General features: G+C 46.4%; 1 protein-coding gene across 2 annotated transcripts; it reads right to left on the bottom strand.

The window, feature by feature from the left end:
* Positions 1 to 6,178: 6,178 nt before the first annotated feature.
* On the bottom strand, positions 6,179 to 40,723 carry Txnrd3 (thioredoxin reductase 3). Of its 2 annotated transcripts, none has more exons than XM_050131298.1 (16): positions 40,337 to 40,723; positions 34,011 to 34,071; positions 32,807 to 32,916; positions 30,509 to 30,613; positions 30,253 to 30,325; positions 28,056 to 28,175; positions 22,431 to 22,573; positions 20,925 to 21,040; positions 19,157 to 19,382; positions 17,882 to 17,974; positions 12,094 to 12,170; positions 11,481 to 11,637; positions 9,201 to 9,308; positions 8,395 to 8,490; positions 7,260 to 7,394; positions 6,179 to 6,498 (listed from the first exon to the last, which is right to left on the bottom strand). In XM_050131298.1, exons 1-16 carry the CDS (start codon positions 40,493 to 40,495, stop codon positions 6,340 to 6,342), a joined length of 1,938 nt encoding a protein of 645 aa, XP_049987255.1. In that variant the 5' UTR covers positions 40,496 to 40,723; the 3' UTR covers positions 6,179 to 6,339. The 2 variants fall into 2 exon arrangements, with proteins under 2 accessions (XP_049987255.1, XP_049987256.1); XM_050131299.1 differs by having other exon boundaries at positions 6,362 to 6,621.
* Positions 40,724 to 66,735: the final 26,012 nt, after the last annotated feature.

Here is a 66,735-nt window from a genome sequence, read left to right as displayed (position 1 = left end):
GCTGCTGGACTCCTGGCCTGGTACAACATGTGAAGGACCTGTCATGTTATTTGCATCCTACCCCAAGTGACCTGTTCCATCCCTAACTCCACCTCTGACTAAACTACCACCTCAGGCAACTTTTTTAATGCTGGGTTTGAGAAAACAAGCAACCAATAAAAGCCAGACACTAGAGCCTCTGCGTGAATAGCATCTTCTCTGCCAGCCAGGTGCACACCAAGCATAGGCTGCCACTCTAATGACAGCCAGCACTCCACTGCAAGTCAGCCTCTGGACCTCTTCATCTGGCAGTGCCCCAGGATTTCTGCCACTTTGGAGGCCTGGGTACATTTTCTTCTTTCTTAATAGTACTTGGAGTAGTCATTGCCTTTGCGTGGGAGTTGGCTGCCCATACACCCAGGCTTGGTGGGAAAGGGTCATACCAACTGATAATGTTCAATTTTCTAGGCCTCAGGGAGCATTTTGGGGGTGAAAACTATGCTTTCCTGTTCTCAAAGCCCCCCCTCCCCCCGAGCTTATCCCTTAAGCAGGCTGTTACCCTGGGCTGTCTCCACTGACTGGTATATCTGCTTCAGCACTCTTAAAGCAGACACCTCACACTTCCTCCACCCTGGGATAGGGTAGGTGTGACTACCTCCTGGTCCCCCAGAAACAGTAGCATGTTGTATACATCCTCCTTGACAGCCCTCGCCTACCTCCCAACACTTCTGGACAATTCCCTGTACCTTATTTTTCCATGTATTCATGTTAAGCATTATAAAGATTCTTAATGTCTACTTGAAAAAAAAACAATACCTATCCACAAATTCAGCCCTACAGAAAGTACTAGAAGGAAGGCTGTCCACTCTCTCCATACCTATTCAATATAGAACTCAAAGTTCTTGCTAGAGCAATAAGACAACAAAAGGAGATCAAAGGGATACAAATTGGAAAGGAAGAAATCAAACTCTCACTTTTCAGAGATGATATGATAGTATATATAAGTGACCCTCAAAACTCTACCAGGGAACTCCTATAGCTGATAAACACCTTCAGTAATGTAAACATCTTCAGTAACTTGGCAGGATACAAGATTTACTCAAAAATCATCAGTAGCTCTCCTACATATAAATGATAAACAGGTTGAGAAAGAAATCAGAAAAACATCACCCTTCACAATAGCCACAAACAACATAAAATATTGTGGGGTAACTCTAACCAAAGAAGTGAAAGACCTATATGACAAGAACTTTAAGTCTTTGAAGAAAACAATTAAAGAATATATCAAAACTGGAAAGATCTCCCATACTCTTAGATAGGTAGGATCAACATAGAAAAAATGGCAATCCTACCAAAAGCAATCTACAGATTCAGTGGAATCCCCATCAATATCCCAGCACAATTCTTCACACAAAACTTGAAAGAACAATACTCTACTTCATATGGAAAAACAAAAAACCCAGAATAGCCAAAATTATCTTCTACAATAAATGAACTTCTGGAGGCATCACCATCCCTGACTTTAAACTCTATTATAGAGCTACAGTATTGAAAACAGCTTGGTATTGGCACAAAAACAGACAGGTGGAGCAATGGAATCAAATTGAAGACCCTGAGAAGCTAAAATTATACAACAGAAAAAAAGAATGCACTGGTGCGGGAGAATTGTCTGTATTCTGTCAATCATGCTATAAATAAACGCTGATTGGCCAGGCAGGAAATATAGGCGGGAAAACCAGACAGGAAGTAGAAATGATGTAATGAGAACAGGAGAATTCTGGGAAGGAGGAAGTTTATTCCCCCCCTCTCCTGCCTAGACCACTGAAGCAGCAGGATGTGATCTGCCCCACTGAAAAAGGTACTGAGCCACTTGGCTAACAGATCAGAAAAATGGGTTAATCAAGATGTGAGAGTTAGCCATTGAGAGGCTACAGCTAATGGGTTAATCAGCTTATAATTTATGGAGACCTATTTTCTTTGGGGCTAAACAGTTGTGGGGTACCGGGCGGGACATTAAAACCACAACAAGCTGGCCTCCCTCATGTTACAAAGCACATTCAACAAATGTTGCTGGCATAACTGGATGTCAACATGCAGAAGAACGTAAAAATATTGATATCATTCCTCATGCACAAAACTCAAGTCCAAATGGATCAAAGACCTCAACATAAATCCAGCAACACTGAACCTCATAGAAGAGAAAGTGGGAAGCAGCCTTAAATGCATTGGCACAGAAGACTACTTCCTGAATACCAGCAGCACAGAGAGTGAAATCAACAATTAATAAATGGGGACCTCCTAAAACTGAAAAACTTCTGTAAAGCAAAAGACACCATCCACAAGATAAAATGGCAGCCTACAGAATGGTAAAGAATCTTCAACAACCACATATTCAGAATTAACTTTGTTATTTATTCAATTACAAGAAATAATCAGAAGTAGAAATCATCCCTTGGTATATATTACACATCAAATCCCATACAGGTCTACCAGACCCACTAACACAAGGCAATGATGAAATTGTTCAGCTGTCGGTAGGAAATGTGCTAGAAGCCTCAGAATTTCAAAAGAAAAAATCATGTTAATAGCAACGGTTTGAAAAAAAAAGATTTTTTTCCATCACTTGGCAACAATCCAAGAAAATTATAAGGCCATGCCCAACTTCTTCTTTATATAACCAAACTCCACTACTTTCAGGAAGTAACCCAAAAGGTACACAAAGAAATGAAATTTGGCAAATGGATGTGTTTTCAAAGTTTTAAAATATGCACACCACACTGTAGATACAAATTTATGATTTCAAGGGTCAACTGCTTTGAGTTCTGAAAAGGCTGATTCTATAATTACACATTTATTAGAAGTTATGGCCTCCGTGTGGCTACTTGTACAAATTAAAACTGACAGTGCTCCAGGATATGTCTCTAGTAAAATTAAACAGTTTTTTGCATATTATAACATAAAGCATATTACAGGTATACCACACAATCCTAAATAGCATGCACTTATAGAAATATTTAATCACACTCTAAAAGATACACTTAATAAACAAAAGGATAATAAAGACACCATGAGATAGACTACACAGGGCTTTATTAACTTTAAATTTTTAAGATACTAATGATAAAGGAATGGCAGCTGCAGAGAGACATTGAATAAGAGAAAAAACTACTGAATTAAATCATCCTGTGTATTTCAAAGATGTGTTGACCTCAGAATGGAAACCAGGAGATGTGTTATGCTGGAGAAAGTTTTACTTGTGTTTCCACAGGAGAAGAAAAGCTATGGATACCATCAAAATTGATAAAGATTAGATCTGAACAGGAGAGACCTCTTGAGAAGAGGTGATAGTTCAACAAACAGCATGGCATTTCAATCTAAAATAGCATATAAGACTAACAAATGCCTTTCATTTGATCAGATATAACCTACCAAAAAGGAAACTCCCCAAAGTTAGGGACAGGGCAGGGTTTTGTTTCTGTCTTTTCAGGAGAATGAAGGCATCAACTAAGGAGTTTGAAGACCACTGGACAAATGAGACATCTGAAGAAAAAAAGACAAATCATCCAGAGAAAACGTCCCAAGAAAAGGAATAAATTGGCCTGATGGTATACCACATTTCCAATAGAATAAAATTTCATAAATATTTCCAAACATTTGTTTCTGCTATTCTCTACAGACATATGATGAAAATAATCTTTTTGTAGTCCCAGCTCAATTAAAAATTAAAGCTGCCTTTGGGGTTGGAGCATGGTTCTCTCCTCTAATTCCAACCATGATTGTTAAAGGAAAATACAAAATCTCTGTCTCATATCAGAAGAGCCACCTGATATGGGATAGAAGAAAAACCAAAATTAAAAGACTATTCTACTGCTACTAATCTCAATTCTTTGGTTTGATTTTGGCTCTATACAACTTTTCTTAAGGTATAAATATTATTTCAAATTTTATAAAATGTATATATATATATATATATAATTAAACTTTCTGTCATATATTAATGCTCATATAGAGTACTAACTAATTCTAGAAAAAGCCTTAATCTAGTTTCCTGTATATGATTTCGGTTTTGAGTCTTTATGAGGTAACTAGGAATTAAGCTTTTGTACTCCAGATATACTTTAAAAATTGTGGTCCTTTAATCTCTTTGAGATCCACTATGTATATGCCATTTAAAATGTTTAAGCTTTCTGCAGTGAACCATGACCATTACTAACAGTGATCTCTGAAGTCTCTAAAAGGAGGATGGAACCCTACAGTGACTATTCCACCTGGATTGTGTTAACTCCATTATGCTGACAAACACCACTCAAAGATCAGCTTTGACCTACAAACTGTTCAGGACAATTTCAAGATGGTTGGCTGAGAAGGTCCAGTCTCACAAACTTACTCTAGCCAGGACTTGGGATAAGCCCTGTACTTTCCCATTACACAGAAATTGGACAACAAATGATACAGCTACCTCTCCCAGAACTTGACAGTTATCCCAATTTTCTCAGGGTCCTCTAAAGAGCCTGTTACCCCCAAACAGAAAGTAATTTTAAGACTATGATGCCCACAGCTCCAAGAGGTGATGTGAGTGGGTTTTGGTCATTCAGTGCGTTATGGATATTTGCCACCATTTAGGGGGGCTGGTTACAAGTTGTTATTGGTAATGAATGGTCAGAAAAAAAGCTAAACAAAGAAGATAAGATTCAGGGATCTTGTTCTGAAAAGAAATGGGGGGTATATCAATGATAGGATAATAGTGTAGATTACTGAATCTACTTTAAACCAAAAGAACTACTAGTCTTAAATAGTTCACATTGGTATTTATTTCTGTATATTGATATAAATTTGAGGTTATTTTTCTTATACTGCATATATTTTCTATTCTTGTTTAAGATATTTTTATATATGATGCAAACTTAATGTTATTTTTGTTATAAAATAATGTACCTACATTTCTACTCTTGTTTAAGATATTGTACCTATGCAGCTCATTTAACAATATAATTTATAATTTCTAGTGCTTGAAATTTCTAGTCATTACAAACTATTTAGGATAATAGAGAAATGCAGGTTAGTAGTCAGACACCTATTACAATCAAACTTGTAGTTATATTAGGTATGTTTTTAAGGTCAAACAGATATATTTTTGATAGACAAGTGGCCTTCAAACACTTCAGCAATCTACAGAATATGGAATTTAAGATGTTTTGATATTATAAGGCTTTTTATGATAATGAGACACATCTGCTCCTGGAAGTAACAAACTACTTCAGAGATGATAATGGGCATGGAAGAAACTCCATATGGAGTTTGATTTCTTTCTGGCAAAAGTTAGTCACTGGACAAGAAACTGTCCTTGCCTCAATTGCTGGCAGTATGCTGTCCAAATTTAACAAGCAGGACACAAAACAAAATGGCTGCTGAACTTTGCTAAGACAAAGTGGGAAGTCCTTCAAGATTCCTGCTTCACAGAAAATTCTGCCAGGTATTATAGGCCTGTAGAGCAAAGATGGATGTCCCAGTGATACAGAGGAACCTTGGGTGACTGTCCAGACAAGCCAGCTGTTTCTGTCATTTCTTATTTTTGGAAGTTGTTTGCTCTGCACTTCCTGTTTACTCAGATAATATTATATCCTCCTCAGGTCTCTGATGGGGGTTGAAGACTAGATAGTTAATTTTTTACAGTTTTCCTTGTTACCAAATTCAGAAAAGAAATTCACAAAAAAGATGTAAGGTATAAGGTTGAGAGATAGGTTGTTAATGCAGGTTAGGATAGAAAGTGAGTTAGGTGCAAAACTTTGGACTCACTAAGAGAGGATAGATAATGGAGTATTTTCTTTTAATGTGCCAAATACAAAGGGACTAGATATTGTTAATGTAATTCTTACCTATATATATTTGTACATAATTATTGTACTTATTCTACATAGTTTTGTTATGTTAGTTAAACCTTCCCTTTTATTTAGACAAAAAGGGGGAAATGTTGTGTGATATTTTGATCTCATTCTGACAATAAAGTTTACATTAAGTCAGAGGGTGGAGGTAGTCACTACTAACCAAAATTAACCATAGAGGTCTTGGAGGGCTGAGGAAGTAGTAAGGCAGGGATGAGAGGGGATCTCAGCCCTTTCAGGTTGAGGAACAGAAGAGAGAGGAGGTCACTGGGGGCTTTTCTGTAGCTTCTCTGATCATTCAGGTTTTTACCCAGAAATCTGACTCCCAATTTTTATTGATATAGAATAATTAGATAAAGACTTCACAGGTCCACACTGAAAAATACAATATCGTTATGGAAACAAAGCGAGAGTCAAACACTGGCGACTGGGTAAAGGGATGGGCTCACTGTGCCATTCAAGGCCTCGTGGGGGGAAGTCAAGTCTGACTGGCAGGAGTCGGCCTTGGCTCACCTCCATGGGTTCCGAACCAAGGCGTCAAGGATGCAGCCTGGCTGCTGCATGCCGTCAGCAAAGACCACAGATGCTGCTGTTGCTGGTCCTCCGCCACCTTCTCATCTCTGTGCCGGGAGAAATCCTGGAACATGGGCAAAGAGTGAGAGTGTGCCAGGGAAACCCAACAACAGCAGGGCTAGCCTCAGCAGCCTTTCTGAGTAATCTTCAGCCCTGAGGACTTCGTGATCTCCAGCGTTGTAAACACCTGCAAGGAAGAGGACAACATACGGCAATGTCCCTGCTCTAAAAGGATATGCACCAGCGGCACTGAGTGAACAAATTAAAACAGGTTGCTAATATAAGATATTTTAGAATTTTAAAACTCTGACAATGTGTTTCATAATTGTTTGTAAAGCTAGCCTACTTGAAGCCCATTGAAAGCACCTCGCTGGAGTTTGGAGAGACTCTCGGTGGGTACAGGGTTAGAAAGTTGCTTGGTTAATAAAGTTACCCATGTAAGTGTGAGGATCCAAGTTCAAGTCCCAATCCCCACATTGAGTGTGCTGGCATAAGCTTGTAAAATCTCCACACAATGGAGGCAGAAATAGTTGCATTCTGGGTCTTACCGGCCAGCCAGCCTAGTGCTGGCACATGCTTGTAAAATCTCTGTGCCATGGAGGCAGAGATAGGTATATCCCAGGTCTTGCTGGCCAGCCATCCTAGCCTATTGGCAAGCTTCAGGCTAGTGTGACACCCTGTCTCCACAAGAGGTGAACAGTACCTAAGGTATGGCATTCAAGGCTGTCCCACACACGCGCGCATGTTCGCTCACACACACACGCATGCTCTCTCTCTCTCACACACACATACACGTGTGCACACACACACCCTCCTGTTCCTTACCTCACCACATGTGGGATGGATCCCAATGGTATCATTCAGTAGCTGCTTCGTAAGCCCACATTTCATTGCAGCTGCAAATCCCTGGGTTATTTCACCAGCATTTGGCCCCAGAAGGTGAAATCCCACCACACGCTCCTTTAACACAGGGCAGAACAGAGAATTTCCATAAGCCTAGGGTCAGAATGTAAATCCACTCCCTGCTGTTCACAGCTAAGACATACAGGGTCTCCCACAGGAAAGGAACTAGCAGAGAACAGCCCCTCAAAGGTCTCGTCCACGGAGGTGGTAAAGTGTGGTTAGAACTAACTCACACCCTAACTTACTCACACACCCAAGTTTGTGGGTAGGATGTGACTTCTGGATAACGCTGAGACGGGGCCACACAAACCCTGCACATATAAACTAAAGGCCTGCACTCGAGTACCCAAGGCGTCAGATCGTACTAGAGGAGGGTTTGAGGGCCCAGTGACCAGCTGCCTGCTCCTGACACTAGGCAGAGCTCGGGAACGGCCAGTAGAGGCTGCCAGCATGGTGGTGGGTGTCCAGGCTACAGTGAGCCACAGGCTGTCCACTACAAGACTGGTCATCGGATTCTGGCCTCCATGAGGACAGATGAAGGGAATGTGAAGGCAGATGACAGAGCCAGTCACAGGAGACATCTCAGCTCCATCAGCACCTGCCTGTTGCCCTCTGTGAACGCCTCTTCTCGGCACTCCACACATGCCATACCGCCACACAACTGTACACCATGCACAGCACTGAATGGTGGCCATGGTGTTAGCATTCACACTTCTAAACCATCAGGGTTAAACGGTCGGCTCTGGGTGGCCAGCTTCTCACTGCCTGACAGACACAGTTGAGCCGGGAATCAGCTCCTGCCTCAGCCTCTGCAAACAGCTGAGAGAGCATTCCTGCCCCAGTTCCATCTTTAAAGATGTCATAAAAACCCAACTGGCAAGAATCCAAGCTACATTTTAAAACCACAGTGGGTGAGGCCTGGGAAGCAACCTGGGGTAGAGAGTGTGAGGTTTGGGGAGCAGCCCAGGTAGAGGGTGTGCTTCACTCAAATGAGGCCCAAGGAAAATGGAGTCGAACAGAGAAGAGCAGAGACCACAGCATCCAGGCATCTACATACATTGTCGAATTTGTTGCAGATTATCTTTGCATAACAGGTATTGTTATCTCTGCCAGCGACTGTCCACTCCAGAGGCCAGAACAAGGTGTGGTACACCTGGACCAAAGGGAGAGGCTGACATTAGCTTGCACGGAACCCACTCCTGGATATGCTCTTTAGTCCCCTAAGGTGGAGACAACAACATCTTGCAACACCTGAAGCCTGAGACCCCACCTGGCCCGTTGATAGCCACACTGGAGCCAGGTTCCCTAAACACCAGCAACACATCACTTTTGCTTTGTGCAGCCATTAGTCAGAAAGAGAAACTGCCTCCTGTTAGCAAAAGTCCATTTTCAAGCATTTAGAATGCTGTTGGCCCAAGGCACCACACCAGTTGCCATGTGGGCTGAGAAGTGGACGATGAGACCCCATTGAGTGGCGTGTTCACCCCAAACTTAGAAGATCAGAAGACACAGAACCATTCTGCCTTCCAAGATGAAGCACAACACCTGGGCTACTGAGCCCAGCAGGGCACCCCCACCCTGCTCAGACAGCCAGGTCCCTGGGCGTCTCCTCTGAGTCACTGCACACAGGGTGAGGGCCTTTCCTACCTGTATCTCCACAGTTTTAATTCACACCCCTACTGTCCTCTCACCAGAGCTCTGTCCTTTTGATCACACAAAAGTAAGGGTGACAGAGTTTAGATTCACTTCAAATTCTCCCAAATAGGAGGATGATTTCTCTAACATCGGCATGAAATGGACTTGCAAAGCTACAGCATAAAAAGTGGCTTCAAGGAAAGATGGTTGATCATAAAGGATTCTTACTTCCAGATTCTCTTTTTTATACACTTCGATGGCTTTCTCTTCAGACAGCCCACAGCAGCCATATTCCAGAGGTGTGAACACCGTGGTTGGGATGTTAACATAGTCACACTAGAAGAGAAACACACAACACTCCTATGACTTGTTTCCCAGCAAGTTTCTACAGCATGGGTTCATAAAAGGCAGTAGGCTGTGTCAGATCAAAAGTGGTTACAAGAGCCAACCGATGGAAGACTGGAGGAGTCTAAAAGTGCTGGTGAGTGTGTAAGTGAGTGTGCCCAAAATATACTTATTATTTCATTCTCTGTGTTGATAGTTTCTTGAAAGTATAGTTGTAAACCACATGTGTGTTAGATGCCTACAAAGGCCAGATGAGAGCATTGGATCCCCTGGAACTGAAGTTGCAAATGTTGTGAGTCACCATGTGGATGCTAGGAATTAAACCTGGGTTCTCTTCAGGAGCTATATGTGCTCTTAACCACTGAGCCCACTCCCCATCCCTTGTGTATGTATGTTTTTATGTATATAAATATGTGGATAGGTTGTACATGCATGCCTCTCTCTCTCTCTCTCTCTCTCTCTCTCTCTCTCTCTCTCTCTCTCTCTCTCTGTGTGTGTGTAGAGGCCCGAGGTTGATGCCAGGAATCATTTTCCATAACTCTTCCACCTTATCAAATGAAGCAGGGTCTAATACAGCTAGTCTTATTAGCCAGCTTGCTCTAGGGATCCCATCCCCACTTTTCAAGGCTGGAATTACAAGTGAGCCACCACACATAGGTTTTGAGGGATCCCAACTGTGGTACTTACACTTGGTGGCAAGTATTTAACCACTGTCCCACCTCCCCACTTTGCTGAACTTCTGTTGAGTTCTCAAGACAGCATCCGAACTCAAGTCAGAAGGGTCGATATGGTACTTGGCGACACAAGCACCAGCAGCTAGAGACAAATTAGACTGATGTCTACCCCTTCAAAAAGACTCAGAGAACAGAAAAGCCTACTAGCTAGAGTTATTTCAAGAGGAGAATGGGCTGAGCAGCACAATTCAAGAGACCTGAGCACCTAGGTGAGAGGTTCATGCAGGAGCTACCTCAGTATGTTTGCTGTCTGGTGTCTTTGTTAATGGAGCTGAGGGACATATGGCCTTCTACCTTTCCCATGGCATATCCCAAGTACACCGAGAGGACATGCAAACCCACGAAAGTAGAGTCTCCACCCGTCACCTGCTAGCCCAGCCATGGTATCCAGTACTACTAACAGAGCAGAGCTTTCCAACCAAGGGAGAGATCCCACGAGGACACAAACCTCGAGTTAGTCATTATCTGATGATACACCTACTAGAAAAGCTCATTGCCTCCTCTGTGGAATTACCCAGATCCCAAATATCTCATTAAGGAATACCAAGACAAGAAACCACACTGTCGAGAGCAGCAGTTTTCATCTTGTAAAAGATGAAATTGAAATCACAAGTGAATGGGGCTTACCAAGCAGGCAGTGTAAAAGGCTAGCCCCCTGCTCAGGAGGAGACACTCTCTGTTGTCAGCGGCAGGACACTTATGAAACCTGTTTCCAGTTCATCAGATAATTCAGGCATCTTTCCCTGCCCTGGGGCAACTGGTTCACAGAACCCTGACACATAACCACATCTGTGGGCTGTCATCTGTGGGCTATCTGATTCCACCCATCTGGGGAGTCCTGGAGCTAGACCCACAGTAAACTTTCACTATCACAGGACAGCCCAAGGATTTAAAAAAACACAAGTTTTATCAACTCTTTTATTGGTAGTAACTTAACTGCAAATTATCCCTAAGAACTCTTATTTAGAAAATGAGTCAGTTAGTGTTATTTGTACTAACTCTGAAATCCTAATTTTGATCAAGATACTATCTCAGGGCTGGGGATGAAGCTCAGTGGTAAAACACTTACTTAGCATTCATAAGACCAAGACTTCAGTTTCAAACACATACACACAGATATACACACATACACATATAAATACACACATGCAGACATGCACAAAGATAGACACACATAAACACTCACCTTTACATGGAAGATATATACACATTCACACAAAGCGGGGAAGGCAAAAGAGGGAGGGAGAGAGATGCACACACATAGAAACATGCATATACACATCATATGCTTTCAAACACATACAGAGAGACACATATACAAAGGCATAAGCACAGACACACGAAGAACAGACACATAAAGAGACACAGAGACATATACCCAGACACACATAGATACAAACACACAGGTCAATAGTAGGGAAAAGCTTACCTTTTCCAAAGAGGCCCCAAAGAGTCTTCTGGCTAGCAGCTTGCCTGCCTGTATGGCAACAGGCGTGAGCTCTGGTTTGCCCTCCAGTATGTCCCCAATAGCATACACATGAGGAACGTTGGTCTGTTCCACATCATTTACTGGTATTTTGCCATTCCTGGTAGAGTGAGGAGGAAAGCACACTGAATACCTGGACTGCTGACTGGTACCATGAAGATCAGCAACACGGACGCTTCCACAGCCTGGGCACCGAGGTGTCCAGTGACCTAGAAGACATCAGCTCAGCCCGTGCTTCCTGCAGGTCTGAAGCTTTCACTTTCCCCACAACCTTCAGGGCTCCAGAAGTTCTCTTTGACTCATGAAAGACATCAAATTACACTCTAAATTACAGACAGTGGGAGAGCATACTTCTATGAATATGTTTCTGGATTGTTACTGATTACATGAGCTCTTTAAGGCTTAGGCTAAGAATCCCTACTGGCTGATCCAGAAATCAATACCAGTTGGCATCATCAGTTGGTGAGAAATTTGAGGCATCAGAATGCTCTATCTTAGCAAGTTACAGAGTCTTATGGGGTTTTGTGCAAGAACAGAGCCACGACCCTACACTTACTTCTCATTGATTTTGACCCCGATCTTCTCCAGCCCTATTTTCCTTGTACAGGAGTCACGACCAATTGCTAACAAAACCTGCATTTAGAGAAGAGACCAGAGGCATAAATTATCCCCATGAGAATGACAAGGGATACACCACTACAGATGCTGGGGGCATTAAAAGGATAATGATGAAATATTATAAGCAGCCTGTACCCGTGAATTTGATGGAATCCTTGAAAGACATGGCTTAGCAACAGCCTCTGTTTCTTCTCGGTGCCTGTGATAAAATAGCCCAACAAAGGCCTCTTAAAGGAGTGGGGAAGTCAAGGCTTCAGGCTCGCATCAACTGGTCACAGCACATCCACAATCAGTAACAGTGATGGACGCAGAGGCTGCTCAGCTCTCTTTCGTGATTTATATAGGGCAAGGTGCCAGCCATGGAATGGACAGTCCACAGTGAGCAAGTCTTTCCATCTCAATTAACACAGTCAAGATAATTCCCCAAGCATGGCTGGAGATCCATCTCCTGGGTAATTCTGGGGTCTGTCTAGCCTTAACCATAACACCAATTCCACACAGGAAGCCCACATAAGCTTGTGAGTTGTGACCTCTCCAAGCCTACATGTTTCTGTACTAGCCCAGAGTATCTCAGTCTGTGACAGGATTTGGAGACTGGGAAGGATTTGGTGATAACTAAAGAAAAATGAGGTCCTGAGTCCTTACTATGGCTTAGACAAATGTTTTCTAAAGGCTCTTGTGTTGATCCCAATCTGTGGTGCCTCTGGGAGCTGGGGAACCTTTGAGAAGTGGGGTCTATGGAGAGGAAGTGAGGTCACTAGGAGCAGGCCTTCTCAAGGGATTGTGGGACCTCGGCCCTGTCTCATGCTCCTTTCACTCATATGTCATGCCTTACCTTAAACCCAGAGCACACACAGGGAACTGTATCAACAGCCATGAAATGTCTAACCCAAGTATATATACACACAGCACCAGAGGCCCTAGAAATGCCACCTAGACATACCATGCCAGGCACTGAGGAGCAAATGCCACAGTATGATAGTACGATTTGAAGTCTGTGGTGACAGAACCAAGCAGGGTGACTGGGGACCAGGAAGGACATGTCCCACTGCTCTAAAGAGTGTACCTGTTTCAGCACATGCATGCGCCCAAAATGATCAGTGGTACATCAGGACTGATCATCTAACTGTAAGCTATATATGAGCAACTATATAGCAGTGTGTTGGAAATCCTAGCTGAAATGGACTAATTCCTAAAAGAACTAATAAATCAAAAGGAACTATTTCTTTTTTTAAAAAAATGTGTTCACCCATTCCCCTAGACAATTTAAATTTAGACAGTTTGTTCTATCAGTAAATTCCATTAAGCACAAAAATCCAATCCTAATATTATGTAAGATGTGTGGGACACACTATCAATGTCTTTCATGAACCAGAATAATCTTGACAGTTAAGCCTAAAATGTTTAAGATGTAAAAGACAATTATAAGCCAAAGCCTGGTGTGATGACACACATAGTTATCCCATCACTTAGGAGACCAATGCAGGATGACCACTGAGTTTAAGGCCAACCTGAACTACATAATGAGTTTAAAGACAGCCTTGTCTATTTAGTGAGAGACTGACTCAAACAGACACACAAATGTATATACACACAAACACACATGTGTACACACACCCTCATATACCACATGTGTGCTATACACCAACATGACTTATAACCATAGATATTTAAATTATAAACAATTAATTTGAAATCATTGAACTGAGTCAATAGAATCCAAAGTTAGCTGATGATTAGGAAGTCACTCAACACCTTGACAGGTTTAAAAGAAACCAGTGCTTCTCAATAGCTGCAGAAATAGTTACAACCAAACATCTGTGCTTAATTTTAAAATAAAGAAACAAAACAAGGTGAGCGAAAGGAAGAAACACTTAGCAAACAAAAAATAGAATGGCCTCGATTGCCCACAGCGCATCACTCTTTCAAACCTGCCTTTTGCTACAGAGAACAAGGCAAGTCACAAGCTGGCACCCTGCACATAAATCTTGCACTGGGGTCCTGGATAGTATGTTGTTCTAGGCGGCCTTCTGTGGCTTTGATAAACACTGGCCAGCCAACTTGGGAGGAAAGCGTTTATTCCTACTTACACTTCCAGGTCATAGTTCATCATTCTGGGAAGTCGGGGCAGGAATTCAAACAGGAGCAGAGGCAGAAACCGCAGAGGAAGCTGGTCCCTGCTCCCTGCTCCCTGCTCCCTGTTCAGTCTGCTTTCATGTTTCTTCCTGCCTGGGGCAGCACAGTGTGTGTGGAGGGTGGCCCTTCCACTTCAATCAGGAAAACAACCAAGGACAGGACCACACACCAGCCTGATAGAGAAGAGTCCTCCATTCCTCTGTTGAGGTCCTTCTTCCTGGATGTCTCTAGTCTGAGTCAAGCTGACAAAACTAACCATCACTTACAGCTGATAGGAGACAAAACTGCTCTTCCTGCCAGAGAATATGACTGTACACACAGAAAATCCAAAGCAATGTAAGGAAAGGCTTTCAGGAAAGAGTTACACAAATAATTTAAAAACCTCACAAAATTAGCATTTTTATACAGCAGGCACAGTAAAAAGACAAAAAGAAATCTATAGCTCACAACTCTAGTTTCCTTACCAGAGGCCAGGCTGGTCCTAGGGACCCCAGTCAAGACTCTATGTACAACCAGCTAACACTCCTTATAGCTGGCCCACAACCTCATACTGTACCCCCTTCTCTGGACTCCATATTCCGGCCCACTACCTCAGCAGAAAGCTTCTGCTGTACTAGAGGCCATGCCCTACTAGGGAGCCCAGAGACCAGGCAGGTACCCATAACTCCAGAGGCCACACAGGTACTTGGAACCACAGAGGCAAAGTTGGCACCTCAAACCCAGAGGTTTTTCAGAGTGTAAAAAAATCAGCGGAGACACTAATGAACCTGAAAACTTGCCAGTCACCAGAACTCTTGAACAATTAGACCAGAAAACCAGAGAGGATACAGAAACTAAGGAACGAAATACCCATCTAATAAAGAGAAACTCAGGGATCAACATCTAGACATATAATCACCCCAAACCCTGAGCCTAAATGCCAGTGTAGTCGACAACAAAAAGGGCAATATGGCACCACCAGCGTCCATCTATCCTATGACAGTAAGACCTGAACATTCCAGCACAGATGAAGTATACAACTGAAGAAAACAACCTTATAACAACTTTATAAAGATGACAGAGGTCCTTAAAGAGAAAATGAAAACAATTCATTAAAGAAATCAAGGAAAAGAGACAAACAAAAAATGGAGGAAATCAATAAATCCCTTACAGAATGCCAAGAAAGTCAAGAAAAAAAAAAACAGGCAAAGGAAGTTGTTCAAGATCTGAAAATGAAATAGAAGCAATAAAGAAAACAAACTGCGGATATTCTAGAAGTGGAAAATCTGGGTAAGCGAACAGAAACTACAGATGTATCACCAAAAGAATATAGGAGATGGAAGAGAGACTCTCAGGCACTGAAGGAAAATAAAGAGAGAGATTCATCAGTCAAAGAAAATGATAAGTCGGGCTGGAGAGATGGCTCAGAGGTTAGGAGCACTGACTGCTCTTCCAGAGGTCCTGAGTTCGATTCCCAGAAACCACATGGTGGCTCACAACCATCAGTAATGAGATCTGGTGCCCTCTTCTGGTCTGAAGGTATACATACAGTAAGAACCCTGTATACATAATTAATAAATAAATCTTAAAAAAAAAATTTAAAAAAGAAGAAAATGGTAAGTCTAAAAAAAAAATCCTAACACAAAACATCCAGGAACTCTGGGACACTGTGAAAAGACCAAATCTAAGACAACAGGAATAGAAGAAGGGAAGCATTCCAGCACAAGACCCAGAAAAATATATTCAACAAAATTAAAGGATAAAAATTTCCCAACCTAAGGAAGGACATGTCTATAAACATACAAGAAGCTAACAGAACACCAATTAGGTTGGACTAGAAAAGAAAGTTCCCCTACCACATAAAAATCAGAACACTAAACACACAGAACAAAGAAAGAATATTAAGAGTTGCAAGCAGAAAAGACCAAATCACATATAAAGGCAGACCTACTAGAATTACTCCTGACTTCTCAGTGGAGACTCTAAAATCTAGAAGGGCCTGGAGAGATGTCTTTAAGAGACCATGAATGTCAGCCCAGACTACTACACCAAGCAAAACTTTTAAACACCATACATAGAGAAAACAAGATATTTCGTGACAAAGATAAATTTAAACAATATCTATCCACAAATCTAGCCCTACAGAAGGAATTAGAGGGAAAACTCACACCCAAGGAGTTAACTACACCTACAAAAACATAAGGCAATAATAAATCAAACATAGGCAAATGCCAAAGAGGGAGAAACACACACACCACAACCAACAACAACAACAGCATAACAGGAATTAACATCATCAGTCACTAATATCACTCAATATCAATAGACTCAATTCCCTAATAAAAAGACACAGGCTAACAGAATGGATAGAAAATCAGGATCCATCCTTCTGCTGCATATAAGAAACGCACCTCAGCCGGGCACTGGTGGCCCACACATTTAATCCCAGCACTTAGGAGGCGGATCTCTGTGAGTTTAGGGCCAGCTTGGCCTACAAGAGCTAGTTCCAGGACAGGCTCTCTTCTCATGTTAGGTTGTGTACCTTGGTCTTATGAAACTCCTAACAGAGGGAGCAGGGGCTGTCTCTGACTCTGTTGCCTGCTTTGGGGACCCTTTCTTCCTACTGTTTCCTCATCCAGCCTCAATAGGAGAGGAGTGCCTAGTCTTACTGCAACTTGATATGTCATGACTGGTTGATACCCACAGGAGGCCTGCCCCTTTCTGAAGAGAAAGACGGAGTAATAGAGGGAGGAAAAACAGGTTGGGGGAGGGACTGGGAGGAGAGGAGGGAGGGAGCAGAAAATGTCATCAGGCTGGGAAAATATTAATTAATTACAAACTGGAAAAATGTATACAATGACAATTTTACACACACATACACACAAACACACACAACACCAAGAAACTACTTGTGACCATATAATACACAACACCTAGGAACAATGACATTTTCTAGAAGCCTAGGCGACCTCTGCTGGAGCCACTAAGATCTCAGCTCCAAGACTGGCGTACCACGTTCCTGGACCACTAAACACATCAATAGCCACCATCTGTACACACCATGTGACACTAAGCAAAGCCTTAGTTGGTGAGTGTCTTCTGGCTTGGGCATGCACTCTTAATTTGCTTGTTCCTCCCTACACTCATGTTTAGTTTTTCAATATTTATATAATCCATACAAGGAAAGATTACATAGCAGTTGTACAGTTTCTATTAAGACTGTAACTGAGAGACCCTCTGGCACCTCAGTCTCTCAGGTCATTCACACTGGTTCAAGAATTGGGAACTCTTTGTCTTTGAAAGAGAAAGCTTGCTCTATTTGTTTATAAAATACACTTGGTCTTTACCAGAAAAATTTCCAAGTAAACTTATATATGAAATATCTTATTCTCCAGAATAAGAGACCAGTGAAGTTCGAATGTTGACTTCCAGAGCTCTGTGGACTGTCACGCATGTGTACACTTCACCAGAGAATTCTTTACACGTCACTGAGCATGAGCGTCATGGCAGCCCCCTGATGATAGCTGCTGTCTCCTCTTACAATGAACTGGAAACAATAAACCTAGTGTCATTTCCCAGCACCTTCCTCCACCCTTTGCAAGAACACTCACCGTGTTGTATGTCCCTTCAACTGTTTCCGGTCCTTCTGTAGACTTAGCCACGACTTTCAATACTCCAGGTGAGCCTTTTTCCATTTGTTGAACCTAGTAAGAGCACACGAGGTACTGGCTCTAACATGACAGAGAACATGCTAACCAAAGGATACGCATGTATGAGCTTACTTACAGGGTGATGATCACATGTGTGTTTGAGCACAACAGAGATCTCTGGACTAAGCAGAGAAAGAAAATATCTATGTTCTACATTTTGCAGTTAGAACAAAATCGAGGATTCACTGAGACTGGAGCCCTCACCAAAAAAAAAAAAAAAAAGGAACAGAGAGAGGGAGGCTTCCAGGTGTTGATTTACTAAGTGGTTCCACTGGGCGAGTCAGGAAGATTAGCAGGAGTCTAAGTGGGAAGCACAGTACCTGGATGTCACTTGTCACATCTGAAGTGCAGTGCTGCCTATGGCCTTTCTGAATGAGCGTGGGGTTCAGGAGCGACACCTAACGGAAGCTGTTAATATGAGTGCCCTGTGCACTCACACAAAACTTACAGCTACCGGCCACAGAAATCATTCATGAAACATAAAGGGCGGTGAAGAAAGACGCAGACAAAAACAAATGGGCACCAGAATCTGCTGGCTGAGCAGACTGGATAGGGAGGCACAGGCTAGGGCCTCATCAGCCAGAACAGCGAGCACTTGGCAGAGGAGACATGACGCTGTGTGCAGCAGAGAGGCCTGTCATGTATGGGCACAGATATGACCACTGGGATTCCTGAAAAGCAGCTTTAAAAGAAGTAAAAAATGGGTGTGAAATAGGCAACAAATCAGAGTTGGTGTGCAGATGATGTTTGTAAAGGAAAGGAACGATGGGGACTCAGTCAGGAGGTGTGCAGAGCCACTTTGTCTGAGGACGAAAGCTGACGAGAAGACAGAAGACTGATGATGTCACAGCCTTGAGAAGATCACAGGGAAAGAAGGGAGAGTTGGGGTGGGTATGTTTGCAGACCTGGGGTAGACAGGTCACCTTCAGCACTGTGTGAGTGTGTGAAGACCTGGGGTAGACAGGTCACCTTCAGCACTGTGTGAGTGTGTGCAGACCTGGGGTAGACACGTCACCTTCAGCACTGTGTGAGTGTGTGCAGACCTGGGGTAGACACGTCACCTTCAGCCCTGTGTGAGTGTGTGCAGACTAGTTTATTAGATGAAATTAAAGAGGGTAAAACTTTAAAAAAAGATTTTAAAAAGACAGCAAAAGCGTCCATGCTGCCCAGACTTGCCAAAACAGGAGTGAATTTCCTCTGGAACTTGACACCTTGTTGTTCCATGTAAGATCCCACCTTCTCTGCCATTTCTTGATCAAAGCCACGAAGAAGGACAGAGCGTACCATAACTGTCACGTCTAACCCCAAGCCAGCCAGGAACCCCGCACACTCCAGACCGACATAGGAGGAGCCTATGACTAGCGTGCGCCCTGGGCAGTACGGCAGAGAGAAGAGGTCATCACTGAAAGAGACAAGACCAACAGGGCAGGCTGTAATCACAAGACGGGGTTCAGTGTGTGCTGATCTTTGCTTGGAAAGGTTATTCAGTGCCTGAGTGGAGACACTAGAAGAACACAACAGCTTCTAGAAGCTTCGAGTCAGGTCTACTTGAGAGGACATGGAAAAGACATGAGTCAGTGCATTCAAAATCAAGTAAGATCACAAGCAAATTATTTAAAAAACAAAACAGAGGGCCTGAAGAGATGGCTCAGTGGTTAAGTGCACTGTCTATTCTTGCAAAGGACTAGGGTTCAGTTCACAGCATCCATATGGTAGCAAACAGCCAACTCTCTTGTTCCAAAAGATCTGATGCCCTCTTATGGCTTCTGTGGGTACTGCACACATGTGGTGCCCAGAAACACATGCAGGAAAACTTCAGTACATAAAATAAAAATAAATTAATTTTAAAAATTAAAATAGAGCTAGGGTGGTGGTGCATGCCTTTAATCCCAGCACTCAGAAGGCAGAGGCAGGTCATTCTCTGTAAGTTCAAAGCCAGCGTGATCTACAAAGCAAGTTCCAGGACAGCTAAGACTGTTATACAAAGAAACACTGTCTCAAAAATCCAAAATAAATAAATAAATAAGAATAATAAAATAAAATATAAAGGAAAGTACTTTGTTTCACAGAGTTATTGTGTGTTATGTGTATGGCATATGAGGTATGTGCAGTGTGTGTGTGTGTGAACATGTGTGTGTGAACATGTGTGGCATGAGAAATTTTATAGCGTGTGGCATGTGTGATGAGTGGTATGTATGAATGTGTACAGTGTATGAGATATGTCTAGCGTATGGTGCGTGTAGTATGTGTGGTGTGTGGTACGCGTGGATGTGTACAGTGTGTGAGGTAAATATATGTGTGTGTGGTGTGTGGTATCATGGATGTTTAAGGTATATGAGATATAGATAGTATGTGGTATATGTAGTATTACTGTGTATAAGATATGTGCATTAAGTATGGTATGTGTGCTGTGTGCAGATGTATGGTGCATGAGTTACATGTGATTTGCATGGTGTTGGTGTGTGCAGCCTGCATGGATGCGTACAGTATGTGAGGTATGCATAGTGTATATGGTTATGTGCGGTGTGTGCACCTGATGAAAACATATTTCCTCAACACACATCTACTTCAGTCTGAAGTCCCTGCAGGGTCACGGGCTCTAAGGACACCTGGGGAACACTGGCGTGAATTTGCAGTGTAGGAAGAGCAGCGCTGCCCTGGACCAGCTAACTCATCTCTACCCTTGGCCATGCGACCTCACAGCTAGTCAGCTTTGCATCTTTGCTTCAGCCTCTTCCGGCAATTACCTAGAAACAGCATGGCTTCTGCGTGGGTTCTGCCTGACCTTACATCTCTTTGCTTTACTATGTTAACAGAGGCTTCTTGTGCCATGTGTACTTCTACCATGAATTCAAATCCTCCATGAAATAAGACAAGGAGCATGTAAAATGGGAACATTAGCACACACAACGCAGCGATGTTGAAAGGGTCTATCTACTCTTACCTCGTAATACAGTATTCCTTATCTCCTTGGATTCCCAGGTACCGTGGCCTTTCACCTGTTGCTATGACAAACTTCGAAGCAGTGTAAAAAGTCTCCTGTCCTTTCTTATTGGTTGCCTTGAAAAGAAGGAAAATAAATTTCAGCAGTCTCATGGCCACCCGCACAGGCTCATTCCACAGGAGTGACAGGTGTGCAAGAGTCAGCGGTGCTGTGTGACTGGCACCGCACAGACAGCTCAAGTCGGCACAGCGCAGGGGTCACAGCCCCACTCTGGGGCTGGGGTGGCAGAGTTTAGGATGGCTTCACGGAAGGCCTGGAGACACGAAGACTGCGTCTGTCAGATTGGTGTGGCTAAGTCCACGCTGCATTCGCTTATGTGATGACTGAGTGGGAAGGCAGTACCACCCTGGGCAGGCTGTGTATGAGAGCTAGCTGAACACGAGCCCGGGAGCAAGCCAGTAAGCGGCTTTCTTCTGCGGTTCCTGCCTCTGCTCCCGCTTGCACTCCTGCCCTGAATGACCTGGGAGTGTAAGCCTGGAAGGGAGGCTGGAGCTAAAAATGAAGGCTCTCACATACCACGCCACAGATCTGCAGCTAAGGAGAGCCTGCAAGATCTATTGGTTATTTGTGATTGTATGAATAATTCAAAATGCATTTCCAGGTAAGAAACTGCAATGCCGACGATGCTGTTTAAACAAGTGGATGTCACGACCAGCTGGAAGATGGCACTGAGGCAGTGGCTTCTTAGGACAGTTGTGAAGCAGACAAGTGAGGGTAGGTGGGACTGAAGAAGCTCTGTGCTGGCCTTGAGGTAGAAGAGGGCCCCAGGGGAGGCCGGGTGGGCAGGGCAAGTCAACCATCTGCCAGGCCCTGGATAGGTTGAGAAACGAACTAACTCATGTTGCTACAGAGTCTGGAGGGATTGAAGAAGCAACCTCAAGCTGACCAGCCCTCACCTGTCTCAGCTGGTCTAACAACTGATCCTGTCAAGATTATCTCATGCTGTGTTTGCAAAAAGTACAAAACTATCCAGATGTCAATGGTGATACTAATTGCACAGGGATCCACGGAGGGCAATGCTTGATGTCCTTCCTAATTACAATTTAAAATGGTGGTCATTCAAATGACCTCATTTCCTTACATAGATTCATGATATATAAACATCACATACATAACCTCGTAAAGCAGCCCCTACTGGACACTGCAGATTGAAGGCTACATTTTCACTTTCCAAAAGCTTCCCACTGCTGAAATGCTTTAGTCTTGTGCACTTCAAACTATTTAAATATTCTGAATAACATTTAAATGAAAGGCAAACAATACCTTTAGATTAAGAGGTCTTTAAAATGTGCATGTAATCAACATGCAGTTGTTGATTACACATGCACATATGTGAGGCCACTTGTTGTGTGACACACCAGCTGCCATCTTTACTGTGCAACATGGAATGCCCAAGGCCACGTATACAGAATGGGAGACAAGGAACCAGGAGAATCCAGGTAGTACCTTGATTTTGTGCAGCTCCACAAACTCCCCATAGGCGTTGACGTAGGCCACACCTTTCTCCCGAAGGGTCAGCCGGTAGCCCCAGTTCAAGGAGCTAATTTGGTTCTGAATCGCTTCTGTCATGACTTCCCAGTTGTGTTTTACTGGAAAACAACCAGGAGGAAGGCACACAGTGAAATTTTGTTGCTGATGTTTCTTTCATTTTTGAAACAGGGTGTTTCTCTGCTGCCCAGGCTGGCCTTGAACTCGTGATGTTCCTGTCCCTGGGATCATATGTGGTACCATCACACACAAGCAGATTGCATGTGACCACACATGAGCCACACCACCGGCTTAAAAACAAGAACATGATGTAGCTTAAATCTTTCCTGTGCCTGCTATGCTTTTTTTCTTCCCGTTTCACATTACAAAGTGTGGGAGAAGACAGAGTTTTGAGAAGAAAAAAGGGAAAAAGCCACAGAGAGGTGCACACCCCACAGGGCAATGGCCACCATGCAAGGGGAGGGTCACTCTGTCAGGAAGATCCTCTCAGAAACCCTTCTTACACCAGGGGGCCTGCTTCCCTCATCCCACCTGGTGGGAAGAAGTCCTTGGGTTGAGAGGGACAAAGAAACCCACCTTCCCCTACAGCACTACACAACACTGTTAAAAATCAGTGTAAGACATTCACAATACAAGCTTTGCTTCTCTGTCCATTTTCCGTCCAAGGTTGACTCAGTTTGCACTGGATTTTCTGTTGTCATAGCCTTGGCAAACACTTTCCCAGGCCCGGGTGGGAGTTCTCCCTCTGGTGACCCAGCAGAGAGACTGCTGTGCATAGCATTAAAAGGAACAATAATGTGAAGATGACCAATGCAAACAGAAACCTTCCTTTGCAGTAAGGTTGCGGAGGCACTGCCCTTCCTCTGGACATAAAGACTGCCCCGTTTGGAAGACAACGGCCCCCAAAGAGAGCGGCACTATTAGGAGGTGTGGTTTTGTTGGAGTAGACGTAGCCTTGCTGGAGGAAGTGTGTCACCGTGGAGGTGGGCTTTGAGGTCTCATGTACGTCCAAGCCATGCCCAGTTTCTCAGCCCACTCCCTGTTGCCTGCAGATCAAGATGTAAGAACTCTCGGTTCCTTCTCCAGCACCATGTCTGCCTGCATGCTGCCTTGCTTCCCGCCATGATGATAATGGACTGAACCTCTGAACTGTATGTGAGTCACCCCAATGTTCTCCTTTATAAGAGTTGCCATGGTCATGCTGTCTCTTCATGGCAATAAAAACCCCAACGAAGACATCCCACACACAGTGAATTATCAGCAAAAAAAAAAACCTCCTGCGCTGCATCCCCTGCGTTGTAATATTAGGCCAAGTAAAACACTTATCCCCAAGTGTCATCTTTGCTTATTTTTAGTAGAGCAGGCTGAGCCGAAAACAGCAGCAGGGACAACAGACTGTGAGGCAGCCACTGCCATAACAGCTGCAGCAGAGGTGGAGCTGTGGAAAGCAGTCAGAGGGCCAGCCAACAGGAAAGGGGAGCCATGTTCCTAGCAAGGCCTTGGCAGCAAGGGGGCCGTTCTGCATGGGACATACAACTAGAGGCCAAGGTTAAGGCCATGAAAACCACCAGCGGTCTTGACAAGGGGCCGAGGTAGCAATGACTCCTGAAGAGTCCGAGCTGCCTGTGGAACGGTGAGCTGTAGCTGTCACAGCAAGCTGCAAGGGTTACCAATCCTGCCTAGGGCTGAGGAATCCCCACCTCCTAATCCTACTCTGCTCCCGCACCGCCCAAGAACTGTAACACTAGAGGGCGCCATCTGCTGCCACTCCCTCCTGTCTGAGTCCATACCCTGCTGAACATCATCACGTCTATCTAGGTGGTGCCAGGGCAGTCCAGCCAGGGGACAGTGGCAGTCATTGACCACAGTCCACTCGCCTGGCCAGCCTTGCTCACTTCCACTCCCAGTTGGCTCCCTGTGAGATGCTTTTGTGATAGTAAGTTTTGGTTTGTTTTCTCAGTGTTGGGGATGGAACCTGGGGCCTCGTGCACACTAGGCAAGTCCTCTACCAGGTCCTTACATTTCCTTACAACAAATGACTGGACTCAGAGTTGCCTTTCCTCTCACACTATTGACCAGTTCTTTCTGGCATGAGACTAGGATTCAACTGCTGGTGCTTCCTCCACCCGCCTCTTCTGGGTGGGACTCCGTCCTGCCTACGGGTGCTGGACTGGAGGCTCACACGCACCCCTGTGTGGTTCCACATTCACAAGACACAAGAGCCTGTCTGGGGAATCTGGTCATAACTGGGTGAGTCTAGAAAACAAACCAGCAACTGAGGGGTGGGGTCCCATCTCTTTCTCTAAGAAAGCCCCTCTCTAGCCCCAAGCACAGCCAATGGCACCAGGGTAAGAAGAGCTCTAGGGTTTGGCAGCCTGGAGAGGTCACTTCCGTTACTGCATACCCTCACGATGCAATGTTCTCCACGGTGGCACGTGTCTGCAAACTGCAGCCTAGAGGACCTTTCCTTCCAGCCCTCTGCGGAACTTTGACTGCAGTGGTCCTGTCCAAACAACCTTTACTGTAAACAGCTGGAGCCCCAAACATGGCTGTGCATCAGCCTGCATGTCCTGAGAATAGCCAAGTCCCAGATCCCCCGAGCTCCTCAGAAGACCAACTGGCCAAATCTAGGGCCTGGCTGTGTTCCACTCCGTGTCTATTCCTTCACTGTTAAATTGGATGAGAAAAGTCGCCCTCTGTTCAGAGAAAGCTCAGATAGTCTCGCAGGTTTATTTTCCAATATAAACTTTAAAATGATCACTTTTGAGCTTTGAAGGGGGAAAATAAATTCTCAGATTGTGCTGGGTCTGCACAGTTATGAGCTAATCTCGGGATACGGCCTCTTCACAATATTGAGACAAGCCCTCTAATTCGCAGTTCCTCTTGGTGTGCACGAACAGTCTTCCCATGTACACCGTTAGCTTTGCTCCAAGGCATCTCATCATTTTTGTCATTTTTCACTATATTTTTAGCTTGTTATGGCTGGCAAGTGAGAGATGTGATTTTCACACTAACTGAACTAATTAATTCTAATATTGCTAAGCTCAATCTTTTATATGTCCTAGATATATCACATCATGAAGTTAGACCTTTTCCCCATTAACCCTTTTCAAGCGTATGTCCTTTCCTCCCTGTGCAGTGGCCAGGGGCACTACAGCCGTGCACGGGGTGACCCTGGGGCACTACAGCTGTGCACGGGGTGACTCTGGAACACTAGCGTTGTGCACAGGGTGGCTCTGGGGCACTACAACCATGCACAGGGTGACTCTGGGGCACTAGAGCTGAGCACGGGGTGACTCTGGGGCACTACAGCTGTGCACAGGGTGACTCTGGGGCACTACAGCTGTGCACAGGGTGACTCTGGGGCACTACAGCTGTGCACAGGGTGACTCTGGGGCACTACAGCCATGCACGGGGTGACTCTGGAACACTAGCATTGTGCACGGGGTGGCTCTGGGCACTAGAGCTGTGCACATGGTGACTCTGGGCACTAGAGCTGTGCACGGGGTGACTCTGGGACACTAGTGTTGGGCACGGGGTGTCTCTGGGCACTAGAGCTGTGCACAGGGTGGCTCTGGGACACTAGCACTGTGTACAGGGTGGCTCTGGGCACTAGAGCTGTGCACAAGGTGGCTCGGGGCACTGTGCACATGCACTACATGACTCTAGAGCACTGTTAGGTATGAGCACTGTAGTCACGCTCATACTTAACACAGAATCACGCTCTCCAATAAATCTTTGCTTTCCACGCTTCACCCTGAAAAGAAGTTTCATATGTTAGCCTTACTGACAGAGTCTTCTAAAGCGCAGTAGGTGTGAGATTTTATTAAATGTCTTTAGGTCACCATGTAAACCCTAGGGGTTGCCATTGTACTTTCCTGACCCAGATTCCTCTTGCTACCTACTGTGAGCCCTCAGAAGTGACACATATTTCTTTGTCACTTGGGTGACCTCCATAGGATGCACTTTTTTGTTTCTAGATTCACTTAGCATTATAGTTACTTCAGTCTCAACTTTTCTTCAGTCTTAAAATACCCCATCCTCCCGTTTCCTAGTCTTGTCAATCTACATCCCCAGTCCCTACTTTGTCACCATATGCTGTGACTCTGCTTCACAGCTCTTGCTCAGCTCTCTCTCCAGACAACCCTTCCCAAGAGAGCTAACCTTCTAGGACGTTCTGCAGATGCTTTCAGTAGAATGTGAAACAACATAAGGATTCACGGAGGAGTATTCTTAAATACAGAAATCCCACCCAGACACCAACCCACAAGCAGAGAAACTAGACTCCATCTACAACCACCGGCTCCTACATTAATACCTTCAGTGAGTGGCATGGTGAAATGGGACTAGTCTCAGCTACCACACCCAGCTACTAACTGTACTACTCAACTGAACCCACTACTAACTGAGCCTGCCTGTGTTGTCCATCTCAGAGAGCCACAGCCCTCACCCAGTGTGCAACCTAATGCCTGCCTCTCTCCTCCACCTTAGGGAATCTGCTGGGTCTATGGCTGTCGGTCACTTGCAACACTCTAGACAGGCACTACCCACATCTGGATCAAGGTCTCTGGAGAGAGATAAACTCTCCACAGGGTCTCCTGACATCGCCACCATGAAGACTCTCCACCTCTGTGTTCTTCTGGTGACCACAGCCCATCACATCTGTATCACCAGCCTCCAAACCCACCGCCCACTCTTAGCCCAGTATCTTTGCTCAGATCTTTGCATTTCTTGCCTCATCTCTCCCTCCTCTTCCCAAATTCCTTAGTGCTTCCAGAAAGATCTCTAAATGGCAGCCTTGGCTTCTCCTGCCTGAGCTTAACCCTAGTTACCTCTGGGATAAAGTCTAACTGCTTAGCTGTCTAGGGTCACCCCTTCCACCATCTTCACCTTACCCGCCCCCCCAACAGACTGCATTTTCTCACATCTGTAGTTCTGGTCAACCTGCTTCTGGTCCTAATGTCCTCCTCCTCTGTGACTTTCAAGATGCAGCTTGAATGCCCAGTTGTGCATGTTTTTCATTCCAATTGCTCAGGAGGTAGAGGTAAGAGGATCACTGGAGCCTAGGAGTTCAAATCCCACCTGGGGAACATAGTGAGCAAGATCTTGTCTCAAAAGAAAAGGGGGGAGGGATGGTTAACATAGCAGAGTTCAAGGGGTTACTGCATCCTTAAAGCTTTTCTCTTTTGATGCTGCAAGTACCCCTCAAGTGATCTGCAGAGATTCTGCTGCTTCTGGGTGGGATCTGCTGTCCTTACCTTGCATGGCAGAGCCCCAACAGCAAACGGGAATGGGACTCAGTAAAGATGCTTAACATAGATTCGACACCACCAACAACCACTACAATAAACTTTCATTCTATTTTTTTAATACAGGGAAAAAATGGAAATGGCCATCTCTGCCTTTCACCTTCTGTTGGACTTGCTCAAGTTTTGTCTCTAGGCCAAAGTCCCAGGACAGTGGCCGGAGTTGTGGCCTCTGCAGCTGGTGGGCAGAGTGGTCATGCCTTAGGAATAAGTGACTGTCAGAAGCAGCTGCAGTGTCGTGGACTCAGCCTGTCTGGGTTTTCCAGCCCCCACTCACCCTGCTGGTTATATTCCCAGCCAAACTTCCTCGAGTCCTGCAAGGCCTGCCCCAGGAGGGCTGCCTGGTGCATCAGCTTCTTAGGAATACAGCCTACATTTACACAGGTGCCACCAAGGCCTGAAAAGAAAGCAACAGTCAACATTCCCCACGTGCTTGCATGAGGCTTCTCACATCAATGTGGGGTTATTAAAACATGTAAAAATGATGTGTTAGCAGTGACAGGGACAACTTTTATCCTCCAAATGAGGCACAAATGACAAAGTCAACTTAATTTGCAATCTGCAGAGAAGACCCAATAATGAGCGAAAATGTGGGTCTATATGAAGAGCTCTGGAGACAAGACGGCACTTGCATCTGAGGCTCAAAGGACAAGAGACACCTTAGCTAATGAGATAAGTGTTGCAACCTTGGAGCTTCTAGCCTCTCCTTAACTCTCACTCCCCTGAGCCAACTGTCCGCCTGCAAAAGTTGCCTGGTGGTACCTATTCTGAATGTGACCTACACAAAATAGGCCAGGCCTGTGGGCCCCTTTGCAGGACCTATGTAAGGAATTCTCTCCAGGGCAGTCTCTTCCAGTGCACGGATTAGCGGGATCCTTTTGGATAGGAGAGGAAGAAAACAGGGAAGAGGTAGGGGGAGGAAAAATATCAAGGGTACACACCCAGACAAATCAAAGAACAAGCAAGGTGTGCTGCTATACCCTGGGAGGTCTAGGCTAAGGCCTTTGAATTAGCTTGAATCTCAAACAGTGTTTTGTTTTGTTTGTGAGGTGTTGCTTTTTCCATACTTACCTTACCTATCATGGTTCTGGGAAGAACGAGAAAGCACAGTCGGGCTGGGTACAGAAAAGAGTCCAGAAAGCAATGAAAACAAGGTTGGGACAGAAGAGTAAAAAAAGGTCAGAGCAGCAGCCAAAGCTAGCAATAACAGTGACCATGAGAAGGGGGCCAGAGCGAGCGCCAGGATCCACAGACAGCAGCATCAACCTTCCAGATGATGAGGCCTAACGTGTCAGGACCCGAGCTTCCCTTCCCTGTTCCCTGCTCCAAACTAACAAAGCCCAACCCAAAACCAATAAAACCAATAAAACAGAGACAACCAGTTGTCAGGCTTCCAGACTGGAGCAGACCAGAGACAAAAGAGTGCACTTGAAGCATAAATGAACATTCTGCACAAAATCTGTCTGTGTTCTATGTTACTGAGAAGAAGGAGAAGGCCCCACATGGCAAGGTGAGCACGCAGCCCTGTAGCACACAGCAGAGGTACAGGGCCAGGACCATGTGTGCTTCTTGTGCAATCAAAGGGTACCGATGGTGGACACTGACAACAGCAGTCACTAACTGTAATATTTTGTTTGTGTTCTGACAAATAAAGCTTGCCTGGAGATCAGAGGGTGGAGCTAGCCACTAGTTAACCATAGAGGTCTAGAGGTCTAGACAGACAGAAGGAAGCGATAAGGCGGGGGGGGGGGGGGGGGGGGGGGGGGGCGGGGGGGGGGGGGGGGGGGGGGGGGGGGGGGGGGGGGGGGGGGGGGGGGGGGGGGGGTAGTCAGGAAAGTAGTCCTTTTCGTCCGAGGATTCAGAGAGGTAAGAGGTGACTGTGGCTGATCCTTTGCTTCTCTGATCTTTCAGTTGTCACCCTGAGACCTGGCTCTGGGTTTTTATTTAATGAGACCACTTCAGAGCGTGCTTCAGGCACTCTCCAACAGAAAGTGAACAAGACACAGCATACGCACTGTGTCTGCAACAATGTGAAAGGACTGGTGCATGCATGCAAAATCTGCAGCAGAAGTGCAGGTGCTGGTCCTGGAACTGCCTTTCTTTTTGTAAAGCTGTACTGTTAGCACGTTCATGAGCAGAGTCTGCATCATTGGATGACTCACCCTCCTGAGACCAGGCAGGGTTACAGGAAATTACAGGAAAGAAGCTGCCTGTAAAAGCATAGGGTAAGAGCTGAAGAGATGGCTCAACAGTTAGGAGCTTTGGCTGTTCTTCCAAAGGACCCAGGTTCAATTCCCAGCACCTACATGGCAGCTCACAACCGTCTGTACCTACAGTTCCAGGAGATCTGGCACCCTCACACAGACATACATGCAGGCAAAACACCAATGCACATTAAATAAATAAATAAATAAATAAATAAATAAATAAATAAATTCATTAATTAAAGAGGATAAACAGGAACTACAGCTTACCCCAGGATGAGCCCTGAGGCGATGGGACCACAAAGTCTAGCACCATGACCTTCTTTCCCAAGTTGGCAGCTTCCTACAAAAACAACCACATGGTGTCTTGTCACCTTCTCACCCCCATTTTATCTCCCTTAAGTGAACAGACTCAGTTCACTGGATACTACTCCATCCCAACAGAGGCAGTTACTATATAGAAAAGCCTAGATTGCAAGATTGCGTTAACTTTGAAAAGTCGTGGATGGTTCACTCATGTCCATACCTTTGCACAAGAGAGACCGCCAGAACCCCCGCCGATGATAATGAGATCGAAATCATGAGCCAAGTCTTCCTGAAGGAGCTTCTGCAGTAAACCGTTGTGATGTGCCTACAGATTACCAAAGCAGACAGAACAGCACATGACTCCATTTTCGACCAGCATGGACTCTTTGACTAACAAATCTAGAGCTGAATGAATTCATCAGTCAAGAGCACATATTGATCCAGCAGAGAAATCGAGTTCAGTTCCAAGAACCAGGATGGCTGGCTCACAACTGGAAACTGAAGCTCCAGGAATCTAACATCTCTGCCCCCCTGCAGGCATCTGTGCGCATGCTCACACACATACACACACACTCGCACTCACTCACACTCAAAAACAAAAAAATGTATTTAAAAAATACTCAATGCTCGGGATTTAGCTTAGTGGTGGAGCACAAGGTCCAACGTTTAGTTCCAGGCACCAAAAATGAAGAAGAAAAGCAAAGAAAACTCTGAGGAATGATGGGTCAAACGTTTGTGTTGGGACTGTAAATCTACCTAGATCTAAGTATATATCCACTGTGAATAAACATTCTGATAGTTATCGGTGTCAAACGAGGCCACTTTCCATGGAGAAATGGTCAAGTGTCACTTTTCAAGGTCTTGTTTCTCTGGACTAGTCTTCATTGAAGCCTGGTTTTTCTGCACCAGCAGCCGTCTTCATGATCTCTCAGACTGACCCTTCATTCTGCAACTGTGCTGGGTGACTTCCCCTATCACACACATCTCAGTGTTTCTTCCCCAACAGCCATAAAACAGGCTCTGGGGTCTCTAGCTCCTTTGACCCCTTGGTGAGAAGTTGTTCATGGGCGAGGCAGGTAAGTGATTAAGAGACTCAGCAACTGTCTTCATGCAAAGCCTGTTGTTTGGAAGCAGCAAACTTGAGCTAGCCCTGCCTGTAAGGCAGCTCAGGTGCCCAGTACAAAACCATCAGGACTCAAAGGTACCCTGTGACCACTGGGAAATGGCGCCAGCTATGAGATCTTTGGGGAATGGTGCCAGCTATGTGACCACTGGGGAATGGCGCTGGCTATGTGACCACTGGGGAATGGTGCTGGAGATGGTTTCTAAAACATTCCAGAAAAAATACCCTGGCCTCCTTATTTTATGTGACTCAGAAAAATCTACCTCCTCAGACTCCAGATGGTTCTCTGGCATCATCGTCAAGGTTAGGATGGATGGTCTAGACAGTGCTGAGGAGTACAGCACTTACCACCTGCAGAGTGGCGGGACGCTTCCAGGACAGCAGAGTTATTGCTGCATGATCATGTGAATCAGAAATTAACATTCAATCTGACGATCCTCCCAGCCAAAAATTATTCTTAATTACAATTTCAGATATGTATTTAATCATTGGTTACTAGTGTTTACATACCTACACAAGGGATTAAAACAGAACTGAATCAAGATTAAATAATTAATTATAGGATAGGAACCTTATTTAATAAACAGCGAGGAAAGACCAAGCCCAGGGCTTCAAACATGCCGGGCAGCCACTTTACTCCTGAGCCACATTCCATCACACCCAGTTTTAATCTGTTACTACCAGAATGGCCCCATGCATTTCCTGCACTCTGAGAAACAAGACGTTAAAAGCCTCATGCTTTGTACCCAGTATCAGCAGCCCTGACAAGAATTCTAACTCCCTGGACAATGGTGTTCATGTTGACCAACTCTTGTTAGAGAACAGCTTGTGTACCCCATCAGGAGGAAGAGACTCGTCCTAGCCCCAGGGACCCACCTGCTGCTCTTCCTGGGGACATGTGAACAAATCCCTGTCTACCTCAGATAGGGCACAGCAAAGATGACTCCAGGTACAGCTCAGTGGGCTGCTTCTGGGAGTGTGTTTCTGCCGGCCACACTACTAAAGAAGGGTCTGTCTTCATGGAAGTTAACAGCTTATCTGGCTCTAGGAAGAGGTAGGGCCTCATGACCTGCTCCCTGAGCCTCTGTAAGCCCCTCAAGGGCCTCATGATGCTCCCTCCCTCCTCACATATGCACACAAGGGAGTGGTCATGGCCACAGCGCTATGAGGGTCACAGCTGCACTGACTTCAGGCTAGGAGTGGCCCTCCCGTGCCTGGAGGCCAGCACTGTGTAACTTCTCAGGTTTAGTTGGCGGGAAAGTTCCTTTCCCTTGCAGTCTTCAGGGGTATCTGGTAACCAGCCTCTGGCTTTTCCACTGGTCCTGCCCTTTAATGTTAATTAAATTACAACGTGAACAAACAGTGACAAGGTCCATGAATGATGGCGATCTTTACCTTGAAAGTCCGGTCACATCCGCCGACGTGTACTTTATTCACAAAAATATTGGGCACGGTTTTCTGGTTACTGATTTCTGTCAACACTTCCTGAACATTGGCCCCATCCTCTAAAGAATAAAACAGCATATGAAGACACAATAAAGGGTTCCCTTGCAGAGCTCAAGTCTTATGGTGCTCACTGCTCATTGCTCACAAGGTCACGTCCATGACAGGCCAATGTGCTCCATGACTTTATGAAATAATGACCCAAGATGGGGAAAGCTCTGCACCTTCAGAGGACACCTTCAACCCCATGGCCTACCTACAGGCTCCTTCTAGGACAAAGCATCTGGGTTAGATTGTGCATATATAGTTGTTCTGCCACGACCAAGGGACAGGTGTCCTTTAAGAAAGCAAAACCCAAGTGAAACCTGTTCCAATAACTAATGAGAAAGTGCTTCTTATGATTACATTTAAAAATTTTTGTGGACAGGCGGTGGTGGCACATGCCTTTGATCCCAGTACTCAGGAGGCTGAGGCAGGTGGATCTCTATGAGTTTGAGGCTAACATAGTCTACAGAGCAAGTTCCAGGACAAGTTCCAAAGCTACACAGAGAAAGCCTGTCTTGAAAACCAAAAAAAAAAAAAAAAAAGTTTTTCACCCCCCCTTCTTGGAAGACACGGCAGGGCCATGACACTTAAGACTTGACACTCATTAGTGAGAAACAAGAGCACCTTGTTTCTTAAGGCAATTTGGTGAAAAGCCGGTCTCATGAAGGCAAAGTTGAGGATTTTTCTCTGGTCACTGTCACATCCCAAATTCCTGTGAAGAACAGCATGTGTGATGTGTTCAGTGACTGCCGTGGCCATGGAAGACAAAGATTCAAAACCAGGCTGAAAACTTAGCACGCTCTTCCCCAGGAAACAGGGTGGATTCCTCTCATTGTGACCATTTCATCTACTCTATGGAATGCTGACGGGCAAGCAGCCAATGTCGCAAACACTTTAAAGTTAGCAGCCCGCAGCTTCCCATGCCCTGCCCTCAAATATGGAAAATCTTTATAAAATTGATTGTCATATGAAGGTTCATCTTCTGTGCGGCTGAATACAAACAAGTGCTCATTTTACAGAAAGACATGAAAACACGCTGAGTTGAACAAAGTAAGTGGAACAGTCACGCTGCCATTTACTACAAATAGCAGCATTACTGACAGTTACTCACCAACTTGATCAAGTTCCAGGATGTTATAGTCCACGCCTAAGGATGAAAAGAGCTCCTTCACCTGGAAGAGAAACCCTGGTGAGCTTCGTGTTCTCCAAAGGCTCAGGAGCTATGAGAGGTGTCCATGTGGTATATGATAAGAGATGTCCACCACAGATAATCTTTAGACACACGTGTTCTCGCTCACGGTGTCTCACCCTTTCCTCTCTATACTCCCACAATAACCCAGTCTGCCACCTCCATTCTTTTACTCTTTGTCTCCTTGTGACTCCTAAGGAACTCTTCTGCCCAAATCTCTTTTCTGGCTCAGGACAGGTTCCTGGCACTCCTCCACGGGTGCCATGCCTTGGGGCAAATCTTCTTCAACCATATCGCTTCTTTTTTCTGTGCTTCCTCTCAACGGCCATTAAGTTCCTCCAACTAAATCATCCATCAAGCATCTAAGACCAGTCAACCATGATTCCAAGTTCACAAGAGGCAATGATGAACCAGACACACTCTCTGTCTTCTAGGACAGAAATCAGGAGCACGCTGACACTTTAACTATGGCCCATTCACCAGCTGCCCATCCAAATGCCCCAGAGTCTGCCTGGGAGACCACGGTGCAGGATCACCCAGTGCCCACAAGCCACACAGCACTGAATCTGCACTGTGACCACTGCAAAGCTCTGGCTAGGCTTTTCCTGCCTTCCTGCCTTCCAGCCATCTTCCAGATCACACTAACCTCCCCACCACCCATTCAGTGACAGCAATGGCTAGGTCATGGCTCTCTGTGTGGAACTGCTCCACTCTCTAGTTCCCAAAAGTAACTCGTCCTCAAGGGTTCCTGCCGCTGCCAGCCTTGTCTCCTCCAGATCAACCCACTGGCAGCCACTGATCTTTCCATAGCCGTTTGGTGACACCACCCTTCAACACCTCCACCCTTGAGACAAACCCTGGAGGCTCCAAGGCCTAAGCGGATTTGGTGACACATCTGTAATCATGATAATTATCTAAGAGAAACGCTTTCACGTCTTAGAAATCCCCTAAGAACATTCGGCAAATGAGCATTTATTACAGAAAATTTCCTAAGGAAAAGCAGAGTCTGCTGCCCTGTAGCTTGGTCCTGCCCCTTTCTCCTCTCCTGGCAGGAGGAACTCTATTTCAAGTGAGGGTGGCTCCAAAACAGTATCTCTTCAAACGGCAGGTCACCAGCATCTCTCGACTTTGAGTCACAGAAGTTTCAAAACAGGGGCCCTCTTCCTCCACTCAACCCTATCTGAGGTCAAACCCTCTATACAGGTGGCTGGTAGAAAATCCTAGGGTCCTGATCATACTCTCTGTGTTAGGTCCCAGGAAGATGTCACAGAAGTTTCAAAACAGGGCCCCCCTTCCTCCACTCAACCCTGTCTGAGGTCAAACCCTCTATACAGGTGGCTGGTAGAAAATCTTAGGGTCCTGATCATACTCTCTGTGTAAGGTCAAGTCTCAGGAAGACAAAAGCCAGGAAGAGCAGATGCTGCAGGCCCATTAGGAACCCTGCTCATGAAGCCAGGGTGTCGCTCGTTGAAAATTAGGTCACTATCCCCACCTTCAGCTCAGGAACATCACACAAGTGTTTTGCAAGGGGAGGAGCAGGCCACAACAGCAGAGGGCTTCTGGGTGACTCCTTTTGAAACAGGCTGTGGTGAAGTTCCACCTTAAAGGCAGTGGAGCTGGACTAGCAGGCAAGAACTAAGAGGAGGCGACATCCATTGGGGGACAGGCTAATCTGCCAGTGAATGAGGGTAGCCACCATAGAAAAGGACAACAATTCCACAGGACATGACAGTTAAAGACACATGGGACCCTCTTGGGTTCACCCGTCTTCACTGCAGCTTCAGTCACGGCAGCCAGAAGCAAGGCAAGTACCAGCTGGTGCCTGGATTGATGGGAAAGGCACATGTACACACAGTGGCTTATTATTCACCCTAAGAACAAGGAAAATTCCAGCTCACACTGCAAGATGGGCTAACCTTGGGGACATTACATAAGCAAAACAAGCCAGATGTTAAAGGCCAATGAATGATGATGTCATTCATAAGTGGCACCTGGAGTGGTCAAACTCACTTTTGGGTGGGTCAATTGGTGAGGGCTGGGATGGTGGAAACATTAGTTACTGTGCTGAGGGTTTAGAATTTCGGACTGAAAAGTTCTGGAGAGGGTCCGTGGCGACGACAGCCAGCAATGTGACTCGCCTAATTGCTGAGTCCTCGCACGTGGCTCCAGGTACGTGAACCTGACTCAGGGCGGCAAGGGAATGAAGAAAATACAAACACACAGATTCACAAAGACAGAAGGCTAAACCTCAGCATCCCCTCACCCATGCAGGCATTTTATCCTACAGAGTTGAAGAGGGGGGATGGAGGCCAGGGTTACTGCACACAGCTGAACCAAGGAGGCAGGGATTCTAGCAGACAGGGAAACCAAGCAAGCAAGTTTAACTAACGATAGTAGGAACAGTCTCTGGAGAAGCTCAGTCTTCAAGGCTGTAAATATACATGGAGAGAGGAAAGGGAAGCTATGATGGGCACTTTACACACACACACACACACACACACACATACACACACACACACATTACTTATTTTAGCACTCAGACTTTGTCATTTCCCTGAGCATATCATGGGAAAGGTTCTGCTGTTTTCCTAGGTTTGAGATTTTGGAGTTCTTGCCATGGCTGTTGCCCATGTCAACAGCAAACATTCACTCAGGACTTCAGCCACTCAGGGCTTCCTCCAGTCCCTACACTCAATGTCATTGCCTCTACTCTATTGATATGACGAATGTGTTTTAAAAAAATCAAGGTATCTTGTTTGGGTTTAGTCCAGGTTATCTTGCCTGTGAGTCTGTCTATCTCCATAGTTTGCTAGGTATTATGTGACAGCCAGGTCAGTACTTTCAGCTCTGGGTTAACGTTTCTTTATTATAATCTTAATAAACCTAAACCAACACTTCTCAGTAAAATGTCTTGAGACACTTAAACCTTTGAAATTAAATCCCAGCCACTTCCAGGGAGCCCCCACCCCGGTTTCCTTTCTTACTCCTTATATTCAGCCACACTTCCTTTTGTCCTCTCCTGTCTTTGCTTACATAAATGCCTATGTCAAACGCCTTCCCTTACAGGCAGACCTCCTCCTTACCCTGGAGGGCAAGCCCACCTTTTCTTAGTCTGTCCAGATTATCTGAAGTAGCTACTGCATGCCCTATTGCCACAGCCCTTGTTTGTCATAAGCTCTTCTTTCCGTACTTGAGAGCTGGTTGGTGACTGCTCAGCTATGCTGAGTTTCTGGAGGACCAGACCCATGGTCATATCTCTACAATGTTAAGTACCCAATAACTAATGCTTGTTAAATGGCATTACCACTTCAATAAAGGGACAAATCCTTCTTCTTGATTGCTACAGGGACCACATGCGAAAATGACAATGGATTGTGGGTCATGAAAAGACCATGAAAACACCACCACAAAATCAGCCAGTGAATGGTCACCAAAAGATAGGCTTCCAGGATGTGTATGTCCTAGAAAAAACACCCATGAACTCGCTGGAAGACCTACTATCCAAACAGAAGCAGGGAAGGTTGGAGAGTTCAGGGCCAGTTTGGACTGTTAAGAGACCCCTGCCTCAAGATGTGTCTTGCTCCCCACAAAAAATCACAGAGAGAGAGAGAGAGAGAGAGAGAGAGAGAGAGAAGGAGGGAGGGAGGGAGGGAGGGAGAAAGAGTCTAGCACATATGAAGAAGGAGAAACTGAGAAGTGCAAACAAAACAAAGCAAAACTGAACTTCACCAATACTAAGTCCCAGTGGGTTAAAGAGAACAAGCATGAAACTCACACTACAAAAGTGGCAGGAGCCAAATCAGAAGAATGTGTTTATAAGTCCTAAATACAATGAAAGGGAGGAGGAACAGGTCTCACTGTGTGAAACTGACAAACTTCAGTTACCAAAAGACTCAACAAAGAGAGCCTGGGAGATTTCCCCAGATGCAGCGAAAGGATTAGTATTTATAATAATAAAGAAAACCTACAAATCAGCACAACAAAAGAAAGACAAGAATAAAATAGTCTTAATGGTTCACAGGAGAAAACTCAAGGGAGCCATAAACACATGAACTTCATTAGGGAAATGAAAAATTCAAGCACAAAGAAAGAATATTATCTACCAGAATTACAAAAGTAAAAAAGAAAAGAAAGAAAAAAAAAACAGCAGCTGTCAGCAAAGCTGTAGAGCAAGAACCGTGACACACTCACTAGCACAGGCCAAATTAGTGTAAGGACTTGGAAACGCCCTAACACTGCGATTGATTCTATGAATCAATCAGCCAGATGACACCCATCGCTTCTAGGCTTTTTGGCTAAGATCAAACGTGGCTCAAAAGCAACTACCTAGGTAAGTTGGCCAGGGGTGTGCTTCCAGATGTATCCAAGGACAGACATCTAGCCACATCGTTTTTAAGATTAAAATATTGGACCAGTTTGGCTCATGTTTGTAATCCCAGCACTTGAGATACTGAGGCAGGAGGATTACCACAAGCTCAATACTAGCCTAGGGAACATCACAGCAGTGAGAAGCAATAAAGCAGAAGCTACAGGTACTAACACGTGTGAGTCTAAGCCAAACTGCTGAGGGAAGAACTGTAAAACAATATGTGATTCTACTTACAGAAAGGCCCATACAGGCCCAAAGGAACAGTCTACTATTAGTGATGTGTAGGGCATCCAATGACTCAGAGAAAAACACGGATGTGGTTGCCCCGTGGGGAGGGAGGGAGCATTCAGGAGTCTCCGTGCTGCTGGTGCCATTTTATTAGTTTTTCAAATGAATACATCTTTGTATGTGAGCACGCACGTGCGTGTGCATGTGCCGCGCGCGCGCGCGCGCGCGTGTGTGTGTGTGTGTGTGTGTGTGTGCAGATGCGCTTACATCTGTGGTGGCAGAGGACCACCTCAGGTGCCATTCCTAGGAAGATGGTCTGTCTGTCTACTTTCTTTTAAATAAAGTCTCTTACTGGCCTGAAGCATACAGATATAGGTAATCTGGACTTACCAGACTCTGACTTCCAGGCACTGGGGCAAAGTGTGCCCCACTATGCTCGTCATTTTTATGTGTTCTGGGATCGAACGTGGGTCCTAGAGCTGGCAATATTTGTTCTGTTTTTTGTAATAGGAACTCTCAGAGCAGCCCAGGCTGGCCTAGAATGCGTGATCCTCCTGCCTCAACATCTTTTTTTTTTTCTTTTAAATAGTGCTGGAAATAGAACCCAGGGCCTTTCTTCCACTAAGTCACAGGCAAGGTCCTTAACTTTCTGATAATGTTAAGTAAACATCAAAATATTGAACATGTCCATCTTGCATTTTCCTTCCAAAGGTTTGTTTCTAAGACAATAATTTTTTTAAACTCATGGTAACAATACTGAATGTCCACCTAGCCCCACACTACGGAGTGTGCAACAGAGCTTAAATTAGCCACGACTTGAAACCTCCTCTACCTTCATCTTATAAGTGGAAGTCAAGGCCCCACCTCGTTCTGAAGCCTGGTCAAGGAGCCGAACACGCTAATTAACAAGCGTGATCTGGATTCAGCTTCAGCGAACCTCACCATCCCTCACTCTCCCCTTTTAGTAAGACAATTTAAACGTTGAATGCTTTAAAAAAAAAAAAGTTTTGATAAACTTAAGCCAATATCAGGCTTGAAGTCAAGCGTTTCACTGGGTGTCTACCGCTTGGGACCCGGTGGCCGGTGGGAACAAGCCCCTATGCTCTGAAGCCAGAATTCAACCAGCTCCCTGCAACACACCTGGAGAGCGCCACAGGTCTACTCCGCCCACCCTCAGGCCCCGCCCACCCTTGGTCAACTCGAGAGCGCCCGCCCACTAAGCTCCACCCAGACCCCCATCCACTAGGTCCCGCCCACTGAGCTCCACGCAGACCCTCACCATTATCCCCGCCCACCAGATTCTGCCACTGTCCAATAATCATCTCCCAGACCCCACCCCCCCCTACGGTTCCGCCCATCAGGCGCCAACCACTGAGCACGGCTTGGCCCCGCCCACTGAGCGTGCTCAGGCCCTGCCAGACCCTCCCACCGGGCGTCAACCAAGGAACTCCGCCTTCGCCCCGCCCTCTGGGCTAGTTCACAGACCCCCTTGATCTGCTCACGGAACTTGCCGATCTCCTTCGCCCACGCTCCTCTCGCCCTCCCACCATGTCCATTCGTCTACTTCCACTTCGCTCCTCCCACCAGGAATTACCTAGCCCCTACCCATCAGGCCCCGCCCCATAGCTCCGCTCCGGCCGGCCCCGCCTACCCTCGTGCTGTGTGGACAGTAACTCTTGCTGAAGATCATCACCCGGTTGGCCTCGATGAGGTCCTTCACGCGGCGCCGCACCCCCTCGCGGGCATCGGAGCCCTGGCGGCTAGTCCCTGGGGACGACGCGCGGACGCGGCGGCCGGGTGGCGACGACATTGGCCCGCCGCGGACCGTGCCCAGGCGACGGTTGGGGACGACTGCCGCCTTCCCCAGCACGGGCGACTTCTGCGCCCGCGGAGGCGGCGGCGGGGACGGTGGGTGCTCCAGGACTTCGTTGTCGCTCCCGGTCAGGCCGGGCCTGCTCAGGAACCGGGACGCGGGCGGCCGCTTAGGGGACGATGCCGGCAACGCCACTGAGAACTTGAGAACGCTGTGCACCGGACAGCTGCGGGCCACGCTCCCCACCCTCGCGACCGCACCCACGGAGAGGGCCCGCTTATTGTCTGGCCACGCCCCCGGGGCAGTTTCGCCCCACCTCCAAGGCCTCCACAGGGTTAAGCTACGCCCCCTAAGCACAGCCCAGAACTAGGTGAGCTAGGCCACCTACTGCTCAGGAGCACAGCTGAGTAGCAGCAGTCACTTGCCATTTTCAAAGGTGCGGTGTCAAGCATACAAGTATGCTCTACTATTCTTGTAATTACTGTTTTCATTATTATTTTACTACAGCTTCTGCCGCCCAGAGGTCTCTCTGGAGTACCTTCCTCTCCTGATTCTCCACCAGTCTCAAGACAGGTGCTTTCAGGAAGGATGGATGTCTATGTTTTATTTTGGGAATCATGAATAAAACCGTATCTAGGAAATACAGATTTTTTTTAAGTTTACATTGCCAAAACGGAATAAAACATCACTTTCCCATTGCAGCTTATTTTTAATAAGAAGTTCCTAGGTCACTACCACCCCCGGATCCCCATGCCCATTCCCTGTGACACAGTGTGCTGGTTAGTTTTTATCAACTTGGCACAAACTAGGATTACCTGCAAAGACAGAAACTCAATTGAGAAAACACTCCTTCAGATTAGTCTGTGGGCAAGACTGTGAAACATTTTAATGATTAAGGTGGCAGCACCCAGCCCACGGTGGAGGGGCACCACCCTTGAGCAGGTGGTTCTATGCTGTAAGAAAGTAGGTTGAGCAAGCCATCAAGAGCAAGCCAGTAAGCAGCATTCCTCCATTGTTCAGCTTCTGCTCCTCCTTGAGTTTTCCAGCTTTCGCCAGTGATGGAGTGTGATTGGGGACTGTAACCCAAATCAACCCTTTCCTCCACTAAGTTGGTTTTGGTCACTGTTTTATCACAGCAACAGAAAGTAATACGTAGTATTCTGGAGCCACCCCCAACAAATGAACCCCCTACACCGCCCTTGTCCAGACAAATCCTGTGGGCAATATTTGGAAAGAAGGCCAGAAGGCTAACTGGCTTGCTTCAGTCAAATAAGGACACAGTGCAAACATCTTATCAACTGAGCCCTCTCCCGTACTGTAAGCATCTGAAGTCCATCTTCCTGTAAATGTAAATAAGCAAACACATTAACTCTAATTACTGGCCGTTGTTAGTCAGACAGTTAGCTAGACTACCCTTAGCATCTGTAGTCTGGAATACTCACTCCACAGAGGACTTGAGAAAACTGCACAGCAAACAGAGCTACTCACCCCATCTGAAGGTGCAGGCTCAACCAGGCCTGTGGCAAGCACTTGTACCAGCCTTGCTGGAACCACCCTGTCAAAGCTCAAAAATTTTCACCAGAAACCCCTTTTAACCAGGACAATTTCACACGATAACAAATGTGTATGCACATTAAATAGATAACACAAATCAAATGTTTACTGGTAATAAGTCACAATGAATTTTATTTTTAAGAAAATCTTAGATATCCATACAATTTCTCCATTTATTAAAGATGAAAGCAAATTTGCATTCTAATGAGATGGATGGGCTTGTTTAGTTTTATATAAAACAAATCTTGGCTGAAATTTGATACCAAAGAAGGTAGAACATCGTCAGTGTTTTTCATAATTGGTCAATATTTTAATTTTATAATTGTCAATGCTGAGAATATTGCTTTGCATAAATACAAAAATGTTTAGAGCTTTCTCAGGAATGGTTGGAAAGTCTGCCCTAATCCCAAGCCAACATTCATTTAACAATTTTTTTATGAAACTCAAGTATGCAGCTCAAATAGCAATTTTTGAAATCAAACATTCAAACACAATACAAATCTAAATATATACTAATTTGTTCCTCACATGCTGAGGAATGCTTGAAGGAAAATATTAAAAGTCTTTGTTTTTTTAATTAAATAATTAGTTTTTATAGCAACAGAAAATTTTATTGTAGATTTAAAAACACTGCAATTCACAACATTCCATAGTACTATTCCGAGGCAAAGTGTTTCTGGCACTGTTGGTGGGCCATGTGTAGGTTTGAGGTGATGCACAGGGCAGCATACATGTGTGTGTTGTGTGTTCAGAACCAAGGCTGCCCCACTGAAGTCAGATAATATGACATGGCAAGCCCTGCCTGGCAGAATCACCTTGGATCATTTTATTTCAGTTTTAAATTGGTTGTTGGGCTTTCAGAAAACTTTTACTAAGATTTAGAGTGTGTATGTGTGTGTGTGTACGTACGTGTGCACAAACGTGTGTGTAGAGTGCATGTATGCGCACCACATGCATACAAAAGCCCACAGAGGTCAGAAGTGGTGTCAGATCCCCTTGAACTAGAGTTGCAGTTAGGTGGCATGCTGGGACCCAAACCCAGGTCCTCTGCAAAAACAGTAAGTGTACCTACTGAGCCCCCTTCATTCCAGTCCCCTTCAGAAACCTTTTACCTTGTCAAAATTTTTCAAAACCCCACACTTTTTATTCAGCCCCATTTGGGGTCATGACCCACAGCTTAAGAACCTGGGATCTGTTTGGTTTGAACTTGTTGCGGGCCTTGTGTGTTCTGTACGTCTCTGAGTTCATGTATGTATCGGTGCTGTTGTACCTGGAAGATGCTGTTTCCCTGGAGTCATCCATCACCTGTGGCTCTTACAAGCTTTCTGCCTTCTCTTCTGCATAGAGCCCTGAAAGGAGGGGTTTGATGCTGACATCTCATTCAGAACTCACTCTCTGCACATCCTCCAGTCGTGGACCGCTTGTTCTTTACCATCTACTGCAAGAAGAAGCTTCTCTGCTGAGGATCGAGAGATGCATTGATCTATGTGTACAGTCGTAACCATATCATCAGGAGTCACTTTATTGCTATGTTCTTTTATCAGAACAGTAGTAGTAGGTTTTCTCCTAGGGCCCATGATCTATGTGATCTCAGGTTCTTGGACACTTCGGCAGTATCAGATATGGGTTCCATCTCACGGAGTGGGCCAAGGGACTGTGGTTATGTGGCAAGGCTATGGCTGGTACACACACAAACCAATGGCTGTGATTGATTCAAATGCCCATTCTTGCATGATATAAGAGGCTGCTCAGGCTCACTTGGTGAGCTGCCTGGGGGGGGGGGTTCTTTCCTGTGCTGCCTCCCCTGCTATTGCAGGACCAGGCTCCCCCAGAGTGGCCTTTCTTTACCTACCTTTGGTAGTTTGGACTGAGAGGTGACACGTAGAAAAAAAGCAGCAGGTGGCACAGCAGAGGCTATGACAGCAAGGGTTGAGTGGTCTGCAGGCTGAGCTAGGATGGGGCTAGGGCAGCGAGAGGGCAGCTAGGATGGGGCTAGGGCAGCGAGAGGGCAGCTAGGATGGGGCTAAGGAAGCAGCTGGGAGGGGCTAGGGAAGCGAGAAGGACTGCTGAGAGGGGCTAGGGAAGCAGCTGGGTGGGGGCTAGGGAAGCCAGAGGGCGGTTGCATTCATTACTTTCCTTATCACTGGGACAAAATGCCTAACAGAGCAATTTAGGAAAGACGACTTTATTTTAGCGCACAAGCTCAAAGCAGGACAGGTAGGTGGCTTTTAGGTGGCTGGAAGACCTCGCAGCTTGCTCACATCTAGGTCAACCAGGACACAGAGAGACTCCAGATGGAACTCAGGTCAGCTTATAGCCACACACTCTACCCCCCCCCCACACACAACCCTGTGTCAGCCAGCTATGCGACATGTCTCTAGACTGTGCCAAGAGCTTGGGACCAGATTTTCAAATACACAAGCCACTGGGGACATTTCACATCCAAACCACGACAGTGAGGGAAGTAGAGAGGCAACAAAAGAAGGCAGATTGCTGAGACTGAAGGATAGACGGCAGCAAGGAGCCAGACTATAACCTTCAGCCCTAGTCACCCAAAGGGTTCCAGAGAGCTATAGGGCTCCTAACTGAGCTATACCAGTGGCCAGTGTTAAAGACCAGAGAGGCTCAACTGCCCTCCAGACCATCACCAAAGCCGTAACAGAGGCCTCTGCCAAAGGCTGAGGAATCCTGGCACCAACACCCCAGGCCACACAAACTCTGGGTACTTGTAATGCTAAGGGTCCCTGTTTGGTGGCCTGCAGGAGGAATGGAACACCAAGAGCTCTACCTATTGCCGCTCCCACTGCCTAACCACGTTCTGCAACACCGCGTGGAGAGAGCGTCTCCTTGCCTATTTATGCTGTCTGTCTGGAGAGAATGTTAGACACCTAGGCAGTTGATGGTAATGCTCCAATTACTGTCTTGGGTTGTTTTGTTTTGTTTGGTTGTTGTTCTTGGTTTTGAGATGAGCTCTTACCCAGCCGTCATGGTAAATATTCGCTGTCAGCTTAACTATATCTGGGATCAACTACCACCCAAGCTGCTGGGCACTCTGTGAGGGATTTCGTCAGAGTGTTTGAAGCAGGAAGATCCACTCTAAATCTGGACCACACCTTCCAGTGGCAGCGCAGATGAAAGAACACGGAAGAAGGACTGCTTGCTTTTTACCTGCTTGCCCTCACGCTGGCAGGTGAGCCCATCTGTCCCGCTGCCGAGGCATTCCTTTGCCACTTTTAGAACTCACTTCTTTGAAATTCACAGGTAGACTAAAGATAACCACCTCTCTAGGAATCTTCTAGGACTCCACACCAGATTGGGACCACTGAGACATCCAGCATCATGGGCTGAACAACTAACGGATTATTGGCCTTTGTGTCAGGAGACAGCCACTGTTGGCAGCTACTCAGACCAAAGCCAGATAGCCACTTCAATGCATCCCCATCCAATATATCACTAATCTGTCTGACTATCTTCATTCCGTAAATTCTGTTCCTTCAGAGAATCATGACTAATACAGCAGCCTAGGCTGGACTTGAAATTACTAGGTAGCCAAAAATGAGCTTGACCGCCAGATCCTCCTGTCTCCACCTCCCAAGCGCTGGACTACATACCGCGCTCCACCATGTTGGCTCAGTGGTTACTCTTCACTGTCTGCCCCAGCCCCTTTACTATATGAGCTCCATGAGGGAGGGGCATCATCACCTTTGGGCTCCCAGCACTAGCCAAAGAGTCTAGCACAGTGCCTGGCTCATAGGGGAGGGGGAGCTGTGAAGTTTATTGAGTGGTTTGCTGGGGTCGTAAATCAGCAGTGTATAGTTCTGAAGTCGAGTGATTTCACTTCTGCTCCTGCTGGAGTCCAACTCCCGCGGGGACGGGGCTCAGGACCCAAAGAGAAGGTGTGGAGTTGGTGAAGGGAAGGAGGAGACTGCCATGATCTGAGGATGAATTGGGATGGCTTCATTCTTCAAAGCCTGCACAAAATTTCCCAAAGGAAAAGGTATAAAGGAACTCCCAGCTCGTGAGAATCATTAAAAATGAAGCTAAAGGGTGCTGGAGAATTGTGATCCGCGAAGTCGAAATGCTGGAATTTTGTCAAGCAGCAAAGGGTCCATGCCATCCGCCCTGTGGTCCATGCTACTCTCCCATCCTTGTATGACAGGTAGGATCTCAAATCCTTTTCCGTCTTTATTTTGCTTATCTAGAACAAATCCGGCTTGTGGCACACAGAGCAGATGTTTAGGAGCTGCTCCACACCCTCACCCCTGTCCGGGGCCTGTGTGACCCATGTCATGCCTTTGCTTCACAGACAATGCTGACCAGCTAGGGTCATATTAGGGCACAGGCTTAGTGGAGAGCACCTGCTTTCTGGAGCCCTTCAGAGAGAGGTTCAAGCCGAGGGGCTTGGCTGGAGAGGCAGCTTCACAGAGAGGGTGCGTGGGAGCTGTGCTGCCACACTGCAGGACGGCCCTGAATTCCAAGATGCCTTCACACAAGTCAAGCAGAGGCAGAGTAGCTGGGCATACTGGGAGATCCAAAAGTGGCGGGCACTGAGGGAGTAGGCGGGGTCAGAAGGCAGAGGCCTGTGACCTGTTTACAGTCTCCAGGAAGCAAACGGGAACCTAAAGGAAAGCAGTAAGGCATCGGAAAGACGGTGGCCCTGTGGGCTGAATAGGGGTTGGGGTTTAGGGAAAGCGAGGAAGGAAGGTGCCAGAACGAAAGGGATGGCCCCGCTCTTCTTGTTACTTCTGTCTTGTCTCTACTCTCTGTTGTAGTTTGTATATAAAGCGCCTCCTCAGAATGCTCATGGGTTAAAGGCTTGTCCCCCAGGGGCTGCTGATGATGGGTGGGAGGTGACTGGAATACAAGGATACCAACCTTTTCAGTGACTCAACTGATTCATGATTTCGTAGATGAATGAGGTATTAAGAAGTGGGACTTGGATGGAGGGGGTAGGTCACTGAGGATGTGCCTTTTAAAGGTGTATCTGGTCCCCAAACTCCTTTACCCTCCCTTCCTCTCTCCTCTCCCCTTCCCCCCTTCCTCCCCTCCACCATTTTCTTCCTGGCTGCCGTAAGGCGAGCAGCTTTGCTCCATCTTGCATTTTCCTCCTGTGGTTCTGCTTCACCGCAGGTCCCCAGCACAAGGGCCAAGCAACCAGACCGAAGCCTCAAACTGAGCCAAAATAAACATTTCCTCCTTTAAGCTGACAGCTTCAAGTATTCCTTCACAGTTACAGTCACCAGAACCAATACTACCTGCTGAGCTATTTCTACCAGAGTTCTCTGCTTGTCACAGTTTCCTCTTCACCGATGAAATCCACGTGACTTTCTTTCAAAACCATGAGTTTCTACTTCAACCTACTAGTTTCTTTGTTCCTCATAATCATTTGTATTTTTCCCTATTTCTCAAGTTGCATTTAATTCATTCATAGCTTGTTCCCTTTTATAACACAAATACCTACCTGCTTGGCAATAACACGTGTGTTCACTAGTTTTTTTTCTCAGCAATCTCATACAGTGCATGCAATTGTCAAGGACAAATGCCACTGTGAGACAACGGTCATCCCAACTCTGGAAAAACAAAAACCATTGTCCACGTGACAAGCTTTGTTCCAGGTATCCTTACAAGCCTTTAAGCAGTAGAAGGAGACGCAGGGCTATAACTGTGATGGCGAATGTCCTCAGCCTGACGGGACCTAGAGTCAGCTTGGAGACTATCCTCTGGGCATCTCTATGAGGGATCTTCTAGGTTAAGCTAACTGAGGTGGGCAGACCCACCTCAACTGTGGGCATTGCCATTTGAGGGCTGGGGTACTGGACTGAACAGAAAAGAGAAAATGAGCTGAGCACCAGCACTTATGCCTTCTGCTTCCTGAGTGTGGACGCAATGTGCCCTGCCGCTTCCCACTCCTGCCGTGGTGCCTCCCAGCCATGGCAATTACACCCTCAAACTGGAGTCTAAGGAAGCCTTTCCTTAAGTTGCTTTTGTTAGGTACATGATCACAGCTATGCAAAAAAACAAATAATGCAACATTTTCCCCAAATGTAAGTGTTAAGGGTCCCGATACCCTTTCCATAGAGATGCTTCCAATGACTTAACTTCTTCCCACCACGCCCTACCTCCTAAAGGCTCCTCCACCTCTCATTAGTGTATAGGCTGAGTAACAAGCTTCCAAGCACTGGCCTTTGAGGCACACTTAAGCTCCAAACTGTAACACCATTCTTTTCCCTTCCTACTTACGTGTCCTTTCCTTCTGTATATGCCTCTTAGGATGGATATGGCCTAATTAATCCCCTCTTATCCCTTGTAAATTCTTAATTAGTTGAAAAGAAATATATTAAAATCAGACCATAGAGCCAAGAATACTCTATGCACATGCAGATGGGGGTTGCCTGAGGCCAGCAGAAAGGGGAGTCACAGAATGGGGGAACTGGAGATTCACACAATAGCTTTGGGTTGCGTGGTTTGTTTGTTTTTTTTAAATGTGTAATAAAGGTACTTGAGAACTGGTTTTCCTGAGGTGCAAAACTCAGTGAATATACAGAAATCTACTTAACTGTACACTGTAAGGCCATGAGCTATGAGATACATGAATTATATCTTCAATCTTTAGAAAATAATAAAGAACAAAACAAGAATAGGGTGCAAAAAATAAGTGATTAATAAAACTCAAGAAAGACTCATATTTGAAGTAATGCTATAAAAATTCATTTGTATGCATTTGCAAATACTGTAATATTTGGGAAAGTAGTAAGTGTATGCTTTTATTGTATATATGCATAGGTCTTTGTCTAAGGAAATCCATTGGCTCTGGAGAGATGGTTTCATAGTTAAGTGCACCTCTCTTGCAGAGGACCCAGGTTTGGTTCCAGCACCCACATGGTGGCTTACAACTATCTGTAACTCTAGTCATAGAGGACCCCATGTCCTCTTCTGGCCTCTGACGGCACCAGGCATAGATGTGGAGCACATACCCCGAGGAACAAGGATGACTCTGCCATTTCAGCCTATCAGGGAGTGTGGAACCCTCCTAAAACCTTCCAAAGCATGTGAGAGCCAGAGACCTGCACCCCACATCCCAGTCTCTTCTGGGAGCTAGATGAAATCAGAGCATTGCCCTCAAATTCCTGAGACAACCATTCTAAACATAAACACCCAGAACAAGCCAATGTGAGGAGCAACATATCCTCAGATACAGGACTCAACTTGACCATGCGCAAGTCCCAGGAAGTCTGTTGAAGCTGTTCATCAGCAAAATGACAAGCTTCTCCTGGAGGAGAGAAGAAACTGAGGGACACCGAGGGTATGACCTGGGACCGTGAACGGAGGTCCTTAGAAGTAGAAGTAGAAGTAGAAGTCACAGAAACAGAACCCCAACTTCTGACCATTTTCCCAGCAGCCTCTCCCTGGTTTGGTGCATCCCCAGAGCTGAATACATCATGTGTTAACTCTCCAGGTCCACAGAGACTCCTCGGCAGCAGAGAACTTTCTAATGCCTGGCTCTAGAAGACAGCAAGCAGACAACCAGAGACACCGCTCTCCAGATGGATGAACTCGAACAAGCTCAGTCTTTGGTAACCATGGAGGAGGGGGTTATGCTGGTTAGCCACTAAGCAGGAACATTTAGAATCCACCATGTAGCGTCTCTTCTGAGTGTCAGGTGATTATGTTTAGCTGGGCTCTGTTAAGTCTCAGGTATCAACGGTGTGCAGTGTCTGGCAGTCACGTAGGATGGCTGAGTAGGTTCTCGGATATCTGAAGGCTCAGCTAGGACAACTGGGCTGACTCTCTTGGTGCCAGGTGTCCTCTTACCCTACTAGTCCAGTCCAGAGACCCAAGAGAAAGATAGCATGCAGTCTTCCGAGGCCTACACTGTTTTACTTCTGCTCCATTCTGCTGACCACACTAAGTCCCAAGGCTGACTCGGATCCACGTGGAATGTTCTAGGAGTTGCTGCATGGTCACAATGCTAAGGGCATAGATACGGGAAGGGCAGCAAAAAACATAGTTCATTTTTGCCCTCATTTTGCCATGGGCAAAGATGATTCTTTCTTCATTTCCTTCTTTTTAAGGTAGTACAAAGTCTCCATCCCTCATCCTACACGAGAGCTCTGTTCTTCCCTCCCCGCAGGACTTAAGAACACACAAACCATTTGATGCTGTTATGTCACTGTGTTCCACGTGCAGAGTCCTTTGGGTAGTTCCAGCGAGGCTCCCCTGAGCTAACAGATGCCTGCAGAGTAAATCGGGTTCATCACCCACCAGAGCAGAGCACTGCAGGAGGAGACGCCCTCTGGCTGTGATGAATGGAAGTCATAGTGGGTTCAGACTGAGGCTCTCCAGGGGTGGTGGTGCCCCCCCCCCCCCCCCCCCGCCTTTCCTTCCCTGATGGAGACGATCCTTCCAGAAACCAGCCGTCGGGTGCGGAGGGTAATGGAAGCGCCTACTCAGGCGGAAACTTAGAATGATGCCAGCTGCTCCCCTGTCTATGAAAAGAGACCCGAAGTCACCTTGGAACAGATTCGCCTTATTATCGCTGGAGTCCCCTTAAGTTGTATAAATGAGGGCGTCCTCAGCCCTGCTGTTTTGAGAAAGGGTGTAGGGAGAAGCCGTTGTCTTTGGTGTGGAAATGCCTGCCTGTCCTGCATCCTTACCAAACAAAGTAACTAGAGGCCGTGGCAAATCTGTACAGGCACGAAGAGCCTTCAGGGGAGAAAGCGGCTTTGAATTCCAAGCCTGCAATTTCCATGGAAGCCTAAGGGCTGTGTGGTTCACCTGAGGCTTAGGAGGAAAGGGTGGATAGACTCGGAGAGATAGAATCTGGGTGGCATGTGGTATGCCCACTCTATGACAACCCCTGGTGCTTGGGCCTTGCATGCAGACAAGAATTCGTAGACAGGGTTATCAATCACTGCAGAGAACTTTTAAGGGCTGGGGCATAGCTCAGTGGCAAAGTGCTTGCTTAGCATCGGCAAGACCCAGAGTTCAGTCCCCAATGCCACATCAAATGTTGCTATTGTTGATAATTACAGCATTGGACAGGAAAGACTGCAAGCCTGACATTCAGAATTTGGATCAACCCACGCCAGTAAGGGCAAGGGGACAGCCCTCTGCCTGTGTGGCTTTGCTTAGCTCCTGGCACTTAGAAATCAGCACGCAGTTCATCAGGCCTCACTTGGGAGCCCTGCGGGCTTCCTGTCTCCATCTCTGGCAGACAGATCCTTCTCTGCCACACCTTGTGGTCTTTCTGCTTCCTCATTGCAGGGCACGGGATTTGGCATCAATGGAAGGTTCTAGCGTGAATTAAGTACATTGTGAAGCATTCTCAAGACGCTCATTTCCCTTTCCAGTGACTATCCAGGCAGGAATGAGCGTTTAGGACTAGGATTTGTAAGTCTGGCAGCCCTTTGGCTGGACAGAGGAGCCACCAGGTTGATCTCAATACTGCAATACCAAGACACAGTTCTCTAGGTGACCACTGGGTGGTGCCAAAACTTCTTATGATGCAGACAAAATAGAAAGGCAGCCCTGTTAAAAGGATACAGAGAGGCCGGTGCTGGCTGACTTCAATGCACCTGGCAACCACACATGCGTGGTCAGTGCAGGCAGCCAGAGCTGCTCCCTGGGGAGATGTGTTCCAGTTCAGTTGACTCCACCTCTCTGGGTCTTCCTCTTGAACGCAGCAGGAAGGGTGACATGGGTTCGTGTAAGCATGTCCTGTGACCTGCAGAGGTTCATTTCATGGGGACGAAATGAACAAGGCGGCTCCTAAAACCTGTCCTGGGTGGGCTGCTGAGACCCACCATGGTAGGACAGGGTAAGTAGCTGGAAGGGTGTTCCTGCAGAGGACACCTTGACTTAGGTTGCTTGTATTGAAACTTCTGCTTTTCACTGAGCTACTGTGTTCAGGCAAGGAAACTGAGGCTTGAAGAACTTGTGCCCTGGTGTTGAATAGTCAATGTGGAGGCAGAAGTGTGAGAGAGACTCTGTGAACGTGTACCGTAGGGGAAGGCAGGACAGGGGCAGGAGACCAAGGTGCTGGTGGTCAGCTGGTCATGTCCTACTCTCCCCTGATAGGAATCTGAGCAGGTGAGGTGCTCCCTAGGGCTGGTGCTCCAGTCTTTGATCACCAGAGACCCAAGGCCCAGGTTGGCAGAGCTAGAGGTTTGTAACTCAAGCCGGGAGAACCAGAACCCAGATGTTCCAGGCTGTAGTAGAGACTTGGGGGCTCCAGGTACTTAGACTGGAAGCTCACTTATCCCCCAGCATTGGTCAGCTGTTAGGATACTTAGCTCCCAAGAGTAATGAGTGACAGTAGCAAGTGCCACTGCTAGGGGATTTCGGTGGTGGGACCCTCTGCTCCCATAGCAGCTAATGTTACTACACTTCTTGGGCCAAGATATCGGGACTCTCAACCGTTAGGACGTGGCAGCTCTGAGAACTTTCTAATAAACAGGGCCTGCAGTTTCTTGCCTTCAGCCTTTCTCGGCCTTCCTTCCCTGGCCTTTACTCTTGGGTGTGCCTCAGTCTCCCTCTCACTCTGGTGGCTCCTCACATCTCAGCTGTCCTGGCCTGCTAATGATAAACATCACAGGTAAGCAAGAGAAGACCTTTGGCGGGTTTTTTTAATTTATTTATTTCTTTATTAATTAATTAAAGATTTCTGTCTCTTCCCCACCGCCGCCTCCCCTTTCCCTCCCCCTCCCCCAATCAAGTCCCCCTCCCTCCGTCAGCCCAAAGAGCAATCAGGGTTCCCTGCCCTATGGGAAGTCCAAGGACCACCCACCTCCATCCAGGTCTAGTAAGGTGAGCATCCAAACTGCCTAGGCTCCCACAAAACCAATAGGTGCAGTAGGATCAAAAACCCATTGCCATTGTTCTTGGGGTCTCAGTAATCCTCATTGTCCGCTATGTTCAGCCAGACCGGTTTTAACCCAGGCTTTTTCAGACCCAGGCCAGCTGGCCTTGGTGAGTTCCCGATAGAACATCCCCATTGTCTCAGTGTGTGGGTGCACCCCTCGCGGTCCTGAGTTCCTTGCTCGTGCTCGGTGCTCCAATGTGGGTCTCTGTCTCTGTCTCCTTTCATCGCCTGATGAAGGTTAATATTCAGGAGGATGCCTATATGTTTTTCTTTGGGTTCTCCTTCTTATTTAGCTTCTCTAAGAACCCGAATTATAGGCTCAATGTCCTTTATTTATGGCTAGAAACCAAATATGAGTGAGTACATCCCATGATCCTCTTTTTGGGTCTGGCTTACCTCACTCAGCATAGTGTTTTCTATTTCCATCCATTTGCTTTGGCGGGGTTTTAAGAGGAGACTTTTGGGGACCAAATGTTTCACACCAGACCACAGCCTAGGAACCTGTCTCCAAGCTGACTCCAAAAGTGACCTCGTCGGCCTGCTCATATTGCACAGAAGAGGGTGCAGCAAGTGTCTGCACCAGTCACGGCATATCACATGCCTTCTGCAGGATCACCAAGGCAGTGCTCCTGGTCATCCTTTTAGAGATCACCAAAACTCATGGTGACGGAAAGGTCCCCTGGACAATGGGAGCAGTGGTGGCTGGGATAGTGCCTTCCAAGCTGGGGTCTGCTGTAGTCAATAGCTGGGGAGACTTGAAAACAGAGGGGCTGTGGTGGGGGCAGGCTAGAGGACACCAAAGAGGGTCTGCAGACCCAGAGTTCCCCACTGCAGGCAGCCAAGAACAAGGAAAATGTCTAACAGCTGCCCCCATCCCAGCATCTTAGCTCACTTATGGTAAAAAAAAAAAATAAACATTAAAAGTGGTACTTAGATTAAAACCCTAACTGTTGATATTAACAGCACTTTACCAGTATTTACAATGTTCTTCTAGCCAAATGCTCGTGGTAGAATGGGGTCATTTTATGTGTTTCACCTGCAGGGAGCTGGGGACAATGCGGGACCCTTTCCAGCCCGCAGCCACTGCCCTAGTACAGATGAAATACAGTCATGGAAAGACTGATCCTGGCAGCCTGGGGAGGCTGTTTGCATGGCTTCTGGCCTCAGCTCCCTCTTCTATGGGTATGCTGCTCCCATGGTTGGGTGTGTCCATCCATGCTGCGCAGAGGAGCTACCTACAGAGGGCCCACAAGGAAGAGGGCAAATGTCACATGGCTAAGCTATGAAACTGGCCTAGGTGTCCATCAACAGAGGAGTGGACAAAGAAAATGTGGTGTACACACAATGGAGTTTTCCTCGGCCCTATAAATAGTTTGCAAGAAAGTGGACGCAGCTGGACACTATCATTTTAAGCAGATTAACTTGGTCTCAGAAAGACAAATACCACATTTTCCCCACCCTGGTGGGTCCTACATTGTACAGACACATGAAACCACGTATGAAAGTAGACATGAAACTATCTAGGTGAATGAAGAGGACTGCTGGGAGAGGAACGGGGAGGGGAGAGTGCTGGGGTGTAGGGGTATGATCAAAGTGCTTGTATGGAAACAGTCTCATGTAACACTGAAAACTAAAATAATATATAGAAAATAGGATTTATTTTATTTATTTATTTATTTGAGACAGGGCTTATCTGTGTAACAGAGCCCTGGCTGTCCTGAAACGTGTTCTGTAGACCAGGCTGGCCTCGAACTCAAAGAAATCTGCCTGCTTCTGCCTCCCACATGCTGAGATTAAAGGCTGCACCATCACTGCCCAGCAAAAACAGGATTTTAAATCGGAGCTGGAGAGGTGGCTCGGAGGTTAATGGCACTTGCTTTTCCTGCAGAGGACTCAGGTTCAGCTCCCAGCATCCATATTAGGTAGCTCATTCCCACCTATGACTCCAGTTCCAGTAGATCCAGTGCCTCTGAGGGCACTGCAGTACACATGCATACACAGAGGCAAAACCATCCACACATATAAAATAAATACAAATATAGCTAAGAAAAACAATAAATTTATTTTAAAATGAACACCCTTCACTAAGGCTAAGTAAGAGAAAGGACAGGCCCTTTTGCTTTGAGGAATAAATGCTTAAGTTTTGGGTCTGAAATAGATTCTAGAAGTCACTAGTGGCTAATGCTGGGGCTGGAAAATTAATTGTATGTAAATGATTACATATACAGTGAACAGAAACGTGCATGGCTAACCAGTTACACCAATGTTACACAATGCAAAAAAGAAAGAAAGAGTGAGAGCAACGGTGTCTTGGAGGTGACATCCCTCTCGCTGCTGCCAGAGCAGCTTTCAGGCTGTGACAGATCAAAGCACAGATGTCTCCTTTCAGGGGATGGCTGTCGCAGGGATGCAGCCCGGAAAGGACAGAGCTGGCTGCAGCCCTGAGCAAGATTACCCATGGTTCCTTCTCAAAGTGCTTCCCCCTTCCCTTCTCCTCCCAGGCACTGAATAATGGCTCCATCAACCTGGCCCAGCACGTTGGCCTCTCAGATCTGGTTCCTACTTGCAGGAATCATCTTGTCTACAAGAATTTATTCCAGGGCCCCCACGGCCGAGGTACTGTCTACTGGTAAAGATGCAGAGTGATAGTTCCAGGCCCTGAAACTGCCTTCTGCAGGAGCCAGTTATTTGGAGACAGCCAAAAATTGAGAGCAGCTTAGGAGATCACTAATTGCCCGTTATTAAAGCCGGGGTGGCTTTATTTATGCGTTTTCCTTGCAGAGTTATTTGTGCTTCTTGTCCTGAACCTGTGATGTATGGATCAGGTGAGGAGAATTTGCTGAGAAACTGGGATGTGCTCCTGTCTGCCTTTGTCCTTTCTCTTCTTTTTAAACAGCTATACGAATTAGTGTCTAAATAAAATCAACCAACAGGAAAGTGAGCACACTGCTGCTTTATAACTCTGACAGATGATAGTAACGGACCGCAAACCGGTAGCACAGAAAACCTATAAAACAGGCCTCAAAGCACAGTGCTTTTGTCAAGTTAGAATGAAGGATGCCCTGGGCTCCGGGGGAACACAGCAGCCGGGGAGTGTGGGAGAGTTTCTCAGGTCTCGCAAGCAAGATGTTTATAGCCCGCAAGATTGTCAGTCTGGTTCCAAAGATGTCAAGGCTGGGCACAGAAGAAGAGCTGGAGGTTGTCTCACAGGCAAACTCTATAGAGCTTTGATGGCCCTGAACTTGCCAGGTCATAAGAACACAAATGACTCAAGGCTTTCTTCTTCCTTTCCCCCCTCCCTCCTTTCCTTCTGACAGCCTCACTCACTACCATGGCTTTTCTTGCCCAAAGCAAAACAAGTAAGGCTCAGAAGTCTAAAAACTGGGATTCTGTCTCTGGGCTGATGAGCTGACACACAGGCCCCATGGTTCAGAAGGTCAGCGCCTCATGCAGCCTAGGACTAACTCACTGCCTACCGCAGAGCTCAGCGTGGTCCATTCCAGTCTTATCCAGCCTTGATTTCCTCTTTCAGGCACTTCTGCACTGGACAACTGATCTCATTTCCTGACTCAACCATTGGCACAACATTGAGACTCCAACACATTGTGACTCTCTCCTCTTTCTCTGCCTTATACCAGGGAGGAAACCTACAGCTCACCAGGCCAACCTGTCAAGAAGTACCTAGAACATGGAAGTCGAGGAGTGTTGGAAGAAAGAAGCATAGTGGGTTACTGCCCCCTCCCCAAGACTCAGTTCTACCCACACCTCTGTTCAGTCCATGTAGCTGTAGGTGCTGCTAACCACACCGATCTGTTTGCAAATCTACGAGCCAGTTTGAGAATGTGAACATCAGTCTTTCTGGTGGCGCTATGGAACAGCTGCCAGAGTCAGTCAACAGGGACACGTCGCTCAGCAATATAAAGAACAGGGATCTTGAATTCAAATAACGAATTTCTAAAGAATGCTAGTCAAGGATACTGACTTTGTAAAAATACAAATGCAAAAATTTTGATTCCTTAACTAGGAAAACGGCTTAGCTGGCAGATTGAGAAGTGGGATAAATATAGCTGAGATCAAATTGGTCACCTGAAGATGTACTGAGGCATTATGGCAGAACAGAACACTAAAACAAAGAGGTGCTGGAGCGATTGCTCAGTGGTTATCTGCATTGGGTGCTCTTGGTTCCCAGCACCCACATGGTGGCTCACAGTCATTTGTAACTCCAGCTCCAGGGGATCTGGTATCTTCTTCTGGCCTTTGCAAACACCGGGCTGGTGCATACACACATACACATGTGCAGGCAAAACACTCACATACATAAGATAAATCTTTAAAATGAAAGTATTTTATTAAGAAATAAGAGCACGGGCTGGGGGCTGAGGCTAAGCTCAGTGGCAGGGTGCTTTCCCAGCATGTGTGAGGTTGTGGGCTCTATCCCAATGCCACAGAAATTTTAACTTAGTAACACAAAAATGGGAGGCACACACCTGTAACCCCGGGACTCAGGAGGCCGAGTAAGGATGGTAGCATCAGCTCAGGCATGTGAGACTAACCTGGGTAACATTCTGAGGTCCCATGTCTAAGGATAGAAGGAATACAGAAGAAAGGGAAATTGAAAATAACCAACATTGGATTATTCTAGAGAGAGCAGAGAGAAGGAAGAAATTATTGCCCAAGAAATTGTAGAAGCAATTCTCTCCAACAGAAGGAGGTGTGAGTTCTGGGACTGACACACTCCTCCTGTGAGGGGTGGAATGATAGGGCAGTCTCCTCTGGATTCAGGGTGAAAATCACTGGAACCTATAATTACAGACCTGGCCCATTATAAAACATTATCACTCAGAATAAAGATCTTCCAGGCATGAAAGGAGCCTAACATTTCAGGACTCATGGGTACTTCCCTAAAATAGATGCTAGGAGGTTTCTGAAGCAAGAAGAAAAGTGAAGATGCATAGAAGATGGTGCAAGAAACACTGGTGACCAGATACAACCGCAGAAGTTGCCAGAGTGGAGAGGCTGGGGGTTAGCTCGGAGGTAAAGCATTCAGCACATAGAAAGCTCTGGGTTCAAATCCCACTACTGGAAAAAAAACTGTATTAAATTTCTTAAGATTTATTTTTAAGTATGTGGATGAATGTGTGTCTGTGCATGTGAGAGCAGTAGCCTTGGAGGCCAGAAGAAGGTGGCAGATTCTCTGAAGATAGAGTTAGGGGATACCAGACGTAGTTGCTAGAAATTGAACTCAAGTCCTCTGGAAGAGCAGCAAGTACTTTTAAATGCTGAGCCACCTCTTCAGCCCAAGCGTTAATTATTTTAGAGCATGCAGTTTTAAGCAATAGTATGGACACCATGTGGAAAGCCGACTGTGTCACAAATGCTAGCCGTATGTGCATTCCCAGCCTGGCAAGTCTGTCCCTGGGTGTGGCTCCAAAAAGAATGCACAGATGCCTGAACCCAAAAGGTAAAGTCCACAACATCATTTACGACACCCACAGCCTGGCACGCACACATGTTCACCAACAGTCGACCAGGAAACTCGCCAGAGAGTCAGCAGAGAAGACCATACAGGGTGGAGCAAGTAGGACCACCTCACATCTGTGGCTAGCAGATGTCAGACATATTCGCAAAACTGGGAAACAGGACAAATGGCCAGCTGGTGATGGAAAACAGAAATTGCAGACTGTAAGGAGATGCAGCGAAACCTTTGGATGATTGAGTAGACTTTGTATCTTGACCTAGAGAGTGTTTGTGCGGATGTATTCACCTTGGGAAAATTCACTAAGCCAAATGCTGAAGATTTGTTCAAGTGATTCTCTCTCCCTCCCTCCCTCCCTCCCTCCCTCCCTCCCTCCCTCCCTCCCTCCCTCTCTCTCTCTCTTCCTCTGTCTCTGTGATAATTTAGGTAAGATAACTGGAACAAAGAAATCTAGAGATGTTAAACGTGAAGTAGAGGAAGTAAAATTGTGCCGTCTGACTACTGGGCCAACATAGCCACAGAATCGCTTTAAATGTAACCTTATATATTTAGAAAAGGAAAAACCCCAGAAAATTTGATATATGAGACTGTAAGAAAAGGTGAGGGAGACAACTAAAAAGCACAGTAACTGTTGGGGATGTGTTTAGGAGTAGTAGAGACTTGCTGGCCCGCACAGATCATTAGGTTTGATCCGTAACACTACACAAAACACTTAAATGAATTAAAAAGCATAGTAAATAGAAAATAGAAGTTGCGTGAACAATTTCAATAATATCAGCCACTCCAATATGTATGAGTGAACCGAATTTTTTAGCTAGAAGAAAACGATGCTGTCTGAATAAAAACGCACCTAGGTGTGGGGCACATCTGCCAAAACTGAGGAGGAAAATGACATGGAAGTTATGAAAATGGCAATAAAAACAAAGGGCACATGTAAATACAAAATAAAACAGAAGAGTGCATCAGGGGCTATCCAGGGGATAAGGATGTTGGCCTGAAACATCATTTAAGAATCTACATTTCACTGGCTGGGCGGTGGCGGTGAACGCCTTTAATCCCAGCACTTGGGAGGCAGAGGCAAACGGATCTTCTTGAGTTTGAGGCCAGCCTGGTCTACAGAGCAAGTTCCAGGCTCCAAAGCTACAAAGAGAAACCCTGTCTCGAAAAACAAACAAACAAACAAACAAACAAAAAGAATATTTCCTCAGTCTGGATTTATTTCCTGCCCCCTGCATGCTCTGACTGTGTACACAGAGACCTACATATTATTTTTTATTTTCCTTATTTTTTATTTTGTGGGAAGGTGTGCTGGTTAGTTTCAACTGTGAAACTAGCACAGTCTAGAGTCACCTGTGAATTATCTTAATGAGGAATTAATATAGATCAGGTTGGTCTGTGAACATGCTTGTCAGGGACTGTCTTGGTTGGTAATTGATATCGGAAGACCCAGCTCTCCGTGGGTAGAAGCATTCCCTAGGCAAGGGCTTCAGAACAATAAAAGAGAGGAGAGAGCTACCTGAGAGCATGCAAGCACATACGTGTTTCTTCTCTTTGCTCCTGACTGTGGGTGTGATGTAAATACCCACTTGAGGTTTGGCTTTGACATTCCCAAAGCAATGGACTGTAACTTGGAGTTGTAATCCAGCAAAATTATTTTCTCCCTATGTTGCTTTCTGTCGAGGGTATTTATCAAAGCAATACAAATAAAGTTAGAATATGTGGGTTTGAGGCAGGGCCTCTGCCTCCTGAGTGTTTTGTTTATAGTGTGAGCGACCACACTGGCTTGATCATCTTTGCTAGAGCAGCCTCTTCTTCCTAGGGTCACTGAAGTCTTAGGGTCTTTCTAATCTGTCTTTTTCTTCAGTTTTATGTATTTGTTCCTTTCTTTAAGTCAAGTTGTTTCTAAGAACATGAGCGTTCTCCTTCCTGCGTTGATCTTGACTTTTTTCTTTTTCCAATTAAGGGAAAACAGACAACAATGCAATTTTTAAATTTCTTTAATTGAATGCATATCTTGTTCTTAATTTTAACTTGTCAAACAGATCATTTTATAGTATTGTCTTTTTAAGGTAAATTTTGATTGGTTTATTTTTTAAGAATTGGCAAACTTAGTTCTGCAGCATACTGAAAGGCATTTTAGAAATGCAAGTGTGTGCTGAATTTTAGAAAAATCTCCCAACTTAAATCACTCTCGCTAGAGTCCAAGAACTACATAATTTCCTCGGAGTATAAAAATACCTTTGAAAATATTCATATATATATATATATATGCTTTCATATTTTCTGAAAAAGCTTCAAACACCACATTTAGTAAAATGGCTGGAATCTAGAACATGACAACCTCAGATGCTGGGGAGGATGTGGAGTGACAGGATTGTCACTCAGTGTTAGTGGGAAGGTGAAACAGGAAGACAGTTTGGCAGCATGTTTCCAGACTAAGCAGATAGTTACTATACACGATAGCAATGCATTCCTTGCTTTTACCACGATGAGATGAGAACTTGTGTTTACCTAAAAATATGCACACAAATGCTCAGAGATACTTCGTAAATGCCAAGACCTGAGGCAACAAGAAGTCATCCAGTAAGTAAGGGGTTAAATAGACTGCAGCATATCCAAGCAACGGAATAACTTGTGGCTCCAAAAACAAATGAGCTATGCACCAATGGGAAGACGTGAAAGAACCTTAAACGCCTGAGTTGACAGAAGAAGCCAACTTAAAAATGTTACTTACAGGGTAATTCTGGCTGCGTGACACTGTGAAAGAAAAACACTTGTGAGACACATAAAGGACCTGGTCTGGCTTCCAGGAGAAGGAAGAGCGGAACAGGTGAGACACAGCAGAGTTGCTGTGATATTGAAATGGTGTACACACGTCCTTGTACAGTTGTCCAATACCTAGAGTTGGCCAAGATGTGGGGAAATGAGCATTTTTATTTACTGGTGAATGGGAGTGTACATCCAGCAATTCTGAAGAAAACCTTAGGAACATCTGTGGAAGCTAAAGGAATGTATTTGAACAAGCAACTCCGCTCCTAAGCTCTGCCCTTCAGCAGCTTTTCTGGTTTGTATTCATGACTATGAGCCATTAGTACGGTGGGGAGAAGGGCACCAGCCCCTGGTAGGCAGCAGGGTGGGTTGGCTTGATGCTGTCTTGTCCTCACCGGTTACAGCTGTGTTGAAATGGGCAGGTTGGGTCCTTCCTGCCCCAAGGTGATTGTTTCTGCCATGGAGATTCTGTAGTTTGGATCTGGAATGCCTCCCGAAGCTTAGTTCCCAACATGGAGCTACTGGAGATTGGAGGAGCACTAAGAAGTGGGGAAGGCTAGAAAGATTTGAGGACACCAGGGACATCCTACTGAATGTGATGGCGGGGGTCTGGGGTTATAGCTGTTGTAGAGCCCTTATCTCGCATACACGAGGCCATCCATCCATGAGTAGAGAGTGTGATGACACTTGTTTGTAATTCCAGGACTTGGGAAGTGGTGAGGCCAGAGGTTCAAAGACATCCTCAGTCACATAGGGAGTCTGTAGCTAGCCTGGGCTAGATACCTTGTGAAATGTAAGAAAAAGGAAGGAGGGAAAGGGAAGGGAAGGAAAGAAGGTTATGGGATCCAGCCTCCCCATTCTCCCCAAACAATGCTTTCTGCAATGACACTGCCCAAAAGCAATGGACCCAAACCTCCAGACCTGTGGGCTGAACAACCTCACTTTCCAGGCTGACTGTCCCAGATGTGTGTTAAGGAGCAGAATGGTGACTGACGAAACAACTGCCAGACCACATCCCAACATTCCACTCTTTCCTCGCCTGGTTTCTACCACAAACTTGGGACACAAAGTCTCTGTGTGGGTGGCATGCTCCTTGGAGGATAGGAGGTTGAGAGGATAAAGCCAGTTCACTTTGGGTACAAATCCATTTGCGAAACACCAACTTCCAGCCCTTCCTGCAGCTTGCAGAACCTCCCCAGGCTCTTGATCCTGCACACATGTGATTTTTAACTTCAGGGGTCCATCGTGAAGTTTTGGGGGACAGACAGACATATGCAAATGAGCACAATTATGCCAACCCCATGGTGGCCTGTAGAGGACTTGGGGACACAGAGGGCCAATCTTCTCATTTGCATTGGAAACGTGGGGTTTGTGCTCCAGTTTTCTTAGCAAGGTTGAGAAGGGGTGAAAGACAGGGAGTCCAAATGCCCCCGGACAGCCTGTTTGGGTGTGTGATCTAGGCAGTGGCCTTGAATGCAGAGAAGGGAACCTGCTCTCCCTGCCTCATTCTGGTCACCCTAAGTCCCCGAGGAAGACACCATGCAGCTCTTAGGGTACCCAGAGGCCCTAACCTGCCTTTTCAGGCTAAGGAACTGCAAGAAAAGCAAGAAAACCATTTGGCCTAGGAGGCAAGTGGAATTACCACCGAGCTCTCACAGGGACTGTGCCAATTTGTAGCTCTCCTTGCAGGGTAGCACTGTTTCCTTACAAGTCTGCAAGCACATTTAATGAATTCATAAAACTCCAACTGCACAGATCTCATGGTGGGGAGGCAGGATGCAATTCTGTAACTGTACATTTGCTTAACTGCTTGGGGTCACAGAAACCCTGTGAGGGGGTGAGGGCGGGGAGTGAGGGAGGCTCTCCCTTGCCTATTGCTGCCTGGGCTAGTGGAGCTCACTTCTGCAGGGAGTAGCCCGATGCTCACATTCCTTCTGGTTCCCTAGGCCCCCCGGAATGCTGGAGCGCTGCAGTAGGGTAGGGCTTTAACCAGTTACTCCTAAGTCCTGCGTTCACCCACTCAGCAAGTCAACTGTTGAATGGATGCCGATATGGACCAGGTGCTATCCCAGGTGTAGGTCTAGTGCCAATAGCTCAGTTGGTCCCAGTCCCAGCCCTTTGGGCCCTGTGACAGAGCCCAGGGCTACTCTGAGTTTAGATCCCGAATTTTGGGCTGACTATGATCACCCAAGCCTGGGCCTGTTCCAGGTGTGCTTGATACGAAAGCAGTTCTCATCAGATACTGCCTGGGAGCGGAGCAAGACCTTGGCTGACACAGACCTGTAAGTCTAGCCTTACCCACCGAAGGCTAGGTCTGTCCTTCAGACAATAGAATAAGCTGTGTGTGTGTGTGTGTGTGTGTGTGTGTGTGTGTGTGTGTGTGTGAGAGAGAGAGAGAGAGAGAGAGAGAGACAGAGACAGAGACAGAGACAGAGACAGAGAGACAGAGACAGAGAGAGGCAGAGACAGAGAGAGGCAGAGACAGAGAGAGGCAGAGACAGAGAGAGGCAGAGAGAGAGAGAGAGAGAGAGAGACAGAGGGAGAGAGGGAGGGAGGGAGGAAGAGAGAGAGAGAGAGAGAGAGAGAGAGAGAGAGAGAGAGAGAGAGAACAGAGAGGAAATGGAGTTCAGGCTGAGCAAGCCAAGCTCACAGCAACCTCAGCTTCTCTTTGGGAACTCTGAGCCCGTTTGCTTTATTAAGCCAACTTCTCTCATTTTCTCTCTGAAATTCGCAGCCGTCTGTGTTCCCTGTCCTCTCCCACACCCAGGCTTCCCTGTCTGGGAGCATTCTGACAAGGTGATTCCTGTGGCACAGCCCCAGGGGAAGCTGCCCCTCCGCAGCACCACTAAGCAGTCGTCCTCTTGGTTAAACAAATCCAGGGCTAAAGCTGAAGCTTAAAACTCTGAAAGGCAAGAAAGGAAATTGGGGCCAAGGAGGTTGCTCCTGACTTTCTGCTTGAGCCACTAACACCGCTTGGCTAATTCCTCCCATCTGGAGGCTTTGTCTTGCACTAAGAATTTCCTGGTTTTCGGGAAGGCAGGTGGGGACCCCAGCACAGGGCTTTGGAACAATGGACTGAGAAGCTTCATTGTCTGTGCTGACTCGCCCCTTGTCTGCAGTGACTAGCACACAAGCCTGCACACACACACACACACACACACACACACACACACACACACAGCTTGGCGCAGACGCAGCACACTCCCGCTGCATACACAGCCACCAGCTAACAATCCAGCCTTGGCAGGAACAGATGGCTGTGCAAATGGGGGCTTCTCAGGGTTTGGATAAAAGGGCTGTTAACAAAGGTGGAGTGGGCTGGCTTTGCATGGGGATGAGTGATGCTGGTCTGAGCAGCCATATCTTAGGTCCTCTGCCAGGGTCTCATCTAGGGGTAGAGTGTGGGATCAGGACTGGCCAGTGTGTCTCCAGAAGATAACTTTGGGGGAGATTTCTTTTGTGTTGAGAGAGTACTGTGTTCTCAAGCCTGTGTAGCATGCACTTTGTGGACTGAGGCATCACCCCCCCCCTCAAGAGTCTCCAAGGCACAACCCTCCTCCCCCATCCCAGCTGCTTCTTGTTCTGTGTGGGGGTGGGAACTGATGCTCAAGTCAGTCCTTTGCATGACCAAAGAAACTGAGGTTCAGAAAGGGGAGGTGAAGCAGGAGGCTGGAGGCCTGCCCCACCTGGGACCTGGCCCTTCAGCTCCTCTCTCCAGGGGCTTTGGATCTGGAGCCCACCCAGCCTCCCAATGAGTGCATTCTTCCCTGTGCTTCCTCCTCCCTGCAGGGCCCTGTAACTCACCAATAGTTTCCAGGCTTCAACACAGGAAATTTTTAATTAGCGAACAGTAAAATGAAAGAAGAACAAAGGCAGAAGGTGGAAGCAAACGTGCCTCAAAGCCCTGGCTGAGTGACACGTCCTCCTCAGGTGGAAGATCCCGGTGACAGAAGCCACTTTCAGCAGGACACACACATCTGCTCCAGGAATGTCTTGTGTTTTGGTTCTTCTTGCTCTTCAGTCTCAATGGTTGCTATCATTCTCAGATGGCCGAGAGAGGTCAGTGAGTTGTTCTTTTCCTATGTCTGAGGCTACTGGTCAGTTCCTCTTCTCTTCTTCAGGACAGACAGTACCTCTCAGCCACTGCAGACAGGGAACTGTGGCCAATCCCACTAGAGGAATGGCAGGGACATTTTTGGTCCCTCCAGGCTTTCAGCCTCACTTTTTCTGCTGACTTGACCATGGAAATCATGTGTCCTCAATGGTGTAGTTAAAGCATGGTGCGGCCCTGGGAGCTACGATTGCCCACCCATTATGTGCATTTTGAGTGAGAAATAAAATGTAATTGTGAAATGTCATATTACCAAAGAGATCTTCAGATTCAGTGCAACATTCAACAAAATGCCGCTGATATTTTTCACAGAGCCAGAGAAAGGTCCTAGAATTCACATGAAAGCACAAAAGACCACAAATAGATGAAGGATCTTACACAAAGCTGTGCTGGAGGAATCTCTGTATCTGCTTACATGCTACCACAGAGTCACAGTGAGGTATCTCTATCTGCTCACGCACGACCACAGAGTCACAGTAAGGTATCTCTATCTGCTCACACGCGACCACAGAGTCACAGTGAGGTATCTCTGTGTCTGCTCACACGCAACCACAGAGCCACAGTGAGGTATCTCTGTATCTGCTCACACGCGACCACAGAGCCACAGTGAGGTATCTCTGTATCTGCTCACACGCGACCACAGAGTCACAGTGAGGTATCTCTGTATCTGCTCACACATGACCACAGAGCCACAGTGAGGTATCTCTATCTGCTCACACGTGGCCACAGAGTCACAGTGAGGTATCTCTGTGTCTGCTCACACGCGGCCACAGAGTCACAGTGAGGTATCTCTGTATCTGCTTGTTGAAATTAGGAGCGGCAGGGCTGCGTCCCCGGCACCCGGCCGCCCGCATGGCTAGCTTATACCCAGAAATAATTACACGGAAACTGTATTCTTTCAAACACTGCCTGGCCCGGCTAGGTCCAGTTTCTTATTGGCTAGCTCTTACATATTGTTCTAACCCATTTCTAATATTCTGTGTAGCCCATGAGCTGGCTTACCAGAGAGGATCTTAACCTGCGTCTGTCTGGAGTGGGAGCATCATGGCGACTCCTCCTAAGCTTCTTTCTCCCAGAATTCTCTTCTGTCTACTCCGCCTACCTAATTTTCTGTCCTATGAGGGCCGAGGCAGTTTCTTTATTATTAACCAATGAAATCAACAGATAAGATACAAGACCCACCTCCATCATCTGCTCACACATGACCACAGAGCCACAGTGAGGTATCTCTATCTGCTCACACGTGGCCACAGAGTCACAGTGAGGTATCTCTATCTGCTCACACGCGGCCACAGAGTCACAGTGAGGTATCTCTGTGTCTGCTCACACGCGGCCACAGAGTCACAGTGAGGTATCTCTGTGTCACACATGACCACAGAGCCACAGTGAGGTATCTCTGTGTCTGCTCACACGCGACCACAGAGCCATGGTGGCAGAAGCAGCACAAGCACACGTCAGACATGTAA

The sequence above is a fragment of the Alexandromys fortis genome, unplaced genomic scaffold (genome assembly GCF_014885135.2).
Source record: "Alexandromys fortis isolate MF-2015 unplaced genomic scaffold, M_Fortis_MF-2015_v1.1 scaffold_378, whole genome shotgun sequence".
Taxonomy (NCBI): Eukaryota; Metazoa; Chordata; class Mammalia; order Rodentia; family Cricetidae; genus Alexandromys; species Alexandromys fortis.
The sequence above is the reverse complement of the archived record's forward strand: the minus strand, read 5'-3'. Positions and strand labels throughout refer to the sequence as shown.

What these genes read in the sequence shown, in the direction of transcription:
- Txnrd3 (XM_050131298.1), bottom strand. Translation starts at nt 40,495, where the DNA reads ATGTCGTCGCCACCCGGCCGCCGCGTCCGCGCGTCGTCCCCAGGGACT. An exon ending in ACTGTCCACACAGCACGAGG is followed by an intron (nt 34,072 to 40,336) that starts GTAGGCGGGGCC and finishes TTTCTCTTCCAG; the next exon opens with GTGAAGGAGCTCTTTTCATC. An exon ending in AAGGAATACTGTATTACGAG is followed by an intron (nt 19,383 to 20,924) that starts GTAAGAGTAGAT and finishes TGTCTCTTTCAG; the next exon opens with TGATGACCTCTTCTCTCTGC.